The following is a 71392-nucleotide window of genomic DNA, read 5'->3' as shown; positions in this document are numbered from 1 at the left end:
TGTTGAAGACAGATCTTACCCACCCAAATTTGAGGAAAAAAAGAAAAAAAAAAACTAAAAGAAAAAGACAGGCCAAAAAAAAAAAGAAAAAGTGTAAACTCTATATAAAGGTCTTATTAAGCCACTAAACCCTACTTCTTCTCAATTTTGAGGCTCTTTCACTCATGGCTTCCTCACCAAAATTTGTGTGCCTCTTTTTTCTTCTTACAATCTTAGTTTGCTCAATCCAAACCTATGCTAGAGATAGCCAATTCTTTAGCAAGGTTACACGAAAGCGCGACGATGCCACCACCACCACAACCATCAACCCAAACACTAACAACAATTACTTCACCAACAACAAAGTAGATGATTTTGTACCATTAAACAAGCAAGAAAAGAAAGATGAACAACCCGTTTTCCTCCCTCAAACCACCGAAACCGGTTACGGCCTATACGGGCACGAAACCGGCCTAGATGCCCCTTCTACCACCACCACCCCAAATTCCTTGTACAACATGGATGAAAACAACAACCAAAAGTACGAGAGTTTCAACAACTACTACAAGAACAACAATGAAAATCATGAGAAGAATTACACACCCGAGTTGAAAGGTTTGTCCGGTACTACCTACACCGAAAAGACTCCTATGTCATACAACAATTTTAACGATGAAGGTAAGTTCTATGAAATCAACAACAGCAACAACGATGAGAATTTCAATTTCATGAACAACAATGAGTATCATCATGAGAAGAATTACGAGCCCCAGTCGACTTACAACAATGGTGTAGGTAAGTACTATGGTGCATCATCTAGGTACAACAATGGTGCGGTGGAGAAACAAGGAATGAGTGATACACGGTTCATGGAAAATGGAAAGTATTACTATGATGTTGGTGCTGAAAATAATAATAATAATAATGGTGGAAAATATTACTATGATGTTGATAATGTTGAGAATAAGTATAATAATGGAAACAAGGAGAATAATTATTACGAAGATGTTTACAACAGCAACAAGAAGTACAACAACAACAGGTTCTTCAATGGAAATGGCATGCAAGAGGAGTTTGATTTTGATCAACCTTAATTAGAATAGATTATATTATGATGATAACTAAGATTTAATCTTCTTTACATGGATGATTAAGTTAAGGTTATGTATGTATGTTATTTGGGGTTAGTTAAGCACAGGTGATATGATACTTTTTTTTTTTTAAAATATATAATTATGGTGCTTATTGTAAGATTATGAAGATTATGTTGGTTTTTATTATTTAAGTTTTTCCATGTTTTGTGGGTTGTGGATAGTTTATTTCATGCTGAAACAAAGTTGAGTGTGAAAGTGAAGTTGTATGGTTTAAATATTTTAATAAATATATATTGTTCAAAATATGTTGTTGCTCTTCTTTTTATGTACTTAGCCATAGTCAAGATAATCTTACTTTAGAAAAATATAGGGGGAAAAAAGTCATGAAAGTTTGTGGCATGTAAAAAAGTAATGACTACTTGACTAGTATGTACTAAGCTAGTACATACTGAATTTGTTTAATGTTGATTTTTTCTGACTCTATATCTAATTAAGTATTAGACGTACACATATAGCTTTATCTTTTATAATCATCAAGAATATATGATGTTGAGTTACTCATCCATATCTGCCCATTTAATTTGGTGAAGTATTGAATTTTATGAGGGCATGGAGTAGTAGGAATGATGAACCCATTTGGTAATATTATAATGTTATACTCTAAGAAAGTAATTATAATGGTAGTTGTGTGATTAAGGCGAAAGCAATAGTAGAAATGATTGCTTTGATATTTCAACGAACCAAATCGATCACATCTTTAATTGGCAAATTAAAATGGCATACTGTTTTATTTCATCCTATTAACAGTTGGAAGCTTAAAATAATAAATCATCTTATTTTGGTTACAAATTATTATGAGTCTTCCTTACCTGTTCATGAATCATGAGAATATTCTAAAAAGTTTATACAAAATATCTTATAAATATTAGGAAAATTATAAATGGATGTTTCTATATTGTGTGTATGTATATGTGTTTAGAAATTTATATGAAATCTTTTATGTCTAGGGAAAAGTTTGATAATTAGAGATTCTTGTATATTAAGAATTATGATCTTCAAAATAATCTATAGATTATTTCTAATTGCTTATGGAAAATATAATTTCTAATATCTCTAATTAAAAAAGCGAAATTTATTGTTACACTTAAAAATTTTGTACACAAAAAAGCTCGAGCTAGTATGATCAATGTTTAAACCAAAATGGAGTACAAGTGCATAAAAAACATATAACATGCAAGACTTACTTAAAGATAATATTGTGTTTTCAGCAATGTCAAAATTACTCACTAATGAACCTTGGCACCTTGCACTAGTTGTCCCCCACTATTTATGCAATGCGCAAAATCATGTACAGATGTACTCCATTACCTCCGTAACATGTTTGTATGCCAAATTGGACTGTTTATATACATCCGAATTTTAGGTGCATTCAAGGGTAGTTTTTGTTCAATTAATAATTAAATAAATACATCATATGCATACGCCTAAATGTATATTATAAAAAAAATATCCCTATAAAGTTAAAAACAAATTTCGCCTAAATCTACTGTAGAGTATCCTTTATAACTCTCTTTAAAACAGAAAACAACAAAACGCCAATACGGTCCACCTCATGCTCCAAAGTTTATGAAATCCGATTAAATTATCATCTCTAATTAACTTCATTTTGATTTAAGGAACCTAGCAAATGCCCTACAATGGTCAATGTGGGGATTATCTTTAATCCCCGTGATTGGCGGACCAACTTTTAAACTGTCCTTTTGACTTACAAACTAAAATATTCTTATGTGTAGTTGCATTGTATATGATTAAGACGAGTTGGAGGAATTTTACTAAGGACCCTAATATTGGTCACCTAGCTTCCACTTTATTTATTTATTTTTTATTTTCCTATTTTATTTATTTATTTGGTTTTTTTTTTTTTTTTTTTTTTGGGTGGGGGGTGGGGGGTGGGAGGGGATCCTAAGAAAGGGAGGATATGTTAATGATTTAAAAATTAAAGGTGCCATATCCCTATTGAGTAGTAAGTTCGCACTAGATGAGTTGTGCTTTACATAATTAGTTAATGTCCCTTGCCACTATATTATTAATTTTGTTGTCTAAGCAATTTGATGCATAATTATGACTCTCTTTGTTTCTTTTTTCTCTTACAATTTATCCTCTGTCAATATGTAGGTTAGATATTGTTCGGAAATCTATTATTGGTTGTATTTGTTAATTGATTGATTCACGTGACTTGTTCGATCAATTGATAATATTGGTAATTTGTACGGGTTGTTGTCATATAAGTAATTTAATTATTTGGTTAGATATTTGATATGAGTAATGGTGATTGTTAGATGTTTATGTGTAATAAAAACAACATTTGTTAAGGCTAAACCAACTAAAACAAGAAAAGGAACAAAGAGGGAAGCTACTGATTGAATAGCAATACAAAAACTCAAACCTATATATCTATACCGTTGTCGAAATCGTTGTAACTGAAGAACCCTAGACAACGGCGACAGGGGACCTTGAGAAGTCGAAGCCGAAATCCTCAAACCTTAAAAACGGCCAACCGACCTAACTATTACAAACACGAAACCCTAACCCCCAACTTCACCTATACCGACGAGGTTAACTTTTCCACAATAACCACCAACGGCGGCGTTGGGAGTAGCCCTTTGGAATTAGATTATCAAAGACTCCTTGGAGTAAACTCCCTCCGTTCAAAACATTGTTTAACCGACAAGCTAAACTACTACCAAGGAAAAAGGCCGACAAAACAAACTAAAAGAACTAGAAGTTGCACGCCGGCGACTCAAGACAAGTGAAGTTGCTTAGGCCACCGGTGGCAGTGAGAGATGAATTTTGGGAGTTTTGGTTTAGATAGAAGGTGGAGAGTTTAGAGAGAAAAAAGATAAGTCCTCGTTTTTAGTTTAATTTAAGGAAGTAATTGTTATTCTTTCTGTGGTTTTGACGTTGGGTTGTGTTACCCTCTACAGTGCTAGATTTTTAAGTTTTCTTGTTCACCTATTTCACTCTGCATAAATGGAGCTTTTGGATAGCAGGGTGTCTATAGGTAGGGGTCTAACTGTGTTTTTTTGGTCTATGATTGAGTATTTAGAGGGTTGTGAAGGAATGATCAAGGAAAGCTAATCCCCAATGTTGGTTAGCAATGATGTTTGAGGTCATTGCTTTCAAAAATTTCTATCTGAAAGAGGCTCCCCTTACACATGGTTTAGGGGTTCATAGCGCTTTAGTGAAGTTGTGTCTCATCCCATTTGAGGAGGATAGACCGACTGTACCCTTTCGTATGGGTACTGAGTCACAAGGAAATGTGGCTCTAGTTGTGGTAAAGAGCCAAGAATCTCACTTGACTGTTCTTACTTTGGGTTATTGGAATTGCTCTTACTGTGAGCATCAAGCTTTGCTCATAAATTTATCTCAATCAGGCCATAGGTTTTCGTTCCTTTTACTACTCCCTTCCTTTGTCAAGTTCTATTGGTGTCTTCTAGTTCCTTGTCAAGTTTTCTACCCTAGACTCTACACTTTCTGCTACAACAATGCAACCAATATATGTTATGGGTTCATGTTATTGCATAGCACAGGTAGTACGGTTTGTGCTTACAGGTTTCTCCGCTATGCTTTGTGGATTCCGTAGACCAATGAGGGCTCCGAAAAGCGCAAATTACCAACTTTATTGCTTTGTTTCTTTTTGGTTTGTATGAGCTAGTAATTGTAGTGTGTATGCTACTTTCTTTTACTTAGTTTAGGTTGCAATACTGTTTTTCGTTCAATGATCTCTTTGTAAAATAAAAAAAATCTAAAACAATTAGTAGATATCAATTTAAATCATTAAAATCGTTAATCAATAGAATTTATTTCAAATGGTGAAAAAAATCATTTTCAATTCACTTATAATAATGAGTCAAATAGATGAGCAATGTATGAACTGACTGCACCTCCTCTAAATATGGGCTTAAAACTCAAACTAACATAATTGGGGAGACCTCTATGATGCATTCGGCCTCAAGTGTTGAGTGCTCTAGAAGTATAGTTGTCGTGGAGACAGGCCAGGCAGCAACGAAACTCGAAGTTGTTAGATTAAAACAACCATTAATAAGTTTTAAGGAGATCTTGTTCAAATGGATGGAATTCATATCAGGCTAGCTAGGACAAGCAATTTCAGTAAATAAATACTATCCAATTGAAGCAGAATCGATGCAGAATTATTTGAGTTATAGCAAGAACAACAACATCCAATGGCGATTAGCTTCTACTCGGGTTACAATCAATAGTCATTTGCTTGATCTAACAACAACTTCACTTGTTTCTGTATGGGGTGATACCGATAACGGATATACTCATGCCGATATCACCCCTTTTACTCAATGCACGGATTCCTACTATGATACATAACAACCATATCGGTATACTCTCATAATGACAAAGGAAACAATCGTCCTGCGAGCAACACGTGGCGTTAGGCGACCAACACCTGGCATGTATGTTGCTTGCATGGCATGCAACCACCTGGCAGATGAATCCTCTACAAATAGGCAAGTTAATTCTTCATTAAGAGGTAGCATTTTTATTACACTCTCTCTCTCTCTCTCTCTCTCTCTCTCTCTCTCTCTCTTCTTCTTCTTAAACACTTTCTGACTTTACCATCGGAGTGGTTATCCCCGGACTCACCCCGGGGTTAGCTAATCCTTATTTCCTGTGTAGGTGCTTACCCGGACGATAGGGTCTTCACGGATCCTGGATACGGGTTGTCGGGTTACATCCAGAACAATTGTATTGTTTTTAAGACAGACGTATATAATGACAAAGTAAACATGATCGAAATACAAAAGTAATTAAAGTAGCAATTTACAGTCGACAGGCATCACCACAAAAAGGGTACATGTCGATAAACAGCACAAGCAAAAGAAAGAGTTTTAAAGTAAACAAAAATTCAAAAACATCAATGCTGATAAGGCCCAAGTACACATGAGTCGCATGATGATATCGGTGATGACTGCCCACCCCCTCAGGCTTAAGGCGCTTCCGTGCCCTCGGTACTGGAGAGTTCAGAAGGTTGGGGTCCACCAAAGCATCATCTCCATTAGGATCGGCGTTGAAGAGATCCTCATAAGCAAATTGTTGTTGCTCAAAGCTAGTAGCATGCTCATGAGCTTTCTTGTCGAAGGATGCCTCGACCTTAGCCCAATCAAGTTTCGTCCAGCCGGTAACCTGAACAACACACCTCTGAGCTGTAGTCCACCCACCGTCATAACAATTCTGAAGTCTTTCTATGAAATCAATATACTTCAGGTACCTACTGATAGCTCTCTGCTGGGTGTTAGGCTTGTCAGCCTCCATCTTTTGGACCTTCTCCTCTAGTAGGCTGATGGCACCCTTAGCATCGTCAAGTTCCTTTTGCACCACTGGCAGCTGATCAACAACCTTGGTTTTTTCTTCCAGTTGTAGGCGGAGGCCCTTAATCTCCTCTTCTGCAGCTTTGACTTTATCGGCCTTCTCCCTAAGAGCTTTCAGCTCCTCGTCATCCTTCTTTTTCGCCGCTCTGATGTCGTCAAGGGCCTTCTGTGCATTTTTCAGAGCAGTTTCCAAGGTTCGTTGGTTCAGTGAGGCCTAGTGGTGTTGCTCCTGGTAATACCGGTACATCTCAACAAGCTCGGTACCGGAGGCAACAGCCTACATAATCAGCACGGCAACCAAACATGTTAGAAAGAGGTAAAGTAAAATATATATATATATATGACAATAAAAACAATAAAAAATAAATAAAAGTAAATAAAAAAACTGCAATAAAGGTTTGTTGGAAATACAATCATGCTAGACCGATATAATACCTTCATTAAATCATCCATATGCTGAGCAGCAACTGGACCGACGAGGCCAGCGCGCCTGTCAAAAGGAGTAGCAAGATTGCGAAGCAACCGATATCCAAGGTTACCACCCCAAAGTGGGTCATCGGTAAAGATGGACTTATTTCGGCATACGTCTAGATCTGGTTGCCATCGATCCCAGGAGCTATCGTCAGGAACGGCGAATGTCTTTTCCACCTCATCGGGAATCTTACTGGAGGGCCGCTCTATCCATTAATTTTCCCGGTATACGATACCGGGTGCGCTTACATCAGAGCCGGTACGGGCCTTTGCCTGTGGCACAGAATGAACTACATTCGTAGGCTGAGTAAAGGGTGGAGAGTCCTCAATTTTTTCCACCGTGACCCCATCCGACATAGTCTTCTTTGATGTTTGGATAGGAGGTTCAGGGGGCACTTGTTGCCGTAACTGGGCTTGCGGCTGAGAGTCTTGGTCCTTGTGCTGAGGGGCTTGTTGTTTTTTCTACTCCTCATCCTTCCTCGCTCTTTTAGCGACTTGCTCATCCTCTTTTCTTGAGCTAGAGGTTCCACTCAACCCACCACGCTGGTTAGCAAGAGAAGTAATTCGTCTAGAATTTCTTATGGCGTTGACAACAACCATTCTCTCAGCCCTCCTCTTCGGGTTTCGTGATTGCGAAGAAGACCGGTTGTAGTAGGTTGCAAGTGTATCGTAGGCAGGTTTTGGAGAAGAGGGGCAGCGTTTCAAAATTCTTTTTACCGTCAGTCGATAGCCCTAGGACCTTTCGATCTAGTTATTCAACGCCTGCACCAAGGCAGTTATACAAGGTAAGAACAGATATAGCAAAATATGAACCGATAGTTAGCAAGAAATTATCCGACACAAAAGATATGAAATAAAATATTAGTACACATAATGCAAACACACAAAGAGCAACACCAGAACTATCAGTAGTACAAAGACCTATATGAGACAAAAGGGCGTTGCCGAGAATATATTTCACATTCGACAGCCACACCCTAGGGACTATCTGTACAGTATCCTCGTCAAGTTCAATTTCTTCTATGCCAAAGTAATCACAGGCTCTACGTTCTTGAATGCCAAGACTTGTCTCGGCAATAAAATCAAAACGTGTATGGGACGATTAAAAGTACTTCTAATTGGGAAGTCGTCGGGAACACGCATAAAGAAAAACTTGTCTTGCCAGCCTTTGCAGCTGGATAGCTTATGGTGGATGGAATACTTGTGGGGAGATGTGTAAATTGACCACCATCTCTCAGATTGGTCGTCTCTCTTTAGCTAGTGAAGTATCCTGAATAAGTTCAAAGTCAGAGGGAAATTTTTCTATAGCATGACCCAAACAACTACTCCTACCGTCCGAATAGTCTGCGGAGTGAGCTGCACAAGGAAAACATTCCAGGCCCGCAGAATCTTTACAATAAAGTCATGAATAGGGAAGCGGAGGCCAAAGTCGAGATGTTTAGCATAAACGACAACATGACCAGCAGGACAATCCAGTACAGTGGACTCGGAAGGAGGCAAAGTCAGTTCGTACCCATCAAGAAGCCGATAGAACTGCTTGGCATGTCAGCAATAATCTTTTTCAAGAGCAAGCTTGCGCCAGACTTTACTTATTTTGGCCTTGGCAACCTTACAGGTAGCATCAACATTAATGGGATGTTGATATTCAGCATCGTCCTCCTCGGAGTTATACTCCTCATCTAAACCTTCTTCTTTGGTAACTTGCTCCATTGGGTCTACTAGATCCTCCTGGCTATCTATGTTGGCGGCCTCCTCTTGGTTAACCTCTTCACCGTCATTTAATTCTTTGTCGTTAAGAATAGAGTTAATGGCTGAATCGCGGACATCGGACCCATTGTTACCCCTATAACCGCCAGGACCTAAATCAAGGCTCTCATGTTCTGACTCATCGGAGGAACTCACAACCTGCGCCTTACCAAGCCTCCGACTGGTCTCAGTTTCTACAGGAGGGATATCAGATGCAACCTGGGGTTGATAGCTAGCTCTCTTTGTCCTTGTCATGGTTGCAACCCCAATGAAACCAACGTTGGAACTGTATTGGTCAAGGTCTGGTTTATCAGAGAAGCGGCGCAAATGATATCGGACGCTAACTAGCTTAGCGTCAAGCACCTCAATATTAGCAGGAAAATCAGGGTTATTTGGCCCGGAAAGTCCTCTCACAGTCGGCTATAACCTTGTGGTGATAGCAGGCCTGCCTTTTCTCTTCAGCGGTTAACGGTTGTAATGGATCGTCAATATTATAAAAAAGGGACGATGATGTACCTTGGGCTTTACTGATATCTTTACCCAAAGACTGCCTAATAAGACGACGCCTGGCGGTACTGAGTGTGGGTTGTTCCTCCTCCAAACTACTCTCAAACATTTACAAGTGCTAATTATGATAAAATTGCGAAAATAAAAAACATGCAAAATTAAAGTTAGGGTTTGTGAATACCTTCGAAATTCCAAACAGCGAATGCAATTAAAAGTTACAAGGTGTCGTACTCCAAATCCCCGCTGCACTTGAGAACACTTGGTAGCCGTTAAAAGCTTACACAAAGATGCCTCAAATTCGCTTAAGTTTGATTTCAAGAGGTTTTTTTAAGAAGATGAAAAGAAAAAAGGGAAGAAAATGCTATTTATATGGCTCCTAAAAAGTGATGGTTGATGTGATTGGCTGGTCAGAAATCCAAGGGTTGGGAAACTTTGTCAATTCAAAACTATTCAGCTGGATTGACGACACGTGTCCCTGTACTAGTCAAACTTCCTGCCTAAAATAATAATAATAATAATAATAATAATAATAATAATAACGTTTGGTATTCCAATCTGAGTATAAAGTAGAGCTTATCTACAGTCAGCAGACAAGCTCACTTTGGGGGCAAATCGGAGATTTTTTGCTCCCAGCTTGAGTATAAAGTAGAGCTTATCAGCAGTCAGCAGACAAGCTCACTTTGGGGGCAAATCGGAGATTTTTTGCTCCCAGCCTGAGTATAAAGTAGAGCTTATCAGCAGTCAGTAGACAAGCTCACTTTGGGGGCAACTCGGAGATTTTTTGCTCCCTGCCTGAGTATAAAGTAGAGCTTATCTGCAGTCAGCAGGCAAGCTCACTTTGGGTGCAAATCGGAGATCTTTTACTCCCAGCCTGAGTATAAAGTAGTGCTTATTTGCAATCAGCATACAAGCTCACTTGGGGGGCATATCGGAGTTTTTTGCTTGCACCCAAAATATAAAGTAGAGCTTATCTGCAATTAGCAGATAAGCTCCTAAGGTAGAATGATTGAGAACTCAGTTTAAGTGAGAACTCGGTCTCCTAAGGTAGAATGATTGGGAACTCAGTTTAAATGAGAACTCAGTCTCCAAAGGTTGAAATGGTTGAGTTCAAATGGTTGCGATCGTTTAAAGTGAGAACATCAGTTTCACAGACGTCCTCACTTGGGGGGGCTAGTTGTATGGGGAGATACCAATAATGGATATACAGATGTCGATGTCACCCCTTTTACTCAATGCACGGATTCCTACTACGATACATAACAACCATATCGGTATACTCTCATAACGGCATAGGAAACAGTCGTCCTGCGAGCAACACATGGCGTCAAGAGACCAACACCTGACATGGATGTTGCTTGCATGGCATGTAGCCACCTGGAAGATGAATCCTCTATAAACAGGCAAGTTAATTCTTCACTAAAAGGTAGCATTTTTTATTACACTCTCTCTCTCTTAATATCTTCTCTTCTTCTACTTAAACATTTTATGACTTTACCATCGGAGTGGTTATCCCCGGATTCACCCCGGGGTTAGCTAATCCTTATTCCCCGTGTAGGTGCTTAGCTGGACGATAAGGTTTTCATGGATCCTGGATATGGGTTGTCAAGTTACATCCGGAACAGTTTCTTCTACACGAAAGTTTTAGGTGTGATATGATCAAAGTTGTTATAGGAAACATTCAATTACATTGCTATATAATACAAGATAGTAGTATATAATGTATGAACATTACTATATACAAGTTTAGACAAGTAGATAAGCTTTAAGAATATTTAGATGTTCAAGTTCTTTTTTCATTTGTCTGGTTAACAGAAACAAAACTAAGAGTTCTCCCTGTACATATATGTATTCTTTTGATCTAATTTAAGACTTAAAAACAAACCCATGTGTTATGTGTTAGGTCTGTTAACCTCTGGACTTTGTTTTTGGGATTATTGTTGTTAATATTGAAATTGTAAAATTTCTTGTTACTTTGTTTCTGTCATGCAATGCATTTAGATCAACTAATTGTTAGGCTTGTTCAACCGTTTTGATGAACTAATATTGCCACATTTTCTTAGAATTAGACATATGATATAGTTGTTGAACATAACATTAGTTATATAGTCATATGTAATACTCCATTAATCTAAAAAACAAAATATTAGAGGTATTTGAAAAAAAATAAAATTAAAGTGATGTTTTACAGTAATTTCTTTAATATTAATTATATGAATCAATTTTATTATTGCTTTTAGGGAAAAATTTCAATAGTCGATAATGATAGTATCTTGTACCTAAACCAGTGGCTTACTTACTATAAATTTAAAAAGAGTTAGAATAATATTTTAGGTAAATGTGTATGGAAGAATTAAGAACACAAAATAAAAAGAAATACATTTTATGTAAAGATAATATAAAAGATTTAGAATATTATTATAGTTGTATTATACAAATTTTCCAAAAACTAAAAGATTTTTTGCTAAAAGGGGAGGGGGAGTTTTAGAAGGAAAAAATAGCACCTACAAATTTTCCAAAAACTAAAAGATTTGAAAGGGGAGGGGGAGTTTTGGAGGGAAAAAAACAGCACCAGAAATTGACATGTCAGTTTTAGTATTATGTTATTGATATTTTAGGTAAATGTGTATGAAAGAATTAAGAGCACGAAATAAAAAGAAATACATTTTATGTAAAGACAATATATAAGATTTATAATATTATTATAGTTGTATTATACAAATTTTCTAAAAACTAAAAGATTTTTTGCTAAAAGAGGAGAGGGAGTTTAGGGAAAAACAACACTTACAAATTTTCCAAAGACTAAAAGATTTTTTGCTAAAAGGGAAGGGAGATTTTTGGAGGGAAAAAACAGCACCAGGAAGTGATACGTGTCATTCCTGATGTCTGTTTTAGTATTATGTTATTGATCATAATCCGCTAAAATTATAAGATTTTGTGGGAACGGACTCATACAAATAAACTCCGAGCAACCATGAGTATCCCAGCTAGCCATAAGGTGGGCTACCATGCCACATTGAACATTGGTCCTCCTCGAAAACTGATTTTGACAAACCAAATATTGATTTTGGCATACCCTCTGGTGCGATAGTATAAAAAATTGTGTTATCAAAATGGGTGATTTTCCAAAATCAATATTTGGTGTGCCAAATTCATTTCTCGTTCTCTATAAATTTTTTTTTCGAGCTTCTCACCTTATTCTTACTTATTTCAAATCTAATTATTTCACACTCCCAAAGTTCAAACAAAATAAGAGTTGATAATTCTGCTAAGATAATATAAGGGTTCAATAGTTCCAATAAGGTGTAGTAAAAATAAGGTCCAATAAGATTATACTTCCTCCATTTCCAGAGCCGTCTTAAATACTTTGGTGGCTGTAATCCCCCGTATTTTTAAATATTTTATAAATGAAATTTTATTTTATTTATAATATTTATTTGTATTTTTCTAGAATTTAATTTTCAAATTATTAATTTGGGTCAAAAATTATTTTAGGCTAAATTAATTTATGAACCTATATCCTACAATCCATTGTTATAAAAACAAAGCATAACCCATTTGTTTATTTAATTGGCCCATTATTTTCATGAGGCCCAATCCTACCCTACAATTCTCTCTTATAAATACCCCATGAATCCTCAAATTTTTCCCCCATACAAAAAGGTTAGTCTTATTTTCTTCCTCCTTTACTTTTTATTATTTTCATAAAGCTTATGTAATTGATTTTTGGGTTTTGGTTTTTATTGCTTGAAATTAGTTTATTTAGTATTAAAATTATGTTTTTGATGTTTTAAACTAATAATTTCAGATTATAATTGTTGTTTTAATTTTCAGATTTTGTAATTTTAAACCTAGGGTTTTAATTTAGTTAAATTGGGATTTTAGGTTCTAATGATCAATTAATTTGGGGCTTTTTATTCCTATTGAAATTCTAATGATTAAATAAGCAAATTTTCGGTTTTCTGTAATCAACTTTGATCTCCGTTCTTAATTTTTTTTAATCACGTTTAGATTCTAGCTCGTCCGATTTTTACAAAAAAATAGTGTTTTTCGTGTGTAAACGATGTTTTAATCAAAACTCACTAACTTTTGTAGTGAGTACCACCCTCTCGTGGCCAAATTCAGCCTTGAAATATGGTTTTCAGGCAGTTTTTGATTTTTAACGAAGGTTTAATGTTTAAAATAAATTTTTAGATTATTAAAGTTTTAATCTTGGGTTTAAATTGTATTGATTTCATGTGTTTCAAGTCTCTAATTTTATTAAACAAAGGTTGTGGTTATTTTATGATTATAATGTTTGAAACTTTAAAGTTTAATTGCAAGAATAAATTTTCAGATTTTTGGTTATTGTTTTTGGAGTCTTTAATTACATTGAATTGAGGAATTTTTGGGTTTAAAGTCTACTAACTTTCTATATAATGTATGGTGATAAAGATTTCTATAATTTCAAGATTTCATGTGTAAAATAAATTTACATATTTTTATAAAGCTTTAACTAGCTGTAATTTCATGAATAAGTATGTATTTTAAGGGTTTTATGAAGGAAACTTAAAGAACTATATATAAGCTTTTGATTTTAATTAAAGGGAAGGTTTTAAAGAGTTGTTTAATGGAATTTTGAAGGTCTTAAAGTAAGTTAGTATTGCTGTAAATTTAATTGCTTGGGTATTGATTGGACTATTGTTGTTTTGTTTAGGAGAGGACTTTGTAGAAGGCGATTTTTAGTTCCTAAAGTGGCCAACTAATTCGTTTACTCAAGGTACGTACAAGGATATGAAAACCTTGACTCTAGAAGCATGTTTAAGGGCTTGGAAGACTTAGAATCATGTTAGGAAACTTGTGGATTGGTTAGAATTGTATGGTAGTAAGTTTGATTGGTGAATAATGTGATGATTGGTTTTGTTTCATGTATGAGAAATGCGTATTAATTTATCTTGTAAGTATTATTTATGCATTAACTTGCAAGATGAGCTTAGAGGTAAAGGTACGTGAATATGTGAAATGAATTATTTTATTACTCGTTCATGATTATTGAAGTGGAACGAGTAAAGGGAAAATTAAAGTCTTATAAGATGAGGTTGAGGATTGAGGTGCCTTATGCACTTAAGGTGTTTATACACCGAGGTAGTTAAAGGATTCAATACTAAATATTGTTTGTCACTAATAAATCAAGAATTGAATTGGAAATTTGAATTATTTGAATGATTGATGTATGATTGGTTGCATTGTTTTGCATTGAGTCATCACCAAGTTTAAACATGTAAATCACATAAAGTGCTATATGGATGAGCAATAAAACTCTGGATTTGTACACATCTAGAGTATTGACAATCATGGGGTTCACGGGGTATTAGCCATGTACTTTCTAGAGGCCGTCTGATATACGAGTCTCTTGTTTACAACTGTTTTTTTTAAAAAAAAAACTATAAGGAGTTAGATGAGATCTCATACTAGATATGGCCACGGAGTCGCGCCTGTCTGCCATTGGATGTTTATTAATGTTTCCGAAAGGAGGCATAGTGTTTTCTTTTATTAATGTTCCGAAATGGAGCATAGGGGGACAACCTAGTTTATTTCTTAATCCAATCAATGAATGAAATGAAATGAATTATTGTTAGTAATTAGTGAAGTCTTAGTAATGTTAATAGTTGAGGCATGTGTTAGAGTCAATAATTAAATTGTGTGTGCTGATTTATTTTTAGTAACATGCTAGGGACTATTTGATATATTTCGTAGCTTGTATGTACTCAGCATTGCTGATTGCGTGCTTTTGTGTGTCTTTTTCTTGGTCATGGCCTTCGCCCTTCAATGACCCTGTAATGATCCAATTTTTACACTTGTAATATTGGGGAGCAGATTAATCATAGGATTTTACATAATCAGAACTTGCATCAAGGTGGTGGGATTTTGAGTGGAGTGTTGGATATTTTCACAGTTTATTTCATTTCATAAGTTTGGATTTAATTAAACTCTAGTTTGATTTATTTACTACTTTTATTGGGTTTTGAATAAGGGCCTTAATGGTTCCAACTTGTAAGACTAAATTTGGTTTTGAAACTTATTGATAACTAAGTTAGTTTTTCCGCTGCTAAACTCTGAACTAGCCTTAACGTTTGAACACGTGGCGGTAGCACGTAGGTAATTCTCTTGCAAATTGTTAAAGGTATTTATAGGTTTTTAAGAGAGAATTATTGGGGTGTTAGTGGCCCTGTGCTACCACAAAATTTTGGCCTCTATAAAAAGTGCAGTTAAATTTGATCGTTATGATAATTTTTCTAGCAAAATGATCGAAGGTTGACTATTCAAACCTCTGAGAACGCATCTATGATCTCTTTGACTAAATTGTATACTTGTACTACCACTATTTTAATAAGTGTTACCCACTTGCATTTTACGCGGTCTTCAATCATTACTTTGACCATTAATTTCTTTTATTGTGCATTAGTACGTGTAGACACCTAAAAATGTCTCCCCAAAACCAAACCCGATGATGAACAACCTTTCACCGCCATTATTGGTCGGGTCGAGTATTTAATAATGGAAGTGCTTAAAACCCATATTTAGTCAAACATATTCAATCTACAAATCAGTCCAAACATTTATTCAAACTCAGTCCAATCCATATTTCAACCCAAACCATTTTAATTCATTTCGTTTTATTTATTAATTAATCCCGATTAGTAAATAATAAAACCCTAAGCCTGAAATAAGTCCGGAATAGCAGAAATGGCGCCTAATTATCACGTGCTTAATGCTTGAAAAAGATAAAAATGAATTTAGACCGAATTCATGAAAACAGATTTGCCGCGCCACAGAAAAAATGGCGCGTCACGGCAAACTGTACCGGCAATTTGCATCGTGACACAGAAATTTTTAGGTTTAATTTCTTCGTCGCGCTTCAATTCTAGGGTTCCGTGCTTCACCCCTCATATTTTCTCTATAAATACGAAGTTGATTTCACCAGTTTCGAGGACCAAATCATTCTCTCTCTCTTATACTTTAGCCTAAATACTAGCCTACCCTATTCTTCCACCATACATCCTTTAAGCACTCCCTGGAATCCGTACTTTACCCGCAGCTCTACGCTTAAACCAAGGCGTGAAAGGTAGAACTATTTGAGGGTTTAGCCCCAAATCAACTTTACTTTCATTTGAATTAATTTCTATTTTATTATTTATTTTATTTAAAGTTATTAACAATTTATTCATAATGTAGCAATGCAAAGAAATGTGGAACGTGAGTAATTAATTCACTTAATTACTCTTTTTATTATTCTTGTTGCTAGTATCATGATTAGGTTTATTATTATTTGATTCGACTAACGTCATTATGGTTAAATTGCTTCCAATGTTGATGTTTATTCTATTGTTGTATTGATCACCATATTGCATGTTTAAAGGGAATATGTAATTGAATGTAACGCTTAATAGGATATTTTGGACAACCGGTTTAGGTTCCTTTTTAATTTTGTTGTTTAATCAAGTGATCACAATATTTTAGAATTATGTGTTGCATTAATATTCAACCAGTTTAGCCTAATTTAGTTTGGAGCAAATTAAATTTTTGTTTGTGTGCCTTTGAGATCGCAGGAATTACTTTTCACAAAAAAGAATCGAGTAGAGGCCAATACGGGCGAATGTGACTCCATGACTCACTTCGTACCATCATCCCCGATCCTCCTTTCGTGGTTTCGAACCATATGGGTTAGTAATCTCATGGATTATGAATGGGGTGTAACCTTCACGGGTCAATCGTTGTTGCCTTTCGTTGTCCCTTTATCGTGGTTACCTTAAATGATCCGTGAACGGTTTACAAGTTCCTTAAAAACTTGTTGGCGACTCCCTACTTTGCTTTGTCCCTAATCGTGTCCCTAATCGTATGTCAATTCCCATTTCCTATGAGTGCCAAGCATATTCACAACATGCTAATCTTGGCGCGCTTCGAAGGATGCCTACAGTATGGAGTAAAAATTATACAAAGTTGATATATTTAAAATTCATATCAATATAAATCAAATAAGATCAAACTTGATAATGTTTTTGCTTATATATACATGTATAATTACATGGGTAGGACTTTGGAAAACGGAGGCAATATGTCATATAAACAGGTTTGATCTAACTTAGATTGTAGTAAAAACCAACTAAAATGTTAAATTTTTATAATAAATGTATAATTAACGAATTTAATTAGCTGAAACTTTTGATATCTATAAAAGGTTAATACAAGTTTAATAAGAGATTAGAGGATGAAAAGCTGTATAAAAAAAATTATCATAAAGATCGCAGTAGAATAGCATTGATGGATGTGAGAAAGATATATAGTGTGAGGCCCTGTGCAAAGGGTCTCTTTGCACACCCTTTTAGACAACCATGTCCATTTCACTAATTTTGCAACACTTATCATTTTACATTCATCAATACATTATTTCAATCACTAATATCTTTAAGTATCAATGTGTAAAAATATATTAATTTGATATTATGCAAAGTATAAGTTAAGGCGATCTAATCAGCCCCACAGGACTATATTTTTCCTTAACCATGGTCATAAAAAGTTAGTCAAAGTAAAGTATATATGTGAATAGTTTATAAGTGATAGTGTTGCAATTTTAGTGAAAATAAGGGTTGATAAAGTTTTAAGTTTATATAAGTTGAAATAAGAAAGTTAGGGTTTATAAAATAATATACGAGTAAGTAAAATAAAATTCATACGGAAACACTACTCTGTAGTAAAGCACAACATCGAGAATTACAAATACAAATCGCAAAACATTGAGAGTTGCACATACAACATACAAGCTAAGTAAAAGAAAATAAGGGTTGATAAAGTTTTAAGTTTATATAAGTTGAAATAAGAAAGTTAAGGTTTATAAAATAATATACGAGTACGTAAAATAAAATTCATACGGAAACACTACTCTGTAAGTAAAGCACAACATCGAGAATTACAAATACAAATCGCAAAACATTGAGAGTTGTACATTCAACATACAAGCTAAGTAATCATTTATTCCTTTTAAGGCTTTAAAAAAATTAATTTGAAGCAAATGACAAGTGATGACACTAGTAGCATATTACCCAAATAAAAACACCATGAAACTTCTCGAATGACCCATTTTAGAAGCGTGTAGAACTTAACCCAAATTTGTAGGTGCTAATTCTTTCTTTCGGTGTTGCATACACAAAAACACTCCCTTTTTCATTGTTTTTTCCGTGAAACAAAAAAAAAAAAAAAAAAAAAAAAAAAAAAAAAAAAAACAAACAAAAAGAAAACCTCTGCTGGACTCATTCTTCAACCAAATATAAACCTCACGCTTTACACTTTCTCTCTCCTCATCGGAAAACCACTCACTCTCTTTCTCTCTCCTCCGGCACCCGCCAAACGACGTCGTCGCCCGGCGTGGTTCCGTCATCGGAGCTCCGTTTTCCGGCAACTCATATGGCCATTTCACCTTCATGGGCTGCTCAATGGGGCGTTCGTCCCGTACTTATGTCAGGACATTCAATGGAAAGTAAATTCGCAACATTTTCAACTTGGTAAGCACTTTAATATTATCAATTTCTTATTTCGGCTTATTTCGCTTCATTATGGTCTTGTTGTATTCGTTTTCTAATTAGGAAAGACAATTGTTATAACTCTATTTTGCTTTATTTTAATCTTGCTACGTTGATATGATACTGTTTTAATGCGATGTTATATTTGTTTTCTAATTAAAAGAGGCAATTGTTATAATTCTATTTCGCTTCATTATAATCTTATGAGTTATGATGTTGATATGCTACTGTTTTAATGTGAGTTTGTATTATTTGTATATGTTTGTATTATTTATTGTTAAAACTTGAAGTTTATCTGTTGGCCTAGGAGGCTAGGCATTTAAAGTTTCATACTCCGTATTATGTAGCTGAATTGAACATATACTTCGTAGATGAATTAGTTATAACTTATACATTTCAAGTATCGGTGTCGGATCTTCGATACTTGTACATGGATAGGACATTTCGACACTTCATTTTGAGCCAATATTGCGGAATTTTTTCACGTAATGGCTAAGTCGGACATGTGGACACGTATCAGATACCCGAGTCTAAGTAACATAGATTATTCATGATGATTTGAAGGATTTCCATGTCTAAAAATGTTGCCAAATTAATTTCAATGGGCCTGGGACCTATTTTTCATTTAAAAGTCTTAAGAATGAGGATTAGAATGAGTGCTCCAATGGCGTTGATAGACAAAAGGAGAAGGATGTGGAGGCCGACGTGTGTGTTTGATAGAAAAAAGGAAGAGGATAGGGAGGCCTACGCTGGAGAAAAAAAACTATTGGTAGAAGTAAGAAATTCATTTCTTTTTTTAGGGGGAGGGGTATTGCAATGAATTCACCACCACCACCTATCACCTTGACGTACCACAGGAGACAAAAGCTGCAGAACAGAGAGCACAACAACAACATCAACCCCTCCCCGCTACGAGGCCAAGCAACGGTCCCTTGAGGCAGCAAACAGAAGCAGCAGGACAGAAGACAGCCTTGGCTTATTAGCTTTCACTGTGGTAAATTAGGAAGAGGACAAATGGTAGTAAAAAAAGTAACAATTAAGGCTTCTTGCCAACTGTGTAGTGTAGTAGTGGTATAAATAGAGAATGCTTAGAGGAGAGTGTTTTTCATCCAGAAATTACTTGTATTGAGAACTTGGAGAGTGATGGCCTAAAGCCATTAACGTTGTACGCAAGCTTTCAGCTTTTATCCATTAATCAAAACGTCCTACTTCCATCAATTTGTGAGTGAGCACGCTAGTCCGTTGCAGTACTTTGGTGGTTGTGGTGGTTTGAAACAAAGTTGATTGGAGGGAGTTAAGATTGATATGAAGAAACTCAATTTATAGGAGCAGGCATATAGCTCGAGTGTAGTAATGTAGTCAGCGGTGAATAGAGGGAGAGTATCTTCGTTGGCGACCAGTAGGGATAGTTGGGAGTTGGGACTTGGGAGCCATAATTAGATTTATTTGGTTATGTATGATACCAAAGTTACTTCACATTAGGGATGCACAATGCACCTTTACATGTGTGTGTTATCCTCAATTTCTCATTAAAAATTATATGACCTGATCCTATAATTTTGTACTTGAAAGTGATATATTGGCTGCCTTATTGTTGTCTTTGCAGTGGACCTTGCAAGACAAGAGCGATTCAATCTCTGAGTTCCAGCATTTTTTCCCCTGAACCGGTGCATTTATTATTTAACGTGAATTCAGCTCGAAGTCCATGCCATAAAAGGGGTTTCCGTTTCATTGTTAGGGCCGAGTCTGTGAGTATCTCATTCCAAATTCTGTATTTCATGTCTACTTTGCTATTATGTTTCTGTTCATTTTATTTTTATGAATTTGTGTACTCATACACGTGTATATACAGGACTACTACTCAATCCTAGGAGTCTCACGAAATGCCAGCAAATCAGAAATAAAAAGTGGTGAGTTACTGTTTTGCTTCATGACTCTTTATCATCAATGATGTTTTTAATTAAAGAGATTCTTAATTTACTATGATGCTCATAATAAGGTAAGAATATTTTTATTCATCAAAATTTATTCTCTTGACCATGAGCTGAGCTACAATAAGCTTACATAGGAGAGACTAATTTGGTTTTACTTTAATTTAGAATATGCAATAGAATTTTATATGAATGGATAGGGGCTGTTTTGCAAATTTCATGAGAATATTGAGATTTAAATTGATAACAAGGCAATTGAAGGAATGACATACAGAGTACCTACACCAAAGGGGTATCATATCAGAAATTCTTGTACATATAGATTCATTCTTATAATAAGCCTAAGTAGGAGAGACTAATTTTGGTTTTACGAAAATTTAGAATGTGCCATAGAGTTTTATATGAATGGATAGGGGCTGTTTTTCAAATTTCATGAGTATATTGAGATTTAAATTGAGAGAGAGAGAGAGAGAAGAGGGGGGGGGGGGGAGAGAGAGAGAGACTTTATTACCTTTGAAATTCACTTTTTTTTTTCTTTTTAAACGCAACACCATAATGCCAATAGAACTTCAAACCTTATACTCTCAAAAATTCAAAACTTCAAACCTTATACTCTCAAAAATTCAATTATCTGGAATGAGTTATTCCTGGGTAAGGATGTTGTTTCTTTCAAATACAAAGATCATCTAACATTCTTTGGAGGGAGTGAAGGACCTTTGTTCTTTTTAGGTTGACTAATTAAAATTATTTGGAAAAATAAGCTGAGATAAGGGTCATTATGCTCAGTTTAGGATTTTTCAGGTTAAAATATGAAAGCTGAAGTCTGTGATAAATACAGGATTTCCCCTATCCACTTGACACTAGCTTTTGGGATGCACCCGATCATTTTAGTTTTACCGACTTTGTTTTTTATTATTACGATGACTTTGACTACTATCTAGTCTTATAAATAATCTGTTATCTTCAAACATTCTTTGGTTGCAAGTCTGACTTGAACTTTTCATTTCACAAGACAGCAAATAGGATTTTAATGGTCGTTTATTTTATATGAAAATTAATATTTCTAGTAAGCTGCTTTTCCTACGTCATTCCATTGCCAAGGAAGTACAAAGCGTAGTTTGTTTGACCGTGTGAAGTCCCTCGTTGATGTGTGTGGTGGTGGTGGTAGGGGGGGGGGGGGGGGGCGGTGGCTAGTTAAGCAGCTTTCTCCTTTTTGTAGAACTCCCTTCCTGTGATTTTGTCAACCAATACCTAAAGTTCTTCTCTTTGTATGCTTTAGACAAGCACTTCATTGTATTTGGCATTGGTGTAAAAAATTATTGTAAAAATTTAAAAGCAAAAAATTTATTTGAAAGCAAAAAATTATTGTAAGTAGATGAAAGGTTAAATGAAGGGTAGAATGCCAAAGAGCTATGTTATATTTTATTTTGCTTTTGCAAGTAGTCAGAATGGAATGTCAGCTTCAGTTCTCAAGAATAAAGTCATTGCCATTGATCCTTATTTGAACAACTCATGTATCCTTATGGGTTTTTCATTTCAATAGTTTAATTTTTTTTTAATGGGTTATTTCTGGGAGATAAAACTATATTGAAAAGCTTTATAATCCAAGTTTTGTTTTGTGATCCTGATCTGCTATAATGTTCATACCTCATGCTTATATATTTAATTTTTTCCTTCGACGGTTACAATTATAATTAACTAATTTTGTTTTGTGTTCAGCTTATCGCAAGCTTGCAAGGAGTTTCCATCCTGATGTTAACAAGTGAGTTTATTCTTCCCATATTTTTTTTTCCTACACATGCTCTCCATCTCACTATGATTGCAGGTGATATAATATTCTTATGTTTGAGTAGTTATTTAGTATTTAGGTTTCTCTGTAACTCTATTGCTATTTATGGTTCAGTGTGTGTCCTGTTGCAATTTTTTTTTTTTTTTTTTTTTTTTTTTTTTTTTTTTTTTTTTTATAGTTTTGTGCCTTGAATGTTAATTTGCTATTGCTTTATATTCATCACATTTCACATTGCATCATTAAGGGTAATTGAGAGATAGAGTTTAACCTGTGCCCGTAAAAGTTGTTTGAATGATTTTGGTGGAAGTAAATCGGCTTTCTCTTTGATACTTGTATTTCACAAGAAGCATCTTTGCTGATTGTAATTCTTGCCTTGCTACTTCAGAGTTCCCTCACGAGCACTTAGTTGTTTAGTCCCTTTAAGCATAGGTGAATTTTGTTGTAATTTCCTGCCTGTTCTGTTTGAATCCCAAAGGCTTTCATTAATTTACTTTAGCCAGTCTTCTAAAGTTTTGTTGAGAAACTGTGATTTTACAGCATCCCACACCTTTGTTGTAGGCGTAGACAAACTGTCCTTTGAATTGGTCCATGTTGTTCCTTCTGGATTCTAATCAGTGTTACTTTTGATTAAATATCCTTTTTAAAAGAAAGTAAAATATCGAAACAGGCAGCTACAATAGAATGTCAATATGAAGCAGGGAATGGGCTTAGATATAATGCCAGCGAGGATTACTGCCTACTAGACAAACAAAGTGGATGAAGTACGTTGAAGTAATTGCCACCTTTTTTTTTTTTTTTTTTTTTTTTTTTTTATTTCCCCTGAATTATTTACCTGCCATTTGGCTATTCATCAAGGAGTGTAGGATCAGGTAAGCTTGAAGGCTTTACACTATATATATGATAGGATAGCGATGTCTAGCAGACAAAGCCAATTCAGTGCAAATGAAGAATTGTACTCGCTGAAATTGCGAGATAGAACAAATAAGGACTTGAAGCATCCTTGAGTGCCTTAAGACTTAGTGATCACTAAATTGTCGTCTACTTGCTACTCAATCTAAACCTAACTTGATGAAGCACAGCCTATCAACACATCACATGTGGCTGTCCTACATTGATAAATGAAGAGAGAGTTCACACTTTATAAGGCTAAAGGGGTACTCCTCCTATTGCCATATGATTTTGGAGTGAAACTTTTTACTTGTGAAGTTTGTTTCTCTCTCTCTTGTAATGATGGGTGTAGCCCAAGCCCATATATAACATGATATAGGGCCATGCACATGATTAGGACCTTTAATGGATACTCCTCCAATTGCCATATGGTTTTGACTATGTGAGTGTTTTTTTTATATATTTTTGAGGTTGGGTTATAACTACCAAACAAATATAAAAAAACAAGTCTAAAGAATTGAATAACGCTTAACAATATGATACAGATACTAGAAAAAAAAGAGATCAAGGTATAAGTGAGGTAACCAAACAGTATGCAACCACTGAATTGATCAAGGAGAAACCAATTAAAAAGGTGAATTTAATCCCAATATCATATGGCAATGGGTTTTCTTGATAAAGATCAAGATTAGGCTAGGGCGGCCACAAGGTGTTTCCATGGCCCCATTCTTATGCAGTCTGGAGCAGGTATCTCACCCTGATTAATTCCACTTCACTTTCTTCTCAATGGCTCCGAGCTTGGGTCTTCATTCTAGTTCCACAATGCGATATGTTTTATGGGACATCGTATAATAACGACTCACACAATATGCATAAGAAGGCATGCAAGATAGGTAGGGGATCAGGGGTATAAATTGTCCAAACTCATGCAAAACACAGAACTTCGATAGGTGAGAGGTGTAAGCACCGTGAGGTGTGAAGCGATCTCGTACTAAACGAAACTACTTTCACTTTCCATAACCAAAATGAAAGAGAGTCAACGATCCGCTCAACAAGGGCTTATAAAATAACCTAACTGAGGAATTCACATAAAAACACATTATATGGGGCACAAACTCACGAGAAGAGGCCAAATCAAGGGTATTAAAGCCCACTTATCAGGTAGTTAGCACATTGAAGCTGATTGACAGCTAATTTAAGAACAAAAGTCTGATTGTCTGAATGCTTTTGGCATTTGGGCTTTAATCAAGTAGTGCAGTACCATGTGGGTTTGAAGGTGCTGTACAAGGTCTGTGATGGGACACTGATGTCTCAATAAGGCCAACTCAACACAACTGAGGAATGGTACTGGGATTGGAAGTTTGAAACTAGTTTGAACTTTCAAGCATCCTTTATTGTCTTTCTAAACGATTTGGGATCATCTGTGAGAAGCATAAATTATGTTTTGTGGTCATCCAACACCTAATGACTATGTGACCTCATTGAGACTCAGGAGTGGCACCCTTAGCTATACCTGCTACTGATGTATGTCCCAATATACACGACAAAATCACAACTTAATCCTGTTGATGCTGACATACCTCACTGATCTTGTGTTCCTTTTTTTTTTTTTAAAGCTCTGATAATGCTGATGTTACTTGCTACTGATTTTTTTGTCCTCGGTCCTCCCTCTATATATGGAAGTTATAGACTCTTCCAGAAGTTGCATACTGATTTTCATAAATACTTCCTTCTCTTACCAAGGATGTTAATCATACCCTGATTTGTGGTTCATGCCATTGTCATGTTCAGCTGTTTGTTGATCTTAATAAACTGATTGGTCTCAAAAAATTAGTTTTCTTGAACATTCATTTCAGATGTTCCTTTCTTGTAAGTTTATCTTGTGTAGTTGTGTGCCTTTGAGTTGTGAACAAGTTTGATTTTCTGTTTTTGCTTTATGTAGGGAACCTGGAGCAGAGCAGAAATTCAAAGATATCAGCAATGCTTATGAGGTATGTATGACAACTATTGCATTAATTTACTTTACCACCCTTCATTTGTCATGCTATCTAGTTGTTGCATATTTTCTTTTAGCCACTTTTATATTAAGAGATTTACTGATCTGTAATAGACTGGTGTTCTAGCTTAGTATTTCTGATTTAACAAAACAAATGAATAAAGATGAAGGCTTGTAATTTTGATTGATAATGGCAGAATATGATAGCTTTAGGCTATTACTCTCCTTGATAACTTTAGGTTATCACTCTCCTAGTAACTTGAGGTTACCGTTCTCTGTCATTTTCTCAATACAAATCTCATGCCTTCTATTGCTATACTACTACCCTTATATAACCAAGCAAAACTACAAATTAACGATCAGAATTCAGTCCTATGTTGCCATACTCCCTAGTGCTTCTTAATTAACTTTGTCTCCTAGTGTTGCTCCTTGTACCGGGTTCATTACATGATCTCAAAAGGCACAGCCCCTGTGAAGGGCATCCCAGCATTTACCTAGAAGGAAAAAGCCATATGATACCCACCCGTTAGGCTGGGGGGAATGAGAGTTATACAATCAACCTCACGGCTGGAAGATGTGAGCTCAATTATGATGCTCGTCTTTGAACCACTTTGACTGTTACAATCTCCCAATCCAAATTTTAAGCTGACTATTAACCAAATGTATAGGTCTTGTCAGATGATGAGAAACGGTCTATATATGACAGATATGGGGAGGCTGGCCTTAAAGGAGCCGCAAGTGGTGGTCCAGGGGTAAGTGATATTTTTAAACACTTCATTGATTTAGTTTTGTGGCTGTAGTTGTTCTGAAAATTTTACTATTTCCGACAGGATTTCACCAACCCCTTCGACCTATTCGAGTCTATATTTGACCTAGGTGGTATGGGAATGGGGGGAATGGGAGGAAGAGGCAATAGAAACCGGGCCACCGAAGGCGAAGACCAGGTTTACAATCTGGTGCTGAATTTCAAAGAAGCCATCTTTGGCATTGAGAAGGATATTGACATAAATCGTCTGGAGACCTGTGGTACTTGCAATGGATCAGGTGCCAAACCTGGTACCCAGCCAACCAAATGCAGCACATGTGGTGGCCAAGGGCAGGTCATATCTGCAGCACGTACTCCCCTTGGGGTGTTCCAACAAGTGTCCACTTGCTCGGCCTGTGGTGGGACTGGGGAAATTTCAACTCCTTGTAATACCTGCAATGGTGATGGACGGGTGAGAAAATCTAAGCGCATCAGCCTGAAGGTTCCTGCTGGTGTTGATGCAGGCAGTAGACTGAGAGTTCGTGGAGAAGGTAATGCTGGAAGGAGAGGTGGGCCTCCTGGAGACCTCTTTGTGGCTATTGATGTCATCCCTGATCCTGTGTTGAAACGGGACGATACAAATATTCTCTACTCCTGCAAGGTTTCTTACATCGATGCCATCCTTGGGACAGCACTGAAGGTCCCAACTGTGGACGGGACAGTAGATCTGAAAATACCGCCTGGCACACAGCCTGGGACTACATTGGTAATGTCTAAAAAAGGTGTGCCAGTGTTGAACAAACCCAACATTAGAGGAGATCAGTTGGTCAGAGTGCAAGTTGAAATTCCAAAGCGTCTTAGCGATGATGAAAGGAAGCTTGTTGAGGAACTTGCTAATCTAAATAAAGGTAAGGCTCCCAGCACAGCCAACAGTAGAAGATAGCTGAAATGATAAAAGCTAGGAAAGTTATTCTTGTGTTGATGGTGTTTTTGCTCGACTTCCCCCTCTTTGATTGATCTCATGTTGCAAGTACAAGCCCAGAAATTTATCCCCTTGCCCTATGTTCTAGCTGAAATAGTAAGAATGGGGATATATCCCAAGGCAGATATAATTGTATGACATGTATGTATGGTACAAACTTTTAGCGGAGGAAACAACTTAGGTAATATACCTCATTTTCTTTATCTTAAGCCACAGCTTTTTGTTTCCAGTTTTTCTGAGCTTGCTGGGAATATTGTAAATCATTGGTGCAATTAGCGATAATCACTGGTGTAATGCTCTTATGAGCAAATAACAGCTGCAAATATTAGCAATTTATACCTTATTCTGGGAGTGATGAACATGCTCTCATGCCTTTCATTTCATCCTTACAAAAATTTATTAGCAATTCATCATTGTCATGAACTTCCAAGTACTGATATATGCAGCCCTTTCGGGACATAGTCAGATACAGTAACATGCTATGGGGATTTGAGTACCATTGCTAAGAGTTTGCTGTGCTAATCTAACTAGAACAATATCACAACCCCTTTTTACCATCAGTAAAATTAAATGTTTAGAAAAATATAATTGGAAAGCTGCTGCAAAAAGTAGAGAAACAGAGAAGGAAAAAGGGAGGTATTTTAGAATACCTCTTCTTTGGTTTTAAACCACTGCTTTTTAGAGAAGAGAGAAAGAGAGGTGGTACCAATGCTTGATCCCTGGACCTAGACTTCAGAGCTTTCATTCTCTTACCACTAGTCCACGAGGGAAGCTGGTACTAGCTGTTTTTACAGATTTTAAGTTATTCGAAGTTTCAGTTTAAGTTTCGTACGGCTAACATACACTGAGGTTTTTTTTTTTTTTTTTTTTTTAATTTTTTTTTTATTATTTTTTTTTATCAATTATAACAATGAATTTAATTAAATTATTCAAAAAAAAAAAAGAATTTAATTAAAAACCAAAAAAAAAAAAGACCTACCCTTTTGCTTGAAGTCGTGAATAGAAATAATAATAATAAAAAATTTTAAAAAAGAAAAAAACATTGATAAGGTATTTCTTTAGTAAGGAGAGGATCTTAACTATTCTGTATCAAGGTTTTTTGGTCCAGTATGTGCAAGTAAAAAAAAAAGTATTTTTTACCTCCAACACCTTTACTTGGCAAAATTCGAACCCTAATCCCAATACTCTAATTTGGCAAAATTCGAACCCTAATCCCAATACCCTAACTTGGCAAAATTCAAACCTCAAATCTCTAGGATTTGAGCTAAGAGCCTAAGAACATTACTAAGTGAGTTAAGCCTTAGATGACTTTTATACAAGGCGATTGGAGGAGCTTATTAACCCATAATAAATTTTATTTTACGTATAAAGAGAGAGGGAATAGAATTGATCTCATATTTGAATATCACCTGACATAGAAAATTATCAATAACATAATTTTATCAAATGTCTTTAAATAAAGGCATAAAGCTAATCTATCAAATGACTCATTAAATAGTTCAATTCAAGTGAATTATTGATAGCTAATAAGATCATAATTTATCAATTAGACCCTACCCTTTTTTATTTTTTCTAAGACCTGATTGAAGAGGTAATTTGTACAGGTAGGTCACCTTTACGTGCCGCAAGAAATATGGTCATGCATTAAACAGTCTCATTAATAATCCTTAATGAGCGCATTAAATATGAACTCTCTTTGTTCATTTCGGTCCGACACATGCCACATGCAACTGAATCTATTCGATTTTTAAACTCCGTTATTTTGTGAAATGGAATGAAAGGAGATCTAATTGACTTGTTTAGTTGTTTAGAATAGTGCCCTGATTGGCTAAGAAATTTTTTGTTGGTATGATTTCAATTTAAAATCACTAATTTATTAACAATTGATAAACATATATACGTTATTTAAAGTCATACACCATCTACAAAATAAATCGGATACAACAAAAGCATAACATATTGAATTAAATAAAGGTTAAGTATTCCAATCCTTCTTCAAACTAGGATTGTTCTGTGGAATATCTTACACGTACACATATATATTGTCATCATCTGATTCAAGAAATTGAAGTTGAATTATCAATATAATTATTTATGATCTTGAATAACTTTTTTAATGAACCTAATTGACGATATTCCACCAAACCTATACTAAACTAAACACACTATACTAAGCTAATCCCAAAATTGGGACACTAGCTAACTGCACTTACACAATACAATTTATTGAAAAAATAAAAACATGAATACTTTTTTCAAAAAAAAAATAAAAATAAAAAACACCCAAATTCTAAAGAAGCTAGACAGTTTTGACATAAGAAATCTGAAGTTTTTAAAATCTTAGAGAGAAAATGACGAAGGCGGGTTAGTTAAGCCTTTTTTTGTTGTAACAGAATGAACTTTAATCATCCTTAATCACCTCTTAAATAATAAATATAAAGTTATGAAAGTGTCCTAATTCAATTCAATATTCTGAAAAAATTGCGCGGAGTACATTTCTATTATACTTAAATAAAGTCATGAAAATGAAGTAAAACTAATTTGATACGTGATAACTTAAGTGAGTAAAACGCCAATCCGATCCATCGATATTCATACTCAATTGCAAGATTTAACCTTATATGTTATCATAGATATTCAATTCGTCATCCCCTAACTCCTATTCAAATCTAAAAATATACTAAGACCAACCAATAAAACTTATGGATTCAGACTGGTACACTACACAAACCACGTACAATAATGTCGGCACAAAATAATACATATTAAATCTGAATGCATGGCAATATGGCATGGGTGTGAACGTGTGTTACTGTGAATCTGTGATCTACTCATTTATATAATCTCCATGTTTTTGTTAGTTTGAATAGATTTAATAATTTCCATATTTAATGTTGTATTTTTAAGTGTTTGTATAATTGGGTTGGATGTAGTGTAAAGAATTATTGGTAAATTAACTTAAAGTGATAGAGATTCTTCCGCATTTGCATGCCACACGTGCAACTACCAAGATAAGTGCAAGCTTCGTGGATTGCACGTACTGTACTCTTTTTCTTGTTCCCAATTTTCTCTCTTACAATCTCAAGGTACCACTAGGTTTTGTACATGTCTCAAGTCTTAAGGAATAAGAATCAAAAATTTTAATCGAGTGGTTTAAATACTACTCCGTAATGAACATTAAAGTAGTGATTTGAATCCACAACTAAATCAAACTTTCATTATTATTGACCTTTAATTAAGAAAAAGGGAGATAATTCGCTAAACAATATATAAAAAAAAAATATATAAAAAAAAATAAAAAAAAAAAATAGGTAGGGTGATCTTGCCAATTGTGTATATGATAGATGCTATCAAGTTTGATAGGGTGATCTTGCCTATTGCTAGATATTCATGGCCTCACTATCTACTACTTGTTGGAAGAGGGACAATTTGATAAGCTAGGTAAGGAGGTCCTTCGCTTACTTAGCTTATGCGAATGTCAACAAATTTAGTTGGTAAAAGTTTTTGAAGGTCGTACATAATCAATCTACGAAATTAAATCACATCAAATACAACTCATCAAGATGAAAAGACACAAAAAGTACTTATACATATGGCTCATTAAGGAGATCTAGAGGAAACACACTCTTATTTTAATAATGTCAAAAACAGTGACCCAAATCTTTATGGTTTTTCTGCTTTCCCTTCATATCATAATTAAAATTCTACCTATTTTTTAATGCTTTCTCTTGATCAACTCCCATCTCACTAAAATTGTCTTATCAACCCATTAAACTCTCATAAAAAATGGTTAAATAATAGGACAATTTAGTATGTGAGACAAATCAGATGGACTATTTATTAATTAGAAGGCTTTTTTTTCCCCTTTGCCTCACTTGTTGAGCCAAATAAATCACACTATCTTGTGGTCTTAGTGTCTTACCGCCATATTCTATCTACTCTTTTTATAAACAAAAATCAACCACTAACATAAAGATAGTATCATCATCGAAATAAATTGATTATGTACCAAATTAGTCATTTTCAATACATATAACAAGTATTATAGTACTTCATATATTATAAACTTTTCATAAATCAACTTTTAGACATCAAATCATGAGGTTGAGCTAGCTTTGAAAGGTTAGTCACTACAACATTAAACCGTTGAACTAACATGTCATTAGTTAAGTTAGTAGATGATTAGTAAGGGTGAACCACTTTGTTTCCTTGATGTGGGGACATTTTGATAACTCCTCTCAACTTCTACATAAGGAAGATGCTTTATTTTACATACCCATTTTAATTATTTCCACCTGCCTATTCCAAATTAATTCCCCATGTTTGAAGGGCAAGTTTATTATTTTAATTGACCAACTACCAAAATGCTTTTATATAAATATGCTCTATCTTCCCTCTTTTTAAGGTCTTTTTATTTCTTCTCTTCTATGGAGGTACCTCTTCTCATCCCAAGCTTTCTCATATTAATTTTTTAAAATAACAAAACCAAAAATTATCTATTTATTTCATCGATCTTCTAAGAATTTTTCCATAAAACTTATTGCATAATATAGTACGTAGACATACTGGCGTATGTACTAAAATGATTTCATATAATTTGTTATTTCCGTTCTGCTAATTTTTGTGGTCATAAACTTTTTACTCGTATTTTTTAAATGGGTAGTATTAACTTTCATTATTTGTATTTTTGGGTGCAGAATAGGGAAAGGGGAATAGGGTGGCCATTAGGGCTAGGGAGCATGTACATGAGGCTGAGACTGGTGGAGGGTTTACCAGTTTCAACAACAGATCGTGCAAGATCGTCTTTTTGTTTTCCTTCAAGCAGTTTTTCTTCCTTCTCTTCTTCCAATCTTGATACCGAGGTACTTCCTTCTTTTACTTACTGGTTTCATGGATTGGGAAGAGGGTGGACTATGAAAAACTTAAAATTTTTAGACCAAAAATGAAAGTTAGATTTTCAGATTGTAGTAAAAGAAATATAAAATATTCACATTTTTTTATACACTATGTATGTAGATCTAAGTTTGTAGTGGTTCAATGATTTGAGAAGTGAATGAATCAAGTTACTTCGGATTAAAGTTCTAATTTTGTCACTGTACTGGTTTCTCATCTTCACTAGCTACCATAAGAAAAGAAAAATAATTAGGGGTTCGCAAAATATTTTGTATAATTTAAAACGTTATACAATGTTTTCATTTTTGTAAAAAAAATTTTATGCTTTGCATATTTTTCATATACGCTTGAGTCAAACTACATACGTACTACATTTCTTCATGCTTAAGGATAGGTGAAAGAGCGGCACATTTTCTAAAAAAAGTACTATATATGAAGACTTAAAAGAGTCATAAAGGGCATCAATTAGTGACATGATGATATTTTATTTAAGGATGTCAAAAGGGCGGGGCGAGGCGAGGCGAGGCGGGTGTTGGGTTTTTCATCCCCATTCCCGCCTAACATTCTCATCTCCATCCCCATCCACATCCTCATGCATCCCCATCCTCACGACAGGTTCAAAATTCATCCTCATTCGGGCCTTACAGGTACAATTCCAAAACCATCCCGGCCCCGCCCCACCCCCCACTTGGATATCCACCTAATCCCTACCCAAGACCCGTCTAATCACCGCTCCCAAATATACCAATACTACATAATATAAATTAAAATAAATAAATAAATCATTGTTAATATTACACTTAATTATCTATTTTTTACTACTATAATTTACATAATTTTTTTTTTTTTTTTATAAAATACTAGTATACAATTTTTTTTATTTTTTTAAGGAAAAAGATATATGTAGCCCGTAGGGATGCATTTAAGAAGTTAAAAGTGAAAAGAATAGACAATAAATAAACATTTATTACATTGATTTACTCGTGAATTGTCCATAAAGTCCCAACTTAATACTATAAAAGGAAGTATACTAAATGCTTATGCAACCCTAAAATATATACATATGGGTATGGGGTGGGGATGGGGCGGGTACAACCTAAAATCCACCCCCACCCCCATTACCCATAACGGATATGATTTTTTTCTCCATCCCCGCCCCACCACTCACCAAACTGGACCCATTCCCACCTCACTTGACCCGCCCCATTGACATCCTTCAATTTTTATTCACAAAATTCAACTAAATTAACTAGCATGACATAGTGACGCAATTATGTACTGGTACCACTAACCTGTGGTATCTACTTTAGAAACACCAAGAAGTTTCAATGGTTATGACTTGGAAATCTAATTAAGTAAAAATTCGAAAATTCTCAAGTGAAAGTTAAGGATTAATTCTATGTTTAGTCAACTACTCAATGAGAAAGTACTAGTACAACACCAAAGCTATTTAGTCTCTCATTAAGGGGAATTATAACAATGCAAAAAGTAGTGGACAACTATGTTATATATTGTGTTAGCTTAGAAAACCAAATTTCAATGTCAAATTTGATTATTAGTCTTTCTTGTTCAATTCTTTAATCTTGGTTCATTTTGATTGATGTGCAACCAATGCAAAGCAGTCAACAGCGTCCTTCTTCCAAGACAACACCAAGTCCTTAGGCCGTATAATCGGAATTAGACCACGCAACAGTAGATCAGAGTTATACTCATCAAGAAACACAGCCGTTGATCGATCCGAAACAACACATAGATTGTCTAACAGAAGTCCTTCAGAGCATGATGATGAATTGGATATAGAAATGTGCGATGGGATTTGCATCCCTCTATGTCTATATGCTAAGATGAGCAAGAATAAAGACGTTTCAAAGCGATGAACTAACGTTTTGGTACGAGAACGCATAAACACATACATTTTCTTTCATTTTTATAGATGAAATTTGATAAACATACCATACTACAATGTATATGCAAACAAAAGAAAAGATATGATTCTTTTCCTTCATATTATACAAATTAAATTTGTAACTAAAATTTTAACATGTACTAGTGATTTGAGATCTATTTATTTTTATACTTTTGTATGCAGAGAATAACAAAAGACATATTTTTCCCTCAAAAAAAAAAAAAAAAAAAGAAGACATATTAACATATGTACTTTTATGTTACGCTTTGATTGCATCATTTAAAATTGTATAATTTCTCTTTCAAAGATCAAAATTTTAACTGTAACTTGTCACTACTATAAAAGAAAAAAATAGTAGTGGAATCTTGTTAACATCATCTTAAATACTTTGTATATTCAATTTTATTTTTTTTTCAATGTGTAATACTATAATTGAATATATATATATATATATATATATATAGCCAAATTAGTTTATTTAAAGACTGTGAAAAACCAAATGAGTATTGATGCAACTTTTGAAAAAAAAAATGAGCTAATTGGCTATATCAAATAATACTACAAACAAATATCATGAAGATGAGTATTTACTAATTAGAGCCTTTTGGATCAAATAACGCGGTGAGAGAGATTTGGGCTTGATCATGCCAATATTGTGGTTTGGGCTTAAAATGAGGGATCAAACTCAATTTGAATTGGGATGAATAATCAATTGTAACCTAAAATGCATGAAAGTTTCAAAATGTTGAACTGAGTTTGCACATATACAAGTCATGTAAAATCATTAGTATAGATGTAGAAGGTCAGTATTTATGAAAATAAAATAAGCATTTGTTTATTCAAATTGACGACAAAAATTGGCTGAATTTAAGGACATTTTAGAAAATAACACCATAAAAAAATCCGAAATTGGATTATAACACCATAAAAAAAATAAAAAATAAAAAAACTTTTATTATAACACCACAAAAAAAACCCACAAATTTGATTTCGCCACCACTTAATAGATTCTTGGATGGAATTCGTTAGTGGGGCCCATAATTGACACATGTCAATATCCTATTGGTTTAAAAAATTAAATTAATACAAAGAAAAAGAAAAATTAAAAAGAAAAAAAAAAAAACCTCTAACCCCAAACCCAGCCCCACAACCACCACCGGTAGTCGTACACTCCACCGCCAACAACTCCCAATGCCGCCGGAACCCCTTTATCACCGTCGAAATCACCGGCCGTTAACCCCACCCACCACAGCCCCCGCAAATCCCGCCAATCGACCCAGCTCCATCACAGAGATCCGCCCCCTCTCCCTTCCCTAGGGGTGTCCACAATTCGGATTAAAACCGAAATCCAATCCAATTCAAACCGAATTATCAATTTGGATCGGAGCCAAACTTTAAATTGGATCGGATCGAATTGAGATTTTTTTGAAAATTCAGATTTTCAGATTGGATCATATTGACCCTAATTGGATCCAATCCAAACCGAAAACCGAATTGTAAAATTAAGCTTGTATAATTATGGAGTTCTTTATTTTTTGAAGTTTAGCTCAAATACTTAATACTACATAAAATAAATTAGAGAGACTTTGTATTAATTAATTAATGACTTGATGTTGAACTATTTATTTTAATCATGATTTTGAAGACTTGTATTTATATTAAAGATTTATTTTTATAATCCTATTAGGCGCTAAAAAATAATGTATTATAATTCAGATTTTCGGATCGGATCCAAATAACAGAATTTAAATTCGGATTGGATAGGGAGAGAAATTCAGATCGGATCGGATTGAAAAATTGAAAACTGAATTATATTCCGGATTGGATCGAATTTAGACTAAATCCAAACCGAAAACCGAAGGGACACCCCTACCCTTCCCCCACCACAAATCCGGCCCTTTCGACCCATTCATCCCTTACCCTCACCCCAAAACGGTCGAAATCAACCATGGAAGCCCTAGAACGGTTGATTTGCGGTTGTGTGATGAATATTGGTGGTTTGTGCGGTTGCCGCTGTGCGAATTTTGCAGTTGGTGATGTTGAGGAGTTGCGTGGTTTTCGAAGTGGCGTGGTGGTTTTCGACTGGTTTTGACGGTTTTGGTGGGGGTAGGGGATGCCGGCGACAGGGGTTAGGGTGCTGGCGACATGGGCAGGTGGCGCCGGTGGTACGGCTGACTGGGTTTGGGTTTGGGGTTAGGGTTTTTTTCTTTTTAATTTTTCTTTTTGTTTTTATTAATTTAATTTTTTTTAAAACCAATAGGAAATTGACACGTGTTAATTATAGGAAATTTAATTTTAAAATCATTTCTGTTCAGTTAAAATCAGTTGACGAAACACGAGTGATGACCCTAATATATTGGGTTGGGTTGGAATTTGGAAGAAGTGCAACTACACTCTTACCATAGCACTCTCACCCCAAAAGCCCACAAAACGAGCTTTTCACCCAAAACACCAAGCGAATGTTGAAAACCAACCAAAAACCCCAGTAGAACCCTCAATCTTCCATCAACAATGGCTTCTTTCGCTGCGGCAAGGTCTATCCTCCGCTCCTCTCCCGCCGCCCGATCCGCCGCCCCACGTTTCTCCGCCGCCGCTAAACCAAAATCCAACCCATTTTCTCCCTCCTCATTCAACCTTCCGAAGCAAAAGACTCTCTCTGCCCCTCGCATTTTCAGGTAACAATTCACTCATTTAATCTTGTTAAATTTGATCTTTTAGCATACCCAGAAAGATTTACAGCATTAATTTGATTGATTAATTGTTTTTGTAATCTGGGGTTGTTGATTTTTAAGGTCTCCTGTTGAATTGAGCTGCTGTGTTGAATCGTTGATGCCGTATCACACGGCTACTGCCTCTGCGCTGCTCAACTCCATGCTTTCTGCTGCGCCCCGAAGCGCTGGTTGGACTCCTGAGGGTATGATTTCTCTCTCCTATTATTTCATTCTTTATTTGAATTTCTTGGTAATTTGTATGACAACATTTTTGGATAAGTTTTATTGAATTTGGTGTTCCCCTTTGATTAGTTGATATTGCTATGTTTGGTTTCTGAATGTGTGTGCATAACACTTGGGGAATTAATTCTTGAATGAAGTATTGGGGAAATGCCGGAGTGTTGAGATTGACAAAATATGCTGAGGAGCTAGTAACCAAGCCTTAATTTTAGGGTTCTAGAGTAATTCATTAGGGATCTCAATTATCGAGATGTGTGGAAATGTTTCTGAAAATAGTTGAAACCAAAAGGTAGAATAACATTGCAGCATTTGATCTTGATGTAATGCTGGTATTGCTAATAGGCTAATGATGGATAAGGGTTTGGAGATATGATGCTCAACGGCTCAAGTAGTGACTAGCTTGTGTTAGCTATTGGATCACTGGATTCTTGTCAAAATGGAGTGTTGGACTGCGAGCTTTTTGTTGTGATGCTTGAGATCCAAATCTTTCATATGACTGATAGTTAGTTTTGATCACCAATGTTTCACCTATAATGATAGAAATTAGTTTTCCATATCAACTAGGTCTTGTTTGATTCAATTCATGTGGTCATACTTTAGTGTATGTTTTGTGTTGTTAAAATTTTTACTTATGTAGGTCACCTTCACTCTACCATCTTTCTCTAAAGGAACCATACCCTCTTTGCTCTTGTAGGGAAAGACCAGACTAGATGAAGAGCAAGCTAGCACAGATGGGAAGACTCGTGGGGTTGAATTTTGTGAGTTTTGTGCTGCTTAAGTAGTGGAATGTAAAACATTGTTACAGATCAAGAAAATGAATGACTAACGTATACAATTTGATCTCAAGTGGCAATTATCATATTTCTTTGTTTGAATTGTGTTATGTAAAAGGTGTAGGTCAGGTTTTAAAAATGTTTCAATCACCTTTATCTTGACAATGGATATATCTGATTCCTTCATGTTGGAGTTTCGAATAGGTTATTAACATTACTTGCATAAGTGTAATTTGCTAACTGACTACATTTCTTTGTATAACACATTAAAATTAAAGGATAAGTGACATTTTCAGCTTGGCAATGTCATCATATTTGATCAATACTATATATTTTGACTAGAACATAACCAGATTTTGTGTTTCCAACATTATAGATCTTGTGTCTTTAGGTAGTTTTTAGCAGATCAGCATCACCCTGCTGATTCCAAACATATGAAAACTCGAACTTGTTAATTGTTAATCTTTATTGCAATATGATATAAGAGTCATACTAATACGTCATATGCATTCAGATTGCAATGATGATGTATGATGCATATCAGATGGTCGTGCAAAGTATAATGTACATGGACTTTGTGCATTGGTGATATGCTAAGGGTTTTCAAGGACATTCGGAGAAGCCAGAGCTATTTCATCTTTGTTTTCATGCTAAACTACAAACTAGATGATTCTCGATTCAAACATAAATTTTGGAATCTGTATCTCAGACTCTTTAAAATCTCTATTATAACCCCTTGTTTGTTTCACTGTCCTTTGGTTATTGTGCTAATTCTCACTGTTTTATCAATATTCACTGTTGGTGTTGTGATTTCTGTGTTGGAATAACTCTTTTCTTTTCCAGCTAGTTCTCTTGGAAATAAAATAGTAATAACTAGCTGAATAATCGTAGAAGGTGGAGATGTTACACTTTAACACAATATGGTGAAAAAGTTTCTGTCATGCAGAAGAATTCATTTGAATTGGATCTTGCGCATCAATGTATCCTTATTTCCCTCGGTGAACACATGTGACTTCTTTTGGTTCACCCATCGCTGTAGTTGATAGATATTGTCATTAATATGGAGTTTGAGGTGAGAGTGGTGACAAGTAACTGCTATTGCTTTGAGGTTATATATCTTGTTAAGGCCTTGGTCATTGAGATGGTGATTAGCCCATGGAAATCTGTTTATTACTAGTTATTCTACCCATATTATTTCTTCTGGTATTTACATCAACGGATCAACCTAGGAATGAGTCTGAGTTATTAGCTGTAGATGTGTGTTGAGCTGAATTATCTGATCTGTCGTCTGCTCATATTGCTTTTGTTTTATCCTGGCTCGTTCAAAGAAAAACTACCTCTTTCCTCGTATTTGGATAGGGCAGTGCAATTGAGCTTGCTATTTAAATTAGACAGGAATAGGGATGCCTAGCCAGGACTTTAGGAACTCTGTATCCCTATGTACAAATGCATATCTGTGAGGATATGACCAATCAGGAGAAGTTTGCATAAGTTCACTAATGGTAAAATTCTCTGGTTTGTAGCTTAGAGTTATGGTTGTGTAATATTGTGTTCTAGGTCAAGGGAATAGAAGGCAGCATGTCATTTGATACAGTCATCAAGGTTTATGTAAGATTCTTCAGTTTTAGATGAAGCACTAGGAAAATGACATGGTCTAACAGATCTGAGATGACTTTAAACACGGGAGGTAGAATGATGCTTCCCTTCCCAAAGATTGCTGCTATCTCTTGGGTTAAGAGTTTGCTGTGTAAATCTACTGCAGTATAGTGGAGGATAAGAAAATACTTGGACATAGTTATGGAAAAGTTTGTTGCAAAAGCAAATAGAGACCACAAGAGGTACAAATCTTCTTAGCTAGCATCTGTGTGTTGAGGCTTTGAAGTCATGCAAGCCTCGCTTATGTATTTCATGCATGCCTGCTAAATAGCTTTTGATGGATTTTAATATCAATCTTAAGGTCGTTCTAGGATTAGAACCTAAACTCTACTATAAGAACTAAAATTTTCATTGTCATTTTTTTGCCTTTATATGTCTGAAATTATTAGAATATATCCTATTCCCTTGAAATTTGACTTGGGCTTTCCTCTGTTTAGGGCCCTGATCACACCTCCCTTGGCTTGTTCTGGATGTTAATCTTGTCAATCTGAATGCTGGTGTAACAATATATTTGTTAAATGACTTCCATATTGTAATCCCTTTACTTTTTGGACCATGTAAGTAAGTATATTTTTTCTTTCATTGTAGATGGATGAATTTTGTGTTGGCATGGCGGTGAATTTGCCGTAATTTCTTTGGATTGTGATTTGGACTTTGTATACCAGCTACTAGAGGTATTCCCTTTCATGAAATATAAAGGTTGCTGAATTCCGAGCAGGTTAACTCCGTCTGCTTTGTTACTTCTCTAAGAACATTCTGTGTCAAATCGAATGGAAATTTTGTACAATATAATTCCTTGTTTCTGATTTGATTCAATTATGTTGATGATTGTTTCAGACTGGGGTCTGAGGCCTATTATGTTACACATTTAATTGATCACTAGAACATTAGACGACATAAAATTTTCTGGCTTGTCCAGGATTCGAGAAATGAATATGCAGGCTAACTTTGATCATGTGTGAATGTGCTCTCAAATGATCTTTGACCAGCTCTAGAAAATTGCATACATCTAGAGTATAATTTATGCCGTTGGCTTAAATTAGTCCATTGTTGTGTAAATTAGGCCATTGGCTTAAACTGTGTTAACTGATAGGGTTGTTTCCTGACTGGGGTTTTTCCGGTAAACATGATCAGTCAGCGGCTGTTAGTTTGGTCAACTACTTGCTCAGTAAGTGGCTGTTAGTTTGGTCAACTATTCGCGCTTATTGTCGATGTTTCAAAAAAACTTAGTGGCTATGAAAGTTGATAATGGATGATGCCCCTTGGCTCTAACCAGTGAAGGGTTTCACCAATAAAAAACCAGTTAAGGGTGTTCATGAGTGCAGAACCTAGAAACGCAGACTTGGCAACTGGACCAAAATATAGTGTTTGATCATGGTTTTTTGTGGTATTGGATCGGACTACAGCCTTAAAAAATAATGCTTTTCAACACCGCAAACGGACTGGATTTCTTATGGTTCAGGCCATTATCTCAATCTGGTATGATCATGGTATTTTGCGGGTTTAGATCGGTTTAAAACCTAAAATACAACATATTTCAACCATCACAACTAGACTAGATTTCTTATGGTTCAGGGCTTCAGGCCAATCTCTCAGTCTAGAGTCAAAACTGGCTAGAACAAAATCATTAGAGTACAAAAGAGAATGCCAAAAAAAAAAGCACGACCTTCGTACAAAGCAGAGTTCATAAGAACCACAAACCTAGACAACGGTGAAACCAGGTAATAGGTTGATCTTGGTCCAAATGCTTATGAAGAGTGACAAGGTAAGCAAAATATGATGGAAATAATATCAGACGTAGTAGTAGTATAAGTACGGAGTATAATAGATATGGAATTAGGGTGGCAATTATAAAACTTGAAAGCATAAACGTAGAGTGAATGACCTTATCCTATGTTATTTACTGAGTAGAACATATAAAATATATAAAATTAAATTAAAAAAAAACCCGAAGTTTTACTATCGCTCCTTTTTAATTAACTAAGGCAGCTAAAGTGCGCGTTGCGCGCAGGGTGGCCAGCCCTTTCAACTTAGTTTTTCTTGGCTTGTATTTGCATTTGACATGAAGTTAATGGACTGATAAAGAAATATCTCTCTATTGCTTAGCCTTAATTTTTCTTGGCTTGTGTTTGCACATCACATGGAGTTAATCGTCCGTTGTCGAGGGCTCTTATTCGTCCGTTGCCAAGGGCTCTTGTTTTTGACGTTGTAGGATATTCTGGAAAATTTGAAACAACAGGTTGCACCCTTATTTAAGTAGTGAAAAAAACAACGTGCTAACACTTTGTATAGGAATTTATGATACTAATATATCTTTTGCGCTCATTGACCTAATTGGAAATAACAAGGTACATCATATAGCAGTATAGGGTACATCACAATACATAGTAGTGGCATTAATATATAATACTATTCAGATACACATGATTTCACAATGCTCAAAAGTTAACAGACAATCAGAAAATGAACTCGGACAAAATGCTTCTAACAATTTGGTTTTGCAGTAAAATAAGCTCTATGTAGCCCCATAATTCCCTTGATAATTCCCTTGATAATTCCCTTGAATCCCTTTTTGCTTTCTTCCCCTTTTCACCTTAGTCAATTAGGTTTCCTTTCTTCCTAGTACATCTTCGGCACAATTATAGATTAATTTCATTAGTTTCAATGTTTTTTAAACACAATTATGTGTAAGTCATTAATTTTGACCTTCACAAAATGAAGAAAAAAAAAAAACTCCCACATAAAGCAACAACCTTTCATTGTCTAGTGACTAATGTTGTCATGTAATTAAACCATAACCCCCATTAAATTAAATATAGAAAAATTTTAAACTTTATTATTCCATTCTCCATTTAATTTCTAATTAATTGATGGGTCTTAAGAAAAATTACAAAATTAAACATGGGGGTAAGAAGGTAAACAAACATTTTAAGGGGTATAATGATCCATGCACTATTCATAAGAACAATCTCCTACTTTTTATAAAATAGGGATTAAATTTACGTTTTACACTTGGTAATTTTGAACTATGACCATTTATATTTTTAATTCTCAACGGCTAAGTATCATAAAAAGCTTAGATTAAAAAAATACCAACAAGATCCTAACAAGATTTTCATAGAGTATGATTTTCTCTTACGTATAATATCAATGACAGTCATAGTGAAGTTATACAAGTATAAATGGGTCTGAATCCTCTATCCACTATTGTATCCCACTTCATGTCCCACTCAATTTAATTGGTGTACATCATTTTAAATATCAATATTCTTTTTTTAATTTTAATAGCACAAAAAAAAAACAATATTACATAATTTATATTCTAGTCCTTATCTCTCTCTCTCCCTTTTTTTTTTTCGTTCTCTTGTATGCAATAACATTTAATTCAACCATTTCAACCTCATTATTTTTCTTTCTTTATACAACATTTATAACTCTACAACACATTATTATCTTCAAAGTTACTTCTAGAGTAACTGACCACATCATCATCATCATCATTCAATTGCTCATGATCTTCAAAAAATAGTCTGCAATTAGTTTGAAATGACCCAATTTCTTTATCAAAATAATAATTCTGTACCACCAAAAATCACATATAAAACTCAATAAAAATACATGTATCAAAGACCTAAACAACTATGTAGTTTTATCATTCTGACAATGTTATATCTTATACTAAAAGTAATTATCAATATATACTCTAATAGCTCCCTATGACAAAAAACAAAGCATATGCATATAGTATTTCAAAGATACCTAATTCAATAAGAATTAAACTCAACCAAAAAAAAGTTTCATACCTCATATGGTAAATTGTCAAAATCATTCGTCAATACTTCTCGTGGAGTATCCTTTAAAGTGAAATTGTAGTGCTTTAATATTTATGGATGCAATTAGAGAAAAAATGAATTGAGGTAACTAAAAAAAGAATTAGGGTTCTTGTAGAGTTAAGGAGGTAGTATACAGAAGGAGAAAAAAAAATTAAAAAAAGGTTGAATTAAATGTAATTGTATACAAGAGAAAAAAAAAATAAGAAGAAGAACTAGCTAGAATATAAATTATGTAAAATATATTTAATTTTATTTGCTATTAAAAATTAAATAAAGAATATTAATATTTTTAATGATGTGGACCTATTAAATTGAATGGGGCATAAAATGGGAGATAGAGGATTTGCACCCAGTATAAATAATCAATTTTTTTTTTATAAAAAAAATAAAAATAAAATAAAATAGTGGGGGTTAAAATAATGGTCATATCTATATTTTTTACCTATTTTAAAACAGGAATATTTACAATAATTCTAGAGTGCCATGTGGCATTTTCCTTAATATTCTATTTTTTGAAAAAAAAATTATTAATTTTTTTTTACAAGACATAACTTTTAAAAAATAAAAGGCATAACTTCCATTTTCAGTTTTTTTTTTTTTTTAAGGAGTTACTACATTGTAGATTTCCAATTTTCATTCCAAATAATAATCCTCATTTTCCAATTTGGAAATCTCTTCCTTCCCTCTTCCCTCTTGCCTCTTGCCTCTTGCCCTCCCCTTTCTCTTTCTCTTCAATAATTCTATAATTTCGATCAAACCACATGATACATTCTAAATTACTATTCCTTGTAAAGCGTTTAAGGCGATTCCATAGTTTCATAAAACAATTGCGACAAAGTTCCTGTTCAACTTATTTGTCAAAGTAAAGGTTATCTGTTTTTTGTTGTTGTTGTTATATGATTTAACAAATGCAATTTAGATACCAAATATAAATTAAATTTGAATCAGACAGATTTGTTGGTTTTAAGTTTGGGTCTTTAAAATATATGGTTCACAGATGCTATTGTTGCATTGAAAATTTTATTTGTGGTCATCACTTAGTGTACTCATACTTTTTTAATGGATGATTCTGTTTGCAGTATTAATCATACTTTCGGATGGAATTATTTTGTTCAACAAATTGTATTTTATGCTTAAATGGATTCTTTTATTCAAGTATTGAACATATCGCTGTTGAAAGTTCCATATTTTTAAAGTTTTGGTTCACTTATCAATTAATTTATATTGCATTTTGAAATATAATCAATTATCATTGGTTTTATTTGTTTTTGTTTTTCGTTTTACTGTTTTTTTTTTTTTGTTACAATTTGCTTGCTTTTGGTTTTTTAGGTTTATATTGCATTTTTTATTTTGATGTCAAATATCTTCATTAATCAAGCCAATTTTAAAACTATAGTTAATTAGTAACTTGTAATTTGATGCTTGATATAGGGTGTATCAATTAATGGTTATGAGAATTTTGATTAATTTTTATATAAGTTTTGTTTATATGAATTGAGTTTAAATATCTATAAAAGTATTTGGCATTATAATGGATTTAGAGTGTTGTAAGTATTTCTTTGAAAAGAGATGTTCAATTATTATGAAACAAGCATATAAAACAAGCATTTCCCATATTAATATAATCCGCATATGGTTTTGTTTCATTTCGCAACCAGTGGGTTTTTAAATTTAACACTACTATTAAAATATTTTCTACTATTCTAATATAAAATTGAAATACTAAGCAAAAATACAAATACAAAAACAATTATTATAATATATTAAACCGTCGTGCATCGCACGGGTTTAAGATTAGTTACCCGTAAGAACAAAAATGGCCATACTAGGCTATTAGTATTTTAAAAATGGAATAATAGGCGATATGAATACGTGGATCTTGCGAAGACTTTGGGCGGATAAGGGCATCCAAAAAAGGACTAATTTGGCCACATTTAATTTATGTTTCCTAGTAGGTCTGAATTTTGATGTTTATTAAATAACCTAATTTTTATTGAGGATAATCACGTTTGCACATTGTGAGGTTAAGACTCAAGAGAATGAAGTTGTGTAAATGACTCCATTTCTGTGAAATTGGATCTTTATTGGCCCACAAGTTAGAAGTGGATCTTATCTAATGCAGAATTCAATGCTGGACTTCAATTCTAGAAGGTGAATGGTAGCCATTAACTAGACATAATCAAATACTACATGTGAAATATTTCTCAACCTTTTAAAAAGTTTGATATAACTCTTATGAATAATGTTAGGACAATTATACCCTTTAAAATGTTTATCTATATAGGGAATTGCTAGAATGAGAAATAAGAAAATGAGAAAACCACTAATCTCTTGACACATTATCTTGGTTTAAAATTCAAATTCCCTCTTGTTTTTTTATTCTTAACTTTCTCATATTTTGACAATGAAATGTGTTAGGATATTATTAGTTTTCTCATTTCTCATTCTAACAAATCCCTACAATACCTTTTAAAAAGTTTGAGGTACTCTTATGAATAGTGTTTGAACAATTATATCCTCTAAAATGTTTATTTGATTATTTACCCTTATTAATGTTATTTATTCCCTCTATTTTAAATATTTGCTTCACTTTTCATTTTTGACCGTTTTTAATTACTTGCTTCATTTTCTCTCTCAACTAGTGGACCCAATATAAATAATATTTTACTAAATTCAAATTCTCTCTCCTCCAATTCTCTCAATTACTTTTGTTTTTTATAATTTTTTTATTCTTCCACCAATCCCATTACCTCCATATTTTATTAATTCTCCTAAAACTCCGCGCATGGAGAAATGGAGCAAAAAAAAAAAACAGAGGGAGTATCTTTTTTTAATTAACTCTTAAGAATAGTGTGTGGACATTTATACCCCTAAAACTATTTGCTTATATACTTTCCCTTGTTAATGCTACCAACATCTAAAGTTATGACATAAGGTTAAACCGAAATACCTTTTCGGACATAGCTAGCTATAATATATAAAGTTATGACATAAGGTCAAACTGAAATACCTTTCCGGACGTGGCTAGCTATGGCGCGCATGCGCATGTTGGCCGCCCTAGTTTTAGTAAAAATTGGAAAGATTAATCCTAACTTTCAACAAGCTTTAAAAAATAGTTTCAACTTTTGATTATTTTGTAATAATCTCAACTTATGCATGTATTTTACTAAAATAATCCGAATTTTTAATTTTGTTATACACAACCATCCCAAAAGGGATAACCAAAAGCAACAAAATAAAACTTCGGATTATTTTGAGAAGATTGCCTTTAAAATCAGGATTATTTCAGAACAATGAAATGTTGGGATAATGAGAAGATGATCAAAAGTTGAGATTATTCATGTCAATTTTTCTTATTTTTTTTAAGAAGTGAAATGTTTTTTTGTTTTTTTTTTTAATTTTTTTAAGAAGTGAAATCTTTATTTTAAGTTTAATTTAATTAATTAATTAATTTTTATTTATTAATTTTATTTATTTAATTTGAGTAGGAAGAGGCAAATAGTAGAAATGATATAAACCTTAGGGTTTTTTTATGAACAGTAATGGCTATTCTAATCAAAAACCATGAGATGAGGTACAATTCCATTCTATTAGATAATAGATATTCTTTCATTAAAAAAAAAAATAACAAAAGGCTTCCATTCATTCATTTCATTACGAATGAACAATTGTAAACAATCAAACATAGTAACAAGGAATATTATTTTATTCCGATCCATTCGTCTTAGTTGTGTAATTTTCAAACATCAACTTAATTTTTTTATTTTTTTTTTATTCATTTGTATATAAAAATATTTGAACTTAAATGTAGCTTTGGAAAATGTATAAAAAGCAAAACACGAAAAAAAAAACGAGGTTATTAGGTAAAAATCAAATTTAATCACTATAACACATTCAAACTATAGTAAAATCGTTCATAATACTGTATTTTGTACCTTAAATAAACCAAATCTCTTTTTCAACACAGTGATTTTTCAAGGACATCAAAACCCAATATCTCTAAATCAATTTGTAATTTCTCCAATTATAGGTAATCTGCTGTTGTAAAAAAAATAAATAAATAAAATAAAATAAAAATTATTGGTAACCTTGATAGCCCACATTTCCAACATAGAAAAAGAGAGACATGTGGCTTAACAAGAGACGAACCAATGATTTGTTTCATCAATTTAAAAATACTTACGAGAGTGAGGTATAGCTCAAGTGGTTAGAGCTTTCCTCCTGATTTCAGGAGATCCTGGGATTGATTCTCACCCCCGTCCATTGTAGCTCTCTAAACACCTAAAAAAAAACTTTACTCCCTCCATTTTTAAATACTTGTTCCATTTCTCTTGAGCACGTATGCCGAAGCATTTTTATTAAAAAATAAGGCATGTACTTAGTATTAATCCAACCCCAAAAAAAACAAATAATAAATAAATTAAACCACAATAAAATTGAACCACCCAGAACCACCACCCACGCCACCCAAAACCACCCACCTTTCGAACCCAAAACCACCACCGACGAACCCTGAACCACTAGCCACAAACCCAGAAGTCAGAACCCACGAACGAACACACCCACCACCGTGAACCCACAAACCCATGAATCCAGAATCATCAGCTAGAAACCCAGAACCCATAGGCGAACACACCCACCACCGTGAACCCACAAACCGAAACCACCTAACCCACGGACCCACCTAGACCTACGAACCCATACCCAAGAAGCCGAGACCCTCGCACCAACACCCAGACTGGACGCACTAACCCAAAACCCCACACCACAAAACCGAGATCATTTCTCCAGATCTGAAATTGAGTGTCTTTTTACTTCAATTCATGAGAAGTGGTTGAAGGAGGAGAGAGAAAGTTAATGGGGAAGAGGATGAAGATGGAGAAATTAGATAATGGAGGAGAGAAAAAGATAACGGGGAAGAGGAAGAAGATGATGAAGAAGGAGAAAGAAAGAAAATGGGGAAGATGAAGAGATGAATATGGAGAAATTGATGATTATTGAAAGATAAAACTAGTTTTTGGCCCGGGCAATGCCCCGGGTCATTAAATGTATATTATAAATGAGGTTTTATAACGAAAATCATGTTATAAAATACAAAAAAAAGATTAAATTAGTTACATTTGCTGTAAATAAAGGAGTAGTCTAGTACAAATAGTATACACATATTTAAGTAAGATCAAAAAGATAATCTCACAAATAATGGAACAATATTGGTGTGTTGTGATGCAAATCACTAACTTGAATTTCGACACAACTAAGGTGCTCAATTATATTCGTCGGCACATTCCCTAAGGTTAACACACCACTTCCACACAAAGACACTTTTGGGTGGAAGGTTTGAGTCAAGTAACTTATGCCCAATGAAAATGTGTTTAGAATATTGTGATTGATGTATTTTTCAAGTGTAAAAATCAGGGAAAAAAAAATAAAGGCTTCTTCTATTTATAAAGAAACATGAAAGAACATAGAAGAAGAATCCCAAGCATCAAGGGAGGTGAATAATCACCTTAAACATCCTCTTAAATGGGGGGTTATGAGAGTTACTTATCAAGAGAATAACAGTGGTGATTAATCACCTTAAACATCCTCTTAAATTGGGGGTTATAAGAATTACTCGAGAAATTAAGTGAGGGAATCCAAAGATCAAACCGTTGGAGTCCAACGGGCCAACACGCGTCCGATCGGACGGTTGGATTTGATGCCTTGAATTCCCTTATTTTATTCCAATTCAACAACATTTACTTCAGTACTCGTACTATTTAAATTTATTTTTCCAATCATTATTGAACATCAAAATATATTATCCAATATTTAGTATTTAAAATTATTAATTTGCTTCGTTCGACTTCAAGTTTATGAATATGATTAACTATTTTTAACAAAACATTGCAGATATAAGATGTGTCATTGGAGTAGTGGTACTCGTACAATTTAAATATATTTTTTAAATCATTATTGAACATCAAAATATATTATCCAATATCTAGTATATAAAATTATTAATTTGCTTCGTTCGACTTCTGATCAAGTTTATGAATATGATTAACTCTTTTTAACAAAACATTGTAGATATGAGATGTGTCATTGGAGTAGTGGTTGAAGTTAAAGTACTACATCCGTTAAATATTAGTTGCAACTTTGGGGTATTATTTGTGAGATATAAAATATTTCAAAGTTGCAACTAATATTTAACGGATGTAGTATAATATAAGCATAAGGTCATAGGTTTGAACATTAAGGCTAACAATTCATTTTTTTTAATGAATTATAGTAATTGTATGACATGACGCCCCATCATTTGCTTAGTCATGATGACACGTGGCGGGCTCATGTCTTCCCATATATATATATATATATATATATATATATATATATAAGTTTAATTAGATTAGATTAGTTTAGTTTTTAATCAATTATGTTATAAGTATGTAATTGATGTTATAAAGTTTTAAGTAAGGGTATTTTTGTAATTCATTAAAAAATTACTAAAAATGGAAGATTTGAAAATGTTGCAAATAATAGTTAATTAGTTAGTACCTTTTTTGATGAATGTTACAAATAATAGTTAATGGAGGTAATAGATATTTTACCATGACTGTACAACACAAATACACAACACATCATCAACCTAATTATTTACAAATTTTTTTAATCAAATACTCCGTAGTAATAAAACATAAAAACAAAATTAAAAATCCGTCAAAATGAAAAGTAGGACCACGATGTGTAAACGCAAAACACACGCACAACTTGAAAAACACATCACCCCGAATCTAAGCCTCCCTCTCGCATTCTAACACGCTTCCACCACCCACCACCCATTTTGTCAATTTTGCCGTTTACTTATTCACTATTTTTATTAATTAACCAACAATTTTAATTAGTATTACATCTTCCCCATAAATTAATCAACTTTTCTTTCTATAATAAAAGTTCGGTTTTTTCTGACATTTTTTCTGCCTTCCATTGACTCTCTCTTTCTCTTTCTCTCTCTCTCTCTCTTCAAAATCAAAGCTTTTCATCAATGGATTCTGAGTTTTGGACCACCCGTTTAGCCGCTGCAAAGCGGCAGTTTAATATGCAACACCACCATAATCACCAACTTCATCATAACTCTTCTCATCTTGGTTTGTTTCTTTCTTTTTTTTTAATTATTTTGTTGTTTCCTGTTTTTCAGATCTGAAAAAATGTTGCTTGAATTTTTTTTGTTGTTAATTTGGTTGATGGTTTCTGGGTTATTGTTGATTAATGATTTGGTGAAATGGGTATGTTTTAGATCGGTTGAATATGGATGATTTTGAGATGGAAGATGAGATTCGACCTGATATTCCATGCCCGTATTGTTATGAAGAATTTGATATCGGTTCGCTTTGTACCCATTTGGATGATGAACACTCTTGCGAGTCTCGAGCTACCGTATGTTTTCTCTCTCCTCACCTTTTTAATATTAAGTTTAATGAGGTTTTGGTAAAATGGGGTTTTAGATTTGGTTATTGTTATGTGTATATAATGTAAAGATGAAAAGTTGGAAACTTTTAACATTTTGTTTTAAGTTTCTGGATTTTGTGCTTTTTTGAATATTTTTTTCATTGTATTTTGCATTATTGGATTGATTTTGATGGGTTTCTTTTGGCTGCTATGATACAAATGGGATTGATTTTAATGATGTTATGAGAAAATTGTGGGTTGTGATTAATTGTTTATTGTTATTATTATGTTAGAAAGTTTTATGATGGTGGAAATTAGAATATATGTGCACCCACCTGTGGATGTAGATTGATAGAATAGTTTATCAAATGTTTATGATGGAATTAAAAGCGATGATCTATAGGATACGTTGGAGGTCATATGGTCAATGCCCCTTTTGTACATTTTAGGCTTGAGGATTTGTCATTAGGTCGAACCATGTAAGCGGAAGGAGTATGAGCTGTGTTAAACATGGACTTCATAACCACTGATTAATCAGTGATAAGGAGGATTATAATGTGGAAAGCATTTGAGGAAGCTAATTTTTATGTTAAAGTTTGGTACTTTCCAAAGTGTAGTAGTTTGTGCAGTACAATTAATGTTGATTCTAGTAGCAGTTTATGATGGTAACAGTTTGAATTTTGTACCCTGGATTCCTAGTTGTTGATTGAAAATCTTCCTAATGAGAAGTTGAAGACATATAAACTGTTTTGAGTAGGATATGAGTCAACTATTGTGAAGGGATGGATGGATTTTCTTTAATCAAGGGTCTATTATAGAGAAAAGCTGTTATATACTAGAGATAATTGGTTCAAAATATCAAACCAAGTCTACACAACATAGCCTTTTTAAGCTCTTATCCTAAGTCTAATGTGTAACAGCCCACTTGGGTTACTAAGGTGCAAGTCTGTAAAGGTTGTTCTACAAGACTTTCAATGGTCTGCTTTTAATCAATATTGGTGGATGAATGTTCCGTGAAAATGCGCTGTTGCCTGTTGGGGGCCACAGAAATTGATGTTAGTGGCATTACTTGAGGATCTGGAGTAATAAGTTCAGGGAGCCCAATCTTACTTGCTGAAGCTCGAGCACATTTTGATGAAATTACCAATTGTTATTTGGTGGAGTTGCCAAAAAGGTTATTTGTGGTGTTTATTTGTATATCTGTAATTGTTCAAATAGGCTCCTACATGTACGTAGAGAGTCTTGAGTTTTTGGGATGGGCTTGCTTTAGATGAATATAATATGTAACAAATTTGTTGATTGATAGAAAACTTTCAAACAAGCGACAAGCTTGATTGAGAAAAGATAAGCAAGCTCCTCTTAAAATGTGACGTGTGTAATAGACTATTCTTAGGAGGGGTAATTTGGGAAGTCTAATATTATTAGGTTAGAGTCTTTAGCTTTAGTATAAATAGATAGAGGAGGGAAAGTAGAAGGTAGGCAGAGTTTTGGAGTGATTACTTAGGAGAGTTGTGACCTCAAGTCATTATTAGGAGAGTTGTCACTAATATGAGCTTTGTAGGCTAAACCTACTACCTTTTGTAAGAAATCGTTAATCTGTTAATCAAATTTCTAAGCTTTCTTCCTTAAATTTCCTAAAGTATACAAGTCAGATTTGCTAGTCTATAACAACATGTGTTTAATAAAAGTTATTTTATTTTACGGACGGTTCCATTATGACATTCATGTTAGTCGACCCCAAATCATTTTGGGACTAAGGCTTTGTTGTTGTTGTTTTTGGCTCGCTATAGTGTGTTATAAGCTCATGTAGCTTACTATTGGAATACTCTGTACTTCCTAGCTAGAAAGTGTAGTAGCTTTAAAAAATTGATGCGTTGAGCCAAGCTATAATACCTTGTAGCTTAACATTAGGAATGCTCTTAGCTAGTTTGGGCTTTATGCTGCAATATCTTTTGATGACTTCTTTTCATTTCTTGTCCACTTACATGGAACCAATCGAGGGCTTACTACATCAGTACATCTTGTTCTTGGTCTCAACGCTTGTTTTGCAACTTTTTTACTGTAAACTTAGTTATATGCTCCTAATTTGTATTGTGCTCCAAGATAAATTACTTTGTTCCATCAACGCATATATATTTTTTAACAAGAAATTTATGTGTTTGTTTGCCAATTCTTCAGGTTTGCCCAATCTGTTCTGTTAAAGTTACGCGAGATATGCTGAGTCATATCACGTTGCAGCATGCACATTTATTCAAGATCCAAAGACGTCGTAGATTGCGCAAAGTTGCAATTCCAAATAGCCAAGCACTTTCCCTGCTCGGCCGAGACCTTCGTGAAGCTCACCTACAAGTGCTTCTAGGAGGAGGTGGATTTCGATCAAGTAGTACACATGCCTCTAATGCTGCAAATGATCCATTCCTTTCATCACTTATCTTAAACTTTCCTGGATCAGAGGTTGATGAACTTACCAAGTCTGTGGCATCCAGCATTGAGGATACAACTTCGAAAAATACCTCAACAGACCGTTATTGGAAACCAAGGTAGTTGGAATTTTCCGTCTCTGCATTATTATAATTTTGCTGGTCTTTTTCATATTTTTTACCAATTAATTGAGTTGCTTAACTAGAGTTGTTTAAGGTATGTTCATGAGTCATGTATTATTTAGATGCATGTTGTCACCAATATAGTCATATAAAGTCTCTGAAGTATCATAATTAAGCCCTGCAAAAATATCAACCAACATTATCAAATTTGCTTTAGTCCAGTTTAATGATCAATCCTTTACTTTCAATAAATATATGGTGAATTTATATAAGCTTATCTGCAGTGTTTTGGGGGTGAATATTTCTATCTGCATATGCTGATATTGGTTTTACCTAAGAAAAGCAAGATACTGGTATAATCTACTACTATATGGCGGTGATGATCATTAATTACGTTTATGGACAGGAGGGAGGTGTGATGGATATAATCCTCCATTTGTTTCTTTAAAATTTTCAATTGTTTTTTTGTGTATGTGAGGGTGGGTTAATATTGTATCGAATTTCATCATCAAAGAAGAGAGGTGTACCTGTATCGAATTTCATAATCAGGAATTTATGCCACTTGTTTTATTGAATCGTTCATTTGTTTCAGTATTTTTTGAATTATTGTAGTGTCCATTGATAATTGATTCAATGGCAAAATTGACTTCAATAATTCAAAGAAATTGAACGATTCAGTAAAACAAGTGACATAAATTCCTGATTAATACAACGTAGTACGTCTCTCCTAAACTCTTCTTTGATGTTGAGTTTTGATACAACATTGGCCTAGCCTCACATGCACAGAGAATAGTTTATCTATGGACTCAACAAAACAATTGAAAAATATGAGGAAAGAACAATTGACATTTTATGAGGAAACAAAGCAAGTCGATCTAAGTTGTGTGTGGGTATTTGTAAATTGTAATGTATAAAGCATGCAAAAAGAGTTTACACATAAACATGTTTCATGAATGTTATGTTCCCACACCTTGGCTAATATCCCTCTCTTTTTGTATTTTATTGCAGTTTTGATTCTTCATTAAGTTCTGAAGAAAAAGAGAAGAGGATACATCAGGCAGCTGGTAGAGCTGGCTTTGTACAAGATCTGCTTCTCTGCACCCTACTGGGCGATTAGTGAAGTGATAAGTTATCAAAATAAAGGTAACTGAGATTTCAAGTAGCACAATGACTGTATATTGGAGGGATTAATTGCATTACTTCTGCACTTGCTGGCTCCTAGAATCGTCATGTCATGAGATTCTATGCAGTTGCTTAACCGAGCTAGTGCTTACATCAAAACATAAACATCCCTTCAGAAAAAAACAAAATATAAATCTCAGCTACGTTTTGAAGAAACAAGTCTTTCATGGCTATAGTTTCTCCGTTTGCAATTTGCTTTTATTCCTGCCTGCTAGTTTGTGGGTATTAGTGCGGAGGAAGGCTGATATGTACTTGTAAATTTCGAAAGGTGAAACAGTCTTCCTCGTGCGAAATTGGAGGATGTGCCTGCTTGTTTGCGTTGCCCTTTGCTTCCTTGGGAAAAAGAAGGGATCATAGGTTTTACACTTACGCTTGTATAACAATTGCTAATTAACTTGTTCTTTCATCCAGTTATAATAGAAATGTAACTTCAAATTGTTGTATTCTTATCAATTAGACTTTGTTATAGTGCTTATCAAAGCATAACAGTGTAAATCATACATGCTGAAGCATTTCCATTTTGATAGTGTAATTTGAATTAATAATGTGATGACTAAATCTTACGAGTAGTAGAAGTAACATAGTTATGTTTAGAACAATGTGCTATCTAGTCTCAAATGCGATATGGTCAGACTCTTAATGGAAGTTAAAATTATTGTGTTACTGAAAGTTTAAAATGAAAGAATTAGCTGGCTAGAATTCAGTGAATTAGAACTTACTGTATTTCTAAAGGCTTTTATTGACATGAACTTGACTTGACATTACAGGCAAGCTTGTAAAAGTAGTTACCTTTAAAACAAAGGAAGTTGATAGATGTCTCGAAATTTCCTATAAAATGAAAATGTCTAATTGTCTAATTTGTTTAAGTTATAACTAACACATTGATTAAAACATCATAATCATAATGTGTTAATAATTGAGAATATTTCTGTAAATTTAAAACAATACTTCCTCCGTTTCAATAATATTGCAACAATGAAACTTTTGCATTATTTGTTTGACTATATAATATGGTTTATACGTTAAGCAAAATATAGTCATGTGGAATCTCGTTAGATTCGTCTCATAAAATACTTTTACAATATCAACTTTTTATAATTTATACTCTTATACAATTCTAGATATTTAACATATAAAATGTGTTTTAAAATGCATAATTTCATCCATGTTGCAATATTATTGAAAGGAAGGAAGTATATAGTATTCCGTAGAAATTAAAGGAGTTATACCTAATTTCTACTCATTATTTAAATGCGGTTTACATTCATTAAAATATTGAGTGTCCCTATAAGTTAGGTTGATATTTCTAGCAGTGCATTACTCTAGTATAAAAATTATATACTTCGTAGTATTAGATAATCAGAATATAAAATGAGTCAATTTTGCCATTACTGAAGACTTGCAAGAATAACAAACATAATTGGAAAAAAAAAAAATTGGTTAGTAATGTTGGCGGCCGTATATAATTATTGATGGCGGTGAGGGATAAGGACGGTTCGGTGCGGTTATTGTTTGTTTGGCGGCACCGAACATGTTTGCAACTTTTCATGTTTTACAAACTACTCCTTTCAATGGTGGGGGCTGCTATGTGGCTAACTTTGTATTTAGGAAACTTTTTAAAACTCATATCTTTTCTTCTTATAATGTGACTTTTTCATCTTTTCTAAGTTTTGAAAAGAAGTTAATCAAAATATTAAGGAAGATAAATTGACAAAGTAGTAACAATTTGTATACTTTCTCTGCTTATTATTGGTTACATTACTTTAGCTTCGTGTTATTAAAATATTTTAATTACTTTGACTATTTTTTTGATGATTAATACTTCAAGATAAAATCATAATCATGGTATTCATAAAAGCGATTCAAATTTTAGAAGGATATGACCTGAATGTTAGATTTATACTTGTCGTGATGGTGAGTGTGGGTAGCTAGGGCAATAGGGAAGGGTATTCGCACCCTCCCCCAATATATGATTGCATGAATTCTTTGATGAAACATACTTTGTAATTGTTTATGTAAATGTTCGTAAAACATACGTTACTTCAATTCGTGTATAAATTACTCCTTCTATATTAAAATACTGATACAAAGTACAATTTTTAAGACATAATATAACAACAAAAAATCGAAATGAGAACTATCCATGAGGTTCTTTCACTTCTAGCTGAAGAGAGATACCATAGGCTATATGGCGTAGGGTAGAAAATGCACTTCCATTGTATTAATTTAATTGACTCCTTTTTTTTAGGGTTGTTTTTGTATATGAGAAAATGTTGAAATTATGATGTTATAAGTAATTGCATGATATCACTATTCATTTCATAGTTCACATGTTCAAAATCTTGTAATAGCTATGCTTAATTTTTTAATTGAGAAGTTGACATGGACAATGAACATTTGCAAGAGAGGAGAATACTACGTGGCACATAATCTTTCTATGGTACACCTTTTTTTTTTTTTTTTTTTTTTTTTTTTTTTTTTTTTTTTTTTAACTGGCACACGTTAGGTTGTACACAAAGTTTTATACAATTGAAATACGGAAAGTGTTTTGATGTGTTAGTGAATGAAGTTGAAATTAAACATAATGATAAAAGATGAATGAGAGGGTATTGTATGCTTTAAACATGATAATGTATGTGTGAAAATCATGGAAAGAGAGTAAAATTTGAAAATGACCACCTTTAAAAAAAACCACTACTTGTAAATAACTATCTAACTTTTTATTTTATTTTATTTTATTTTATTTTATTTTATTTGCATTTAACCTCCTTTAAAAAGAAAAATTATAATTCGTAGCTTTTACCACCGCATAACGGTTTCTGTTAAAGAAACCGTTAGTGGGGCCTTCATGTAAGGTTTGAGGGTCATTTTGGTCTTAAAATAATCAAATTGAGCTTGGAATCGTAAAAAATGCAACTAAAATGCTCCGTTTTGCTTGCTAAAAAATGTCTTGCTTTGCGTTTTTTATTTAGCCGAGAAAATTGTCCGATTAAGGTTTTAGGGGGTTATTCTGGCCCTAGAGGTACCAAATCAAGTTTTTAAATGTAAAAAACAATAAATAATAGAAATGTCTTGTTTTGCATGCTATGAAACAAAAATCATAATGTGGTGGTAAAAGGTACGAAGTATAATTTTTATTAAAGGTGCGTGGTTAAATACAAGCAAAATTAAGGTGGCTATCTACAAATAGTGATTTTTTAAAGGTGATTATTTTCAAAATCCTAATAATGATTAAAAAAGAATGGTGTATTGAGATAAAAATCCAATAATAAAATATAGCGAGATATTTTCGTAAAAGAAAGTGTTACATTTATTTAGATACTGTCATTTTAAGTAGTTGTAGCCAACTTGTTTATGGTTAATTAATTTCCTCTTTGTTATTTCAAAAAAAAAAAAAAAAAAAAAAAGTCATTTTAAGTTAGTGATGCACTTATATAGATGCGGAGGGAACTGAACATAAACTTCTGATATCCAAAAATTGGTGTCGTATATAATATTTGGATAGTTTTCCGTTTTGAAATGAAAGAAAATGTATCCCAAAAAATCTGGTGACATCGTGAGGGTTAATTAAGGGCCGAAGCCCCAAGGGTCCTGTAACGAGTACATAAAATAGAGGTGTCAATTAGGACGATCGGATCGGGTTTGATGAGGTTGGGTCGGGTCGAGTTAATTTTTAAAATTGAATCATGTTAAATTATTGTGTTAACGCGAGTCGAAATCTAAATCAGATATTTTTAGGGTCGATTTCTGGAGTGTGATTTTGACACCTAAAAGTATAAAAAATAAGTTGCCAAACTGGCAAACTCATCTACTGTCTCACTACTTGTCCATTGACATTTCTTCTTTTTCGTCAACCTTTCTCTCTCTATAAAATAGTGAGGAATTGAAGAAGAAAAATCAGTAAAAATTTGAAAATGGTGGTAGAATTGTTTGTGTTAGGATGCACTGGTATGGTAATGTTCTTTCATGGTGCTCATGTTCTCTTCCATGTCCTCTCTTCTCATGTTGCTCTTCGTTCTCTCAGGTTTTTTTTCTTCTTCTTTTTTTTCCCTTAATATAAATTCATCATATAATATAATTGGGTTTTATGTATTTATTTATTTATTCCATTATTTAAATATTGCAGTTTCCTTGGATTTGTTGGATGGTGAATTCAACAGATGAGAGGTGGTGATCAGAAAATAAAATTAGTTTTGTAGATAACCATTTTGTATTATTGGATTAATAACTATAATATTCTTATTTTGTAGGACTAAGTAATAAAAACCATGGATTATAAGCCATTTGAAAAAAAAAACATTTGGTACAATAAATGTCATTCTAACGATTTCATCCTTAATATATAATATGTTTTTTATGGGTATTTTGATGCATAACTCGACCATACATCAAGTTATATCATTCTGGGTTTTACAATATTAGTTTAGACTTTGGTATAGTCTCTAATTCTCTAAAATGTAATCTAGTATATTCAGAGTTATAAATTAATCGATCATGATCCATTTACGTCCCAAAGTATCCCGGCCTTGCGTGCTAAAGCATATCACAGCTATAAATTCGACGTGATCGAAACCATGTGAATATGCATGAGCGAGGCTAAGCAAATAAAGAACGAACTTGTTGCTTGATCCTCTATATTCTGAGCTTTCAATTTTTTTTCATGGTTGATTAATGGTTATTTACTTATTTAGTTGTTGGCATTTCTTTTTGAAACCTCGTTCAGCCATCTTTTTTGGTGGTTGGTACAAATGGTACTTTACTAGTCTTTGCTTCTTCCTAACTATTTTTTCTCCTATTGTATGTGCTTAGCCATTTGTGAGTTTATCATCATTCTCAAGGTTTTATGCGTACAACCGTATACAAAGTGATATGCTGCTTAATTACCCAAATTTTGCAAAGCCAATTTTCACGAATAATTAACGTTGACTTTGTACATGTGATTTAGGGTGACTAAGTTTGTTGTAAACAAAGCACGTACAATACATGTTAACAAAAGTTTTGATTCTCAAACAACAATGCCTCTTGTATATGAAGGCAATGAATGAAGCACATACATCATGGTGCATGCTTGAAAAAAATTGAGTTGTAGCTTGTAGTGTGCTGGTTCGGTTGTTTAAGTGGGAAGTAATTACATTACTAAGAGTGTTATTTACTTATACTCCTTTATAGAATATCTAAATGGCATACATTTAAGAACCACCTTTATATGTTCATAAAATTTTCCTAAAATCATCAACCTAAACACACAAAAAGTTGGTGTTAATTCTTAATCAATTTATTTTGTGGTGTCGTGTTGATGTGAACTAGTCAAATGAGATGTGTGGTGTGGCTAATTGGGCAATTTTGCATTTTAAAGATATTGGTATAAAGTAGTAATAAATATCATATGCCATGAATGAGTTGGCGCTGACAATTTCTAGATTATCCATTCAACCTAATCCAAATTAATTATGGTCCAATACGTCTTTGCGTTTTATACAAACATTGGAGGGTCCATGACATATTTGATAAAACTCGGTGGAGTTGGTGGGGAACTCGTCTTGTGATTTTAAGGTCACGAGTTCGAGTCCCACCAACTACAAAAATGCTTGGGAGTAGAGGGATTTCCCTTACCTCCCTCCTCTACTCTCAAGCGATAACCTGACAAAATTAAAAATCGTGTATATATATATATATATAAAAGAATACAATGTAGAATATTAAACCCAAATGATAAAATCTAATTTTTTGTATCCATTTTTTTTAAAGAAAATAATACTTGTACTAGTAGTAAGTAAAAGTTTAAAATGATATATCCAGTAACAATTAGTGTATATGCTGCGTGTTTGTGGTTTGTCTCGTATAATTATATTTCTTTTTTAAAGTAATCAGTTAATCACTAGTTTTTAGGTTGGGCGATGTCCCGGGTCATTTCATTTGCAACATAAGGTATGAAATATGACATATCAATTATTAAGCTTCTAATATTTTAATTCGAGATCAAAAGTTCAGCTTTTTTATAAATCATTTTTTGAGAAAAGTGTCATATGGTGCAGAACTTGATTAAGAACACATTTTAATATATTTATTACATAATACAAGTATTAGATAAGTTATCATGTCTCTTTTCTTCCCCTATTTTTTTTTCATCATCTTCTCCCTCATACAGTGCATTAATTTTAAACGTTCTCTTTCCTAATCTTTTGACCCTTCCAAACAATTATTATTCTTTGTTTCACCTTTCGCTTTCACTTCAATGATTTTCTTAGTTCAAACTCATCCTACTTCATTTAAAAAAAAAAAAAAATACAGAGAGGATACTATGTAATTTGATATATTATTCATCCATCCTTTTATTGTGTATATGTTTCATAAACAAACAAAATCTAGTTTTAATTACGAAAATCACTTTGCATCTCTTTTTTAAAAAATTATCTTAAGATAAAAAGTTATTCTTATTTTATGTTTTAAAAGTCAACAATTTAATCATCGATTTTTTTTTTTTTAAATGTTTTTGGCTAATCTAATTTGGAATAATTCATAGCCATTTGGGGGGGGGGGGGGGGGGAGGAGGTTTTGATGCCCACAAACCATATTGGTCCAAACCCAATTAATTATCACTTTTTTTTTTTTCAAACAAACCTAAATGCTAACTTTAAAGACAAAGTCAAAGTCATGGGTCAAATACCTTACCACTTAAAATGTGGTTCAAAATAAAAAGGCATATGATATGATCTACTCCATCTGTCTCTATTTATTTGCCCCATTAGACTTTTTACGGTTTTTAGAAAGCGTCTTAAAACGTACATATCTTTTTTTCCATACACGTAAAAACTATAAAAACGTGATGTTATTAATAAAATATGCAATGAGCCGAATCTAACAAGATCACATATGACTATATCTCTTATACATTAATGGAAATTTACGGTCAAAGTTTACAAAATTTGACCAAAAAATGACAATAGGGCAAAAATAAAGGGAAAGAAGGAGTATCTAATATGTTCAAGTGGGCCACGAAAAAAATTCATTAGTAGCAATTTCATGGGTACCTACTATTTTTAGAACAATGCATTTGGAGTCTTGTAGATAATGGATGGAAATTTCAGAAAGGAAATTGAACTGATATTAAATTTGATTGTTTGATTGTCATTTTGCAATTGTTGATGACCATATCCCATCCTATGCCACATCAAGGAACATCAAAATAAACAACCCCCCCCCCCCCCAAAAAAAAAAAAAAAAAAAAAATCAGTCGAGGAATTAATAATTCACTGACCTGGAAAGTTGAAAGAAAAGACTTTCCAAATCTTTCACTCATACATAACTTTGAGGCGTTAGGGTCGATTTTGCCCCTAATTTTAACCTCCAAGCCTCTGTAAGAGAGATTTTTAGAACTTGACTGATTTTATTTCAAGTAATCAAAAGTAGTTAGGTATTGTGACAAATTCCTTACAATTGGAACCTAATTACTCTTTCCATATGCATTTTTTTAATTTGTGTTTCATATTGTTACTTGGATTCCCTCGTAAAAAAATTTTAGCAACTTTTGTGTACGGCTGGCCACATTGTGTGGCTAGCGGACACACACCAAATAACTCTTGATCGACGAGTAACCTTTGAATAAGTAACCCCTCACCAACCGAGTAACCCATAACTGAGTGAGTAAGCCCTGACCGAGTAACCCCTGACCGACTTAGTAACCTTTGACCGAGTAAGTAACCCCTAACCGACCAAGTAACCCTCGATCGACTTAGTAATCCCTGACGGGGTGAGTAACCCCTACAACACTAACAAAGTAACCCCCATAATGGTTGGCAACACTGTGTGGCCAGTCGCATATAAAAGTTTGTGAAAAAATTTAGTGCCGGTTGCCGAGAAAGTCACAAGGAGATATTGATACAATTTGATCTTACATTTTAAGACCTTAAGCAACTATATTAGTTGTCATCCACTCACTTGTTACCAATTTTATCGAGTATGAATACGATTTTGATCCATCCTCTATTCTAACTTGTTACCAACTTACCAATTTTCACCATTTTTTTTTTCAAAAAAAGACGGTTGATAGCTTGATTAACTAATAAATGTTCCTCTAGGATTAGTCGAGCACTGCATTATAAGGTCCTGTTCTTTTGAACTTCTAGCAGAGCAGAATAGGTATCAGCAAAGCCAATTGAATCAGTAGAGCAGAGGACTCAGCAAAGTTGCAAAGCAGAGCAGAGCATATTTAGCAGAGCAAAGCAGAGCAGCTCTATAGAACTAGGCCTATGGTGTGACATTGAGTTTCATACAACATTGGTTTTAGGGAGTATTTAATTGTGGTGGTTGTGTGCGAGTCAACTAATGGATCATGAACATTCGTTGTCTATTTTCCCTCCAAGCAACGCTTAACCAACGATTTTACCTGCCATTCAAAAATTTCCCTCTTTTTCTCTCCCCAAATTCAATCTTCTCTCCTAAAAACTTCCAAACATTACCCAAATTTAGCGAAAATCATCAATCTGATTATTTCAATAATTTAGCTGAAAAGGGTACTATTTCTCCTACCTTTGTACCCTTTTCTGAGCATTTATCATATTGCTGCCAGACCAAGTCCCTTGGTCCTGGATTACAAGTTCATGCTCAATTAACTAAAACTGGGTTGTTGATCGATGTGAAACTTCGGAACCATTTGATTAATTTATACTCGAAATGTGGAGTTTTCGGGTATGCCCGCAAACTGCTCGACGAAAGTCCTGAACCAGACTTGGTTTCTTGGTCAGCTATTATATCTGGGTATGTCCAAAATGGGATGCCCAAGGAAGCCCTTTTGGCTTTTCTGGAAATGCACTCTTTGGGTATTATTTGTAATGAATTCGCATTTTCGAGTGTGCTTAAGGCTTGTGGAATTAGGGAGGATTTGAGGTATGGGAAGCAAATTCATAAGATGGCGTTGGTTGCCGGGTTTGGGTCTGATGTTTTTGTTGCGAATACCTTGGTGGTTGTTTATGCAAAATGCAGAGAGTTCGAGGATTCGAGAAGGTTATTTGACGAAATTCCCGAAAGGAGTGTTGTTTCGTGGAATGCTTTGTTTTCATGTTATGTGCAAGGGTATTTTTTTGAAGAGGCGATTTGTTTGTTCAATGAAATGGTTTCGACTAATATGAGACCAAATGAATTTAGTCTCTCGAGTATGCTGAATGCCTGTGCAGGAAAAGGGGATGGTACTATGGGAAGAACAATTCATGGGTACTTAATAAAGTTTGGACATGAAGCTGATCAGTTCTCAGCAAATGCACTTGTTGATATGTATGCTAAAGTTGGGGAAATTAAAGGTGCCCTTCTTGTATTTGATAATGTTAAGGAACCAGATATTGTTACTTGGAATGCCATTATTGCCGGTTCTGTGCTTCACGAAGAACATGAGTTAGCTTTGGAATTCTTTGCTCAGATGAACAGTTCGGGTGTATATCCAAATTTATTCACATTATCGAGTGCCCTAAAAGCTTGTGCAGGATTAGAACTGAAAGATTTGGGTAGACAGCTTCATTCCACTTTGATTAAGATGGATACAAATGCAGATTTGTTTACTGGTGTTGGTCTGCTTGATATGTATTCCAAATGTGGTTCAATGGAGGAGGCAAAGACTGTTTTTAAATCAATATCAGAGAAAGACTTGATTGCATGGAATGCTATGATCTCAGGTTACTCATCAAAGGGAGATGATAAAGAAGCTTTAAAAATTTTCATTGAGATGTATAAAGAGGGAGTAGGTTTTAATAAAACTACATTATCAGCAGTCCTCAAATGCATAACTAGCTTGCAGCAAATTGATGTTTGTCAGCAAGTTCACGCAATTTCCATAAAATCAGGTCTTCAATCTGATAATTATGTTGTGAATAGCCTTGTTGACTCATATGGGAAGCTTGGCAACATAAAAGATGCGGCAAAGAAATTTCATGAATCTAAAATAGGAGATTTGGCATCTTTTACTTCCATGATTTCGGCTTACTCTCAGTTTGGACTAGGTGAAGAAGCGCTGAAGATTTATAAGGAAATGCAAGCTATAGGTGTATTGCCAGATCCTTTTGCTTGCAGTGCTCTCTTAAATGCGTGTGCTAATTTATCTGCCTACGAACAAGGAAAACAAATGCATGTTCATGTATTAAAACTTGGGTACATGTCTGACACCTTTGCTGGGAATTCCCTTGTTAACATGTATGCTAAATGTGGATGTATAGATGATGCAATTCTTTCCTTCTCAAGGCTAAGTGAGAAAGGAATAGTATCATGGTCTGCTATAATCGGAGGACTTGCTCAACATGGGCATGGAAAAGAAGCACTAAGATTATTTGATCAGATGGTTGAGGATGGTGTTTGCCCAAACCATGTTACTTTAGTCAGTGTCCTATGCGCATGCAGTCACACAGGTATGGTTGAAGAAGCCAAAGAATACTTCCAAACAATGGAAAGATTATATGGCATAAAGCCTACTCAAGAACATTATGCTTGCATGATTGATATCCTTGGTCGAGCTGGGAAATTAGATGAAGCATTAGAGCTTGTGAACAAAATGCCATATGAAGCAAATGGAGCAGTATGGGGAGCACTTCTTGGTGCTGCAAAGATTCACAAGAACGTGGAGCTAGGGCAACGTGCAGCGGAGAATCTTTTTGCCCTTGAGCCAGAGAAATCTGGCACGCACATTCTGCTGGCCAACCTGTATGCTTCAGCTGGAATGTGGCAGAATGTTTCAGAAATGAGGAAAATGATGAAAGAGACTAAGGTTAAGAAGGAGCCTGGAATGAGTTGGGTTGAGGTGAAAGATAAGATTCACACGTTTATTGTAGGAGATAAAAGCCACCCCAGAAGTGTGGAAATATATGCAAAGTTGAATGAGATTAAAGATCTCATGATGAAGGAAGGGTATGTACCTATGCTGGAGACTGATCTCCATGATGTTGAACAAAGCGAAAAGGAGTTGCTGCTGCTTCATCATAGTGAAAAACTCGCTGTTGCTTTTTCACTAATAGCAACCCCACCAGGTGCTCCCATTAGGGTCAAGAAGAATCTTCGGATTTGCTTGGATTGCCATACAGCTTTCAAGTTCATCTGTAAGATAGTCTCTAGAGAGATTATTGTCAGAGATACAAACAGGTACCATCATTTCAAAGATGGTTCATGCTCCTGTGGAGATTACTGGTAATATTGAATTGCAGAAGATTACAGGAATCACACAAATGTAGAACAAAACATTTTCCTTCACTTACATATGTTTAGTTCTCTGTTTTAATGTTAGACAGAGTTGTGTTTTGCTGTATATCTACAGATATAGAGATGAAATGCTTCAAAATGTTTCTCCACTTTGTTCCAAGGAAGGATCAGCTTATTTTGGGAATGGTACCGAAAGAATCTTTTAACAGTGATCTAACCATTTCTTGCTTCTATATCTTAGTTTTATGCATCTAATGTGCTAATATATTACCTCTAGTACATGTGCCAGGTACTTGATGCTCCATAACTTTGGACAATTGGAAACTTGGAATTAGACCATAAGCATGAAATTTGTTTAACATTGTAGCAGGGTTTGCCATTTGCATAATAATATACCTGTCGAGTTTGAATAACATAGATTACAACATATTCTGCACAACTTGAGAGTACAAATATATTCTCTAGTTGCTAAGACAGTAAGACAGAAATGCAAGTACATTACATTTGCCTGGATATTTCATAGAACTAAGGAAGTTTACTGGCGCATTGAATGAAAATATTTATTTACAAAACATGATGTAGTCTGCACCTTGATAACCTGATATAATACAGAGGTGTTGGGCAGTACCCTCCCACCACAAACACACAAATATTGAAAAAAATAAAGGGAAAAAGAATAGGCCAACACACAACATACTGTAGGAGGACAGGTTTTTTTTTTTTTTTTTTTTAGTCAACCTGCTCCTGAAGGACAGTTGGCCACAAAAAAATTTCAGGAACCTAATGAAAACAACTACCAGTATATGAATCTACAGTATTTACTTACAAAAAAAAAAAAAATCTCTGACTAATGTAAGACATAATTTACATAGACATTGAATCCTCTGAATCTGTAATCATGGTCAACAACGAAAACTTAGCTTTCATGCTGATCTTCCCACCTTGCATACACAGCTTTGCTCCGGTGACCGCCCAATATCCAGGATGGTCTTCTGGGCCTCTTACCATTTCCTTGGAATCAACAATACTTGACAGCTTTGGTGTCGAACCAGGAGCAGGAGGGCCACCAGGATAGAGGCCTGAGTTTATATCCGGCTTCTGGGGTTCTGGTTGTGAGGTTAATCCTCCACTAAATCGTCCACTGATCTTTGAGAACATCCCTGATTTCCGAGACAAGGTAGTTGATTCATCCCATTCTGATCTGCGAAATTTTGCAGAGGCCACCATGGAAAATCCAAGCCTCAAAAATAGAACCTTTTTCATGCCAACGGTTTTGACCTCAAACCATGCCCTTGTTACGATTGGGGCAGTATCATCAGTAGATAAACGATTATGCTCAACTGGGGCAGTGTAAACATGGGAAAACATGCTCCACTTGATAGGTTCTATGTAGTCTTTTTCTAGATGTTGATCACTATGTTGGCTGCTGTGATCATCAGAAAGTTGGATGATCTTTGGAAGAGCTGAAAGATGCTGGAGATGGATTGCAAGACGGTCACTCTTCTTACCTTCCAGGAAAAGCCGTATTCCAGTAACAGGTCTATTTCCAGTGTCCACTGGCACAACATTGACATAAAGCTTAGGACCCATTAATGCATAAGGCAATGACGGAGATGCATCTTTCTTTCGTCTAAGACTTAATGGAAGATCACCATATGCGGGAGCCCACTGCCGAGGCAACTGGTACTCAAGAAATTCAGCAAGGTCATCAATAGGTGGCTTATCTGCACATATATAAGCATATAACTTACTTTTAGTGTTGATACAAATGAGACATAAAATGCCAATTCTGATAAGAGTAGGCAGCTTTAATTAAAGTAAGATGATCTAACTTTATAAAATGTATCCATTTTTCGATCTTCAACATTATAGGGTATGTGAAAATTCGAAACATTCACAAATCACAATTATGTTTGTCTAAGCTAGCTACTTATAGCATTCCACCAGGTATTTTAGGACTAAAAATCCGGGTGAGTTTGATCAATAGAATTGGTAGGCTTGTTTCGCTTCAACCTTAGAATTAAAAGGAAAAGTGGCAAGCTAAGTGTAGCAGAACACTCACATCTAAGATACAGATTTACAGCATGACTGAGAAAACCACAGCCCTGGACTCCAGATAACAGTGAGGTTATGGGCACAAATGACATGGATATGACATTTGGTGACTCGGCTATAGTTGAAAGCCACTGTTTGTGATTTCCGATGTCAATACCTCCCCTACGAACTGCAATACTCAGAAGATCCTGCAGATAAATTACAAAAAAGGTTTATGCCTAATCTCGTGACACTATTTACATAACTGAATTTACTTTCACTAACATATAAAAGAGTCATGTAAATCTCACGTCGTTCTTTGAATAAGAAGTAACAGAAGGTCGAAATGATTGAGCCAAAGATGCTTGGAGCTGCCAGTTAGTCCGGATTTTGTCCTACAAGAACAAAATGAAGCCAAGAAGAGTTAATCCTGCAACTCATACCCTAGAAGCTTCATCAATAATAATCGGACAATTGTAGGTTGGGCAGAATTTGCAGACAAGCATTCAGAGGACTAAATCAATCAAAGAAAAGAATGCGCATACAAACTAAGATATATACATATATATACATACATAACAGCAATGATCTACAAGCACTTTCTTTTGGTAGTTTTAACCCAAGAAAAGAAACATAATAGTACAACGCGATAAGTATGCAGCAAGAGACTAGCAAAATCTTAAAAGGCTGGAAAAGGGAATAAGCCGTAATTAAATGGATTTTAAGGTATAGGCTTGGCTTGAACGTTTGAAAATTCATAAATGCAAGGTTGGAATTGATTAGTTGTCTGATAATCTGAACACTTTGTATAAGGTGTAGGTTTAAGCAAGGAAACATAAGAACACTCTAGTAGTTAGCAAAAAGTCATTTGTCCTGACTGAACCTTAGAAAGCCTAAAAGCCTGATGCTTCTAATGAAATAAACTCTTGAGGATTTCATTAAGTTAGGATCAAGAAACCTCCAATTTTCAAACTTAGGCTTGAAAGACTGTCGGAATTTGCAACTCACAATCTCAAGCTAGAATGGCCCCTTCAAGCCTGTGAGCTATAAAACAACTTGAAGGACAGAAGACATGACTTATAGAGGTTTGACCTACACTCCCTCTTACACTCCAAGAACATAAGTGAAAGTACTTGAGTCCTAACTTGTTATTTTCAGGTACCGATAAAACAGTAAGAACAGCCTAACTATGTTATAGGGTACCCCAAAACCATAGTACGAATTAGCATCCATCCAAGCATAGGTTGATCAAGCAACTTATGAGTCGTTGCAAGCATTCAAAGCAGTGAATTGTGAGCTATAATGTGGGTATCCCTTGGAACCTCTGGAGGAACAATACTAAGCTCTGAACTCAGGAACAAATCATGTGATCTAGTACTATATGCTTAGAAGAAAGACTTTCAATCATCATCAGGCCATTAGACTGCTTTTTGGTTGCTGATTAGCGTGGCTTATAGGGCTTTCTTTCAGAGCAGTTTACTCAGCTTTGAGGATGCCGGCTTGCAGAACCCTGTAAGGCAAGGATTCCTAAGGATAAAAGCCAAGGCACGGTGTAATCCAGTCTGTGGCAAGCCATCCCCTTACACCCTCCCTCAGATGGCAAAAACTAGGCTGATCCACAACTTAAATTTCAGCTTAAAACTTCGACATGTTTCAGTATAGAGATAGGAAAAGTATAGCTGTGTGTTTCTCTGCAGAAGTCTGAGGTGATTGTATAGCAGAAAATGACCTTTTTTTTTTTTTTTTTTTTTTTTTTTTTTTTTTTTCTGTGATAAGGTTAGTGAAGAGTACTGCATCATCTTACAGGGATCCAATGAGCAGTCATTTTCCGCAACAATGTAAAATTTGTGCCAGTCAAATTAAATGGAAACCAAAAGCACGGTGGCAACATTTGAAGCAACATTCAGGAAGTTATGCAATTGAAATTATAACAAAAACAAATTTATAGGCAGTAAGACACAATGTACCTTCGGCTTTCCATGTGCTCCAGGGCTCTGTAAATCTTCAGAAAACCTTTCATCAGCAAGCTTCTTGAGTACATTCTGCACCTCAGCTGGTTCAAGGGTTGAGCTTTTTTGCTGCTTGATGTGTATTACATCTTTACCTCCCATCTTTACCCCAACAACGATATGAGTACCATATTTTTCAATAAACCTGAAATACAAGTTATTAGATTGGTAAGACATAAATTAATCCCAACATCAAACTATATTGAGCAATAACATTCTGCTCGTGGAGATTTCTGTTGTAGCACCAGCAAGAGCCTCTTACTACAGGGTTGACCCGTAGAAGATAATTAAAATATAAGAGAAAAATAAACTCATCCCACTACAATTTATGTTCATTAACCCTTCGATCAGAGCAATTTTCGACAGATGAATGTTTATCATTAACTCTATCGAAGCTACTCTTATGCTTAGCTAGCTGCTCACTCTAGGAAATCACGGAATGGCAATCATGCAACAAAATATAAGAGCAATGTACAAAGTAGATTCTTACGCGGCAAGAGCAGCAGGATCCCAGGACAAAGGTACTTCACGTTTAATATCCTCCGAAAGTGTTATATGGGACTTTCCCAGCTCAATAGTGTAGAGAGTGATGAAACAACCGTCATAGGCAAGGGTTTTTGTTACACCTGCATCCTTCTGCCAGCAGCCTTTGAAGCTGAACATTACATTGAAATGGCCTGAGGGGATTTTACCAGATAATGAATGGTCTTGGTTGAAGCGCTCTGACATCTGCGATACATAATAAGGCAGAGAATTAGGGAATAATAAATTTACAGGTGCATTTCTTCCTGAGCTGACTCCTCAAGTAAAGGGTAGCTCCCCATATAAATAACTCTTCGAGTCTTGGTAGGGAGCTGGTTAATGCTTTGCCTTCAGGCCGGCCTGTCACGGAAGATAGGCATTTCATGATTGAACTAAATTATGAAAGCATAGTTAGCATAGAATTCTTTGTAGAACAAACCTTCTATGTAAACCAGTGTTGCACATAATTTACTCTGGTAATGTTAGATCATAATCACAATTGATAATCTCTTATTGTTCCGTCTTTTTTAAGTTTATACACCAATTTACATCTATATAAACATGCTTTTGATACCATGATGCTTAGTATGCAACATTGCAAAACATTGACAACCACATAAGAAACAAACAACATCCTGTGTCGCGGAATCTTCAGGCAGACATTATATACACAGCCTTACCTCTAACCGACCAAGACGTATAAAAATTCAAAATATAGTGTAAGACTGCATCATTCACACAGTAGATACACATAACTAGTTAGTCAAAGGAGTGACTTTGGAATTAATTTCAATTTGCATCAGTGCATAGGTTGTAATCTTATTATCTTAAACATGCATAACAGTCAAGACCCTATCTCCAAAGTTCGAAAAAAACATGCCATTAGATACGTATAAGATTCCATTTTAGGAAATCCCTTAAAGAAGTTAACATTTTCAATAAGATTTTTCTAAATCATGGCAAATATATTTAATTAGTAGCAAGTTTTGTCTAAATGTCTAGTTTTAATTAGTAGCAAGTTTTGTCTAAATATATTTTCAATAAAGCTCTATAAATTTCGTATATAAACAAAAATACCAACAACAAATGTACGAGAAATTCTTAGGTCCACGAGATGTATCGATAACATAACACGTTACACCATATTTTTCTATCCTTAATTATGTGACTTATGTCCCGAGCTGGCCATCAAAATACAATCACTTTTATTGGTCTAGAGAACGCTGACGTGGCCTTCGGGGATACCCAGGAACTCCTCAACCAAACACAAATTTCAAAACTTACTTCTCTAATCCCTAAACAAATTTTGATCAAATTAATACTCCGTAAAATATAAAAACATAAGTCTGAATAACTAATTACGGAGTATTTTGTATAGATGTCAACTAAGTTAAACTTTTACA

The 71392-nt window shown here is 34.4% G+C and overlaps 7 protein-coding genes and 1 long non-coding RNA gene across 13 annotated transcripts in view; 7 read left to right on the top strand and 1 right to left on the bottom strand.

Annotated features, from left to right (window-relative positions):
- The first annotated feature begins 114 nt into the window (after positions 1–114).
- Positions 115–1378, top strand: LOC110730488 (protein E6-like). Its single transcript, XM_021910286.1, has one exon. It carries the CDS (start codon positions 165–167, stop codon positions 1071–1073), a length of 909 nt encoding a protein of 302 aa, XP_021765978.1. The 5' UTR covers positions 115–164; the 3' UTR covers positions 1074–1378.
- Positions 1379–18199: 16821 nt separating this feature from the next.
- Positions 18200–27462, top strand: LOC110730487 (chaperone protein dnaJ A6, chloroplastic-like). The gene is made up of 7 exons (XM_021910285.1): positions 18200–18735; positions 20360–20501; positions 20606–20663; positions 22404–22446; positions 25304–25352; positions 26026–26109; positions 26188–27462. The coding sequence occupies exons 1-7, from the start codon at positions 18638–18640 to the stop codon at positions 27043–27045; spliced, it is 1332 nt and encodes a 443-aa protein (XP_021765977.1). The 5' UTR covers positions 18200–18637; the 3' UTR covers positions 27046–27462.
- A 3900-nt stretch (positions 27463–31362) lies between these two features.
- LOC110730486 lies at positions 31363–34011 on the top strand. 3 transcript variants are annotated; one of them, XM_021910283.1, is made up of 3 exons: positions 31363–31517; positions 31782–31946; positions 33600–34011. In XM_021910283.1, the coding sequence occupies exons 1-3, from the start codon at positions 31449–31451 to the stop codon at positions 33852–33854; spliced, it is 489 nt and encodes a 162-aa protein (XP_021765975.1). In that variant the 5' UTR covers positions 31363–31448; the 3' UTR covers positions 33855–34011. The 3 variants fall into 3 exon arrangements, 1 of the variants encoding a protein (XP_021765975.1); XR_002513067.1 differs by having other exon boundaries at positions 31514–31654; XR_002513068.1 differs by having other exon boundaries at positions 31515–31636.
- A 1884-nt stretch (positions 34012–35895) lies between these two features.
- On the top strand, positions 35896–39988 carry LOC110730484 (protein NUCLEAR FUSION DEFECTIVE 6, chloroplastic/mitochondrial-like). 4 transcript variants are annotated; one of them, XM_021910280.1, is made up of 3 exons: positions 35896–36558; positions 36676–36797; positions 38122–38361. In XM_021910280.1, the coding sequence occupies exons 1-3, from the start codon at positions 36395–36397 to the stop codon at positions 38139–38141; spliced, it is 306 nt and encodes a 101-aa protein (XP_021765972.1). In that variant the 5' UTR covers positions 35896–36394; the 3' UTR covers positions 38142–38361. The 4 variants fall into 4 exon arrangements, with proteins under 4 accessions (XP_021765972.1, XP_021765974.1, XP_021765973.1 ...); XM_021910282.1 differs by lacking the exon at positions 38122–38361 and adding an exon at positions 39852–39988 and having other exon boundaries at positions 35897–36558; XM_021910281.1 differs by lacking the exon at positions 38122–38361 and adding an exon at positions 39701–39845 and having other exon boundaries at positions 35897–36558.
- A 9744-nt stretch (positions 39989–49732) lies between these two features.
- On the top strand, positions 49733–54818 carry LOC110730483 (protein DEHYDRATION-INDUCED 19-like). The gene is made up of 4 exons (XM_021910278.1): positions 49733–50223; positions 50373–50512; positions 52703–53064; positions 54076–54818. The coding sequence occupies exons 1-4, from the start codon at positions 50121–50123 to the stop codon at positions 54182–54184; spliced, it is 714 nt and encodes a 237-aa protein (XP_021765970.1). The 5' UTR covers positions 49733–50120; the 3' UTR covers positions 54185–54818.
- Positions 54819–57722: 2904 nt separating this feature from the next.
- LOC110730482 lies at positions 57723–58612 on the top strand. The gene is made up of 2 exons (XR_002513066.1): positions 57723–58273; positions 58376–58612. It is a non-coding gene; the product is annotated as an uncharacterized LOC110730482 (long non-coding RNA).
- A 3796-nt stretch (positions 58613–62408) lies between these two features.
- LOC110730480 (pentatricopeptide repeat-containing protein At5g04780-like) lies at positions 62409–66078 on the top strand. Its single transcript, XM_021910276.1, has one exon. It carries the CDS (start codon positions 62582–62584, stop codon positions 65414–65416), a length of 2835 nt encoding a protein of 944 aa, XP_021765968.1. The 5' UTR covers positions 62409–62581; the 3' UTR covers positions 65417–66078.
- Positions 65964–71392, bottom strand: part of LOC110730481 (MACPF domain-containing protein NSL1-like) — a 6100-nt gene continuing 671 nt past the window's right edge. The window contains exons 2-6 of the mRNA XM_021910277.1: positions 69958–70196; positions 69426–69612; positions 67770–67853; positions 67487–67667; positions 65964–67148 (exon numbers count right to left, since the gene is read on the bottom strand). Coding sequence (XP_021765969.1) covers positions 66289–67148; positions 67487–67667; positions 67770–67853; positions 69426–69612; positions 69958–70196 — 1551 coding nt within the window. The 3' untranslated portion in view covers positions 65964–66288. The remainder of the gene's footprint in view (positions 67149–67486; positions 67668–67769; positions 67854–69425; positions 69613–69957; positions 70197–71392) is intronic.

The sequence above is a fragment of the Chenopodium quinoa genome, unplaced genomic scaffold (assembly GCF_001683475.1).
Source record: "Chenopodium quinoa cultivar QQ74 unplaced genomic scaffold, ASM168347v1, whole genome shotgun sequence".
Classification (NCBI taxonomy): domain Eukaryota; kingdom Viridiplantae; phylum Streptophyta; class Magnoliopsida; order Caryophyllales; family Amaranthaceae; genus Chenopodium; species Chenopodium quinoa.
This window is presented reverse-complemented; position numbering and strand designations above follow the sequence as displayed.

Coding starts and splice junctions, on each gene's coding strand:
- LOC110730488 (XM_021910286.1), top strand. CDS start 165: ATGGCTTCCTCACCAAAATTTGTGTGCCTCTTTTTTCTTCTTACAATC.
- LOC110730480 (XM_021910276.1), top strand. CDS start 62,582: ATGAACATTCGTTGTCTATTTTCCCTCCAAGCAACGCTTAACCAACGA.
- LOC110730484 (XM_021910280.1), top strand. CDS start 36,395: ATGGCTTCTTTCGCTGCGGCAAGGTCTATCCTCCGCTCCTCTCCCGCC. Junction 36,559..36,675: donor TCTGCCCCTCGCATTTTCAG/GTAACAATTCAC, acceptor TTGATTTTTAAG/GTCTCCTGTTGAATTGAGCT. Junction 36,798..38,121: donor CGCTGGTTGGACTCCTGAGG/GTATGATTTCTC, acceptor ATATGCATTCAG/ATTGCAATGATGATGTATGA.
- LOC110730486 (XM_021910283.1), top strand. CDS start 31,449: ATGCTTTTATATAAATATGCTCTATCTTCCCTCTTTTTAAGGTCTTTT. Junction 31,518..31,781: donor ATTTCTTCTCTTCTATGGAG/GTACCTCTTCTC, acceptor TTTTGGGTGCAG/AATAGGGAAAGGGGAATAGG. Junction 31,947..33,599: donor CTTCCAATCTTGATACCGAG/GTACTTCCTTCT, acceptor AATGCAAAGCAG/TCAACAGCGTCCTTCTTCCA.
- LOC110730487 (XM_021910285.1), top strand. CDS start 18,638: ATGGCCATTTCACCTTCATGGGCTGCTCAATGGGGCGTTCGTCCCGTA. Junction 20,502..20,605: donor TCATTGTTAGGGCCGAGTCT/GTGAGTATCTCA, acceptor GTGTATATACAG/GACTACTACTCAATCCTAGG. Junction 20,664..22,403: donor CAAATCAGAAATAAAAAGTG/GTGAGTTACTGT, acceptor TTTTGTGTTCAG/CTTATCGCAAGCTTGCAAGG.
- LOC110730483 (XM_021910278.1), top strand. CDS start 50,121: ATGGATTCTGAGTTTTGGACCACCCGTTTAGCCGCTGCAAAGCGGCAG. Junction 50,224..50,372: donor TCATAACTCTTCTCATCTTG/GTTTGTTTCTTT, acceptor GGTATGTTTTAG/ATCGGTTGAATATGGATGAT. Junction 50,513..52,702: donor CTTGCGAGTCTCGAGCTACC/GTATGTTTTCTC, acceptor CCAATTCTTCAG/GTTTGCCCAATCTGTTCTGT.